The following is a 71877-nucleotide window of genomic DNA, read 5'->3' on the forward strand; positions in this document are numbered from 1 at the left end:
AAGGATAGTATATTTGGTGCACTCCGATTGGTATTACGCTTCAAAGGTCCATCTCTTATACCTTAGCATCATTTGGTAGACATTGCCCTCCTACATTTCCAATTCATACATATGTGCAAGCTTCAATCCAAACTATTAGCACATATGTAGGGGGAGCTAATGCTATCAATTGGGGTTCATGAAACTTGTCCATATTCTTTTGCACATGGTAAATATGTTTGGGCAAGCAAAATGGATTAAATTGAATTTCAATTCATATCTTTGTGAAAGGGTTGTCATCAATTACCAAAAAGGGGAAGATTGAAAGCTCTAGTTTGGTTTTGGTGAATTGATGAAACCCTAAGTGCTAACCTATTCATCTAAGTGATCATGAGATAGGGTAGCACATTCCAAGTGGTGGAGCAAATGGAGATGATCATGATGAGGATGATGGTGGAGTCTATGAAGATGATCAAGTGCTCAGGCTTGGAAAAGAAGAAAAACAAAAACAAAATAGGCTCAAGGCAAAAGTGAAATCCATAGGACCATTTTGTTTTGGTTATCAAGACACCTAGTGGATGTGATCACATTTAGGATAGATAGTCATACTATTAAGAGGAGTGAAACTCATTGTGAAATGTGGTTATCAAAGTGCCACTAGATGTTCTAACTCATTACATATGCATTTAGATTCTAGTGAGTGCTAACACCCTTGAAAATGTTTGTGAAAATATACTAACACACGTGCACAAGGTGAAACACTTGGTGGTTAGCACATTTGATCAAGGGTGGCGAAGTTGGTGAAGAGGAAGTGTTGATTTGCACTAATCAAATGCTGGTCACAAAGTGACCGGACTCGGTGGTGCTATGTCCGGTCAATTATAGTGGAGTTGGCATGCTCGAGTTCTGTCTGGTTAATGACCAGACGATGGATAGTGTTTGTGACTGGACGCGCAGGGCCTGCGTCTGGTCTGGGGGTGATGTATGCTGACATGAGCATCCTCGCAAGCCAGAGAGGATCAGAATCAGAACTGTGTCTGGTTGTCGCTGAATGGACGCATTGGATCACGAAAAATCCTCTCTAGACCCTTACTAGAAGTGATCTAACGTGAGGTGGTGCACCGTTAAGTGGATCGACCAGCACGTCTGGTCAGTGCTTGGTGGCGCTGGTGTGCATGCTAGCAGGGCTGGCACCGGCGCATCTGGTCCTGAATCCAGTGCGTTCGATCGTTACTCAACCGCTTGGGGAAAGCTACCGACCATTGGGATCATGCGGCTGAGGTTAAACACAGAGGACACGTGGTGGCATCGCAGTGACCAGACACTATCAGGGCTGTGTCCGATCATCCCGACCAGCGATCTGATCAGTGCGCAGGGGCACTCCCCTTGACCCTAATAGCTCTTTTTGATGGGGGTCCCTATTTAAGTTGAGTGACTAGCTCTAGTTCATTCTCTTGGCCATTTGCATTGACATAGCAACCTTATGAGCTTAGCCAAAACCCTCCAACTCATCTCCATTATTGATTCATTATCTTTGTGAGATTGGAAGTGAATCCAAGTGCATTGCTTGAGTGATTGTATCTAGAGACACTTGGTGATTGTGTTTTGCTATGGGATTTACTTATTTCTCTTGGTGGTTGCCGCCACCTAGATGACTTGGTGCAGCAAGGATCGTCAAGCGGAGGAAGGTGATTGTCTCTGGCTCCGATCATGGTGATTGTGAGGGGTTCTTGACCTTTCCCCAGCGGAGAGCTCACTAACTTAGTGGTAGTAACTTAGCCTCTTTGTGTGAGTTAGAGATCATAGCAACTAGAATTGTGGATAGGAGGCTTGCATTTTGAGTAGGCTAGCGCAACACTTGCTTCGCTTCATATTTGTCAAACCACTTTGCTTAGTGTTGTTGTAGAAATTTTTATAGACTATTCACCCCCTCTAGCTATTAGGACCTTTCATCACCACAGTAGATTCAAGTATCAATTTATGATGTATCAGACTGAAATCTGTCACTTTTGTACAACTATTGTTAAACTAAATGCAAGGTGATTATCTAGGTGTTCAATTTATTGAAATGTAAATGCTAGTACATCCAAGTATCAATTGATGTGTTGGACTAAAATCCATCACTATTCTACAACTATTGTTGAACTAAATGCAAGGTGATTAACTAGGTGTTTAATTTATTGAACTAAGTGCAGGATTGTGTGCCTTAGTGTTCATCACTGTATCATATGGAGGTCTCCGGGTGGTAATAGGACCTAGCCGCCGATGATGGTACTGTGCATTCATCATCACTTAGTTGCAAAATTTCCAATCACGCGTTTGAACCCTCTCACACGGAACTCATGCAAGTTCGATTCCCTCGTGCCGTAAAAGTTACGCAGAGAGCAAGCAACCTACTCCAACATCTCCCCTAACCCCTTCCCTGCACCCACCCCGCTGCCACCCTCCCTCCCCCACACACATAGCTTTTCTTTTCCTCATTGCTGTTGTTCGTCATCGCCACTCCTACTCATCAGCACTGCTCAGCCCTTGCTCCATGCTGGTGAACATCGCCGGATTGTTCGCACAGATCCACCGACGAATGAGCTGCTGCTATCACCGACATTGCCACTCGTGCTCACTGCTGCTAGATCCAAAGGCAAGTGTAATAAGGCCTTACTTGCATCGTCGTCCCTTCTCCTCGAAACTCATCTCCTTACTAATAAGGACCCCAACATGTGGAACACAGTGGACTACCTCTCAGACAATGTGCTTGCCGACATCTTCCACTACCTCCCTGCCTGGTCCTTGTGCTGTTGCATGTGTGTCTATCGCTCCTAGAGGCATGTCATCTCTGACTCCTATCAACATAAGAAGCTTTCACAGACTATCGTCGACTTCTTCTATTGTAGCTAGTGGAAGGGCAATCGCCACTTCACCAGCATTACCAGTGAATGACCTCCTTGTCCTTCTTGCCCTTTCCCCTTAAAAAAGTCCTAGTCTTGAATTGTTGCAGTGGCCTCATCTTTTGCTGGTGTGCTGGGCCTGATGGATTATGTCGCTATGTTTGCAATCTAGCGACCGGCAAATGGCATGTACTGCCGCGTAGCATCTGTTCTGTTGGTCAGGCTCGCTTAGGTTTTGACCCAACGTCCTCGCACTTCCATGTGATTTAATTTGTTGAGGTGGATGGTGCGTGCGTAGGTGTGGAGATCTACTCATCTAAAACTACAGCATGGATCTTTAAGGAATCTGAATGGGGCGAGGGTAGTATTGTTCTATGTTTAAAATTGAGAAGTGTTTTTCTTAATGGTTTTATGCACATGCTTGTGTACTCTACGATAGTTACTGTGGATATGGAGGAAAAGACATGGAGGACAATTCATAAACTAGGTGGTGCTGAAATGTCCATCCATCAAGCTCAGGGTCACCTGTGTGCGTGTGCCATGCTGATTTCCGCAATAGGTCTTGGCTTTTAGTGTGGATACTTGAAGACTATGGTACTGATAACTGGAGTTTAAAGCATGTTGTGGACACGAAGGAACTGTTTGGACACATGAATATTGAAGTTGGTTCTAGGCTTTGTGATGAGGAGTATAGAGTGATTACAGTTCACCCAAAATGGAATTTCATTTTCCTTGTTGGGAAGGATATAACATTGATTGCATATGACATGGACCGTAGAAAGGTTCATGTCATCCATGCCCGTGTCATCCGCTTTTGTAGATCAAGAGGGCATTTCCATATGAACAGACCTTACTATCTTCCTTATGTTCCCTTATTCATGGAGTCATTGGTAAAGCAATAAAGGTGCATTTCCTGTATTTCGTCATCACATTAGTCTTTGTTCAGGTAAGCAGTTGTTTTCATTCCATGTATGTATAGGCCATTTTTTGCTTGTTAACTAAAGGAATGGTATATTCAATATTATTAATTCTGTTGTTTTGTTCAGGTTGTGGATCGGAGATGAATAAGAGGGGTTCCTTGGTGCATTGGCTACTAATCCGAAGGATGTACTAATTATATTCATTTTGACTTGCAAGCAGGAGTGCCACATAGAAGGAGCACAACTACGGCGTTTCATTATGTAAGTTTGTATACATCAATACCTTTAGTATGATCTATATACTGCTTGTGTTAGGAGATCAGTTGAGAAAGATAATATGGTAGCGTCCATTGTTATTGTAAAAAGTACTCTTGTTTGTGACAATGATTTATGGATGTAATGATTATATATTTGTATGCTTTGTGTTCATGAAGCTATTAAGGGCTTAACTGAATTAGTAACTATTGTAAAATCGGATGAAATTCTATCACCGTCGCTGCATGTATGATGCGGTAGGGATCAAAAGTATATCACCGCCGAATCCTTTAGTAACCCGACGCCGACTAAATAATCATCAAAGGCGGATCGTAGTGCAAGGCGATGGTGACCATGACCTTTGTACTGGCGGATCATACGCTGAAGCGACGATGATGTTAACCTCTACACAGGTGTCTCGGCTGTCGAACCGATAGTGAACCTACACCGCTAACAGTCGGGTCAAAGTATAAGGCGACGGTGTTGGTGACCACTACACATGCGGTTGATGTGCCGACATGACAGTTTTGATAGCCTCGACACAGGCGGATCATTTACCAATGCGGCGGTGTTAGTGTACATCCACAACCGGGTCATGCTCCAATACGACAGAAGTAAGGACCTAATCACGGACGGATCATAAGCCAATCGGCGGTGTTAGTGTACACCACAGTCGGTCCCAAATGCCGACGGTGAAGGCTATGACCATCACTGTCGACAGCTTACCGTCGAGGCCAAAATTAGACTGCGATGTGGGTAACGACGCGACTGTGAAAGGTGCGAGTGTAGTAGTGTAGGAATGGAGGTGGATGGAGACTTGGGTGGAGATGGAGGAGTCTTCAATTTGGATGATGATTTGCTTATTTAGATTTAGATGGCTGCTTAATGCTGATTGAATGGTAGCTAGTGTTATCTTAAAAACTCTAAATGTTGTTTGCAGTGTTTAATTATTTAGTTTGTAGTTTATACTCGTACCGTATTAACTCAGCTGTGGACTATGCTAGTTTTCTTAATTCCTACTTTTCTGGACTGAGTTGAGTATGTGCTGTTGCATGCTGTTGTAATGTTGTCAGCCTGCCATGCTATTCTTTCACATCTACTTACTCAAGTTTTATCTATTATTCCTGCAGAAAATCAGCAAACATATGGAGTCTAGGATAAGAATATGGAGTCAGATCTCACAGGTAAGTAACCAACTAACCAGAAATATAGTCTTGATTCTCGATGTCTACTATATAAGTATATAGTAAATGGTATATATGGCATACATATATGATATATAGTCATATTATATGTTGGACGATTAGACCGATAAGAGGTCGATTAATCGTTCTTATCGTCGATTAATCATCCTAATCGTCCTTATCAGTACCAGAACGATTAGGGACGATAAGCCGATTTAAAAACATTGTCTTACAGTGCTCGGATGCTTTAAGCACAAGTGCTTCAATAGATAATGTTGCTACATCATTAAACACCCATATAAAATTAGCTAATTTCTCTGAAGCATATAGAAGATGTAAATATGCTAAACTACCTTGTTAACCTTAAGCACACCAAGAGCAAAATTTAGTTTTTATCCTCTTTATAAGCACCTGGTGCATATGACATAGCAAAAATAATTAAATGATCTTTTTTCTATGCATAAGCACCGCCTCTAAACACCCAAAATTGTACATGCTCTAATCATTATTCTCCAAGCACGCATATACCTGCCAGCGTCAAAAAGGCATTCTATTTCTATCACAGAGTAATAATACTAGAGCTGTATTCCCTTTGGTCATGAATAAGTGATGTTTTAGGGTTGTATAAAGTCAACTATTAGGCTAGTTCCATACTTCCATATTGTATATCATAACCATCTATCGTTTATCATGTAGGAGCATCATGGTGATAAAGCTTGGCACGAAAACTAACTTTTGAAAACCGCGCACACATATATTCTAGGGCTATTGTCATAGACACAACTTATACAACAATTAATTGAAGTGTGATTCCTAAACAACACCATGGTACTATGAATCACAAGAGTTGTATGAATTGTGTTAAGAGTATAAACAAGCATGCACGTCATGTTAAGTTATTTATGCCTAGCCCCATTCGGCCATCTATAATCAAAGCACTAAGGCTTTCTAAAACATTGAGCAGTGATATGCTATTTTTATCTAATTTAAACGGTGCTAATTTTTCAATAAAAAACTATATGGTGACCAAAACACTTTTTTTTGAAAGGTTCAGTACAAAACCAGCATAAATTAATAAGAAGGAGAGTTTTTGTGCTAGAGGCGCAGCTACATCAAACCCAAATTAGCATACTGCTATTTGGGGGAGGGGGTTATATAAAAAACAGACTACTCAAAAACTAAGATGGTCAACTAAGAACTATAAAAGATCTGCTCTTACTCGGCTTTGATGCTTCATCTTTAAACACTTACTAGCCACAAGAAACAACTCCAAAGCCTACACCAAAAACCAAATGGGACTCAAGACCTAACTTAAATGACTAAATGCTATTGTGTGCCGATAGAAAACTAAACATAAAACACATATGGCTACCACTAAAAACTCATAAAAAATCTAAGCTTCATCCTCAGTGACACAGGGGCCTGTAGTGGTCTTAGTTTCTCATTGTTGTTGAGGCAGGTTGCTGAATGGATTGTTGCGATGGCCTCGACCGACAATGGTTGTTCCTTACAAGAAGCTAAGAATGTTGTGATCGCCGCTTCACCCACAAATTCTTTAGGATTGATGAAGCTCAACTTGGGTCAAACGGTGCTGAGGGATTGGCAACAAGGTGGTTGCTACAATGTTGTGCCTTAGATAGCTTGGTGAAATCGGCGGAGCTTATTGCCTCAAACTTTTGCTGGCCTACAAACTTTTGCTAACCTTAGAGTACGGACAACTTGATCAACATTGGTGGAGGTGTTGCCATGGGTAGCCAAAGGTGTAGCATCATTAGGAAGCTTCTGGGCTGAGTTCATGCCATCCAACTCCATCCCATGGTCCGGAGAGCATGTAGGGTCCTCATCAAAGAGAGGAGGACATTTGCGTGGATGATCAAGCCATAGAGCAGGGTCAGTACGAAGCACCTCATCTTATTAGACCTTGTAGAAGTCAAGTAATGGATCCAGCTGGTGGCATGGTAGAGAAGGCTCGTCAAGTTTCACTAGCCCCGCTGCTCTTTGCCCAAGCTGCAGTAAGCCAGCCTTTGCTATGGACCTTATAGATCGCGCCATGCTAGTCCATCTTTGAGGTAGCTACAAGTGACATCATGTGAATGGTCAATGGTGGGTGGGAGCAGTGGAGCTCCAACACGGCATGTTGCGGGGAGCCTCGGCTATTGAGAATGTAGAGGAGAGCCATGGTGGAGGCAGCCACTGTCGCAACAAAGCCAAGTGTTGGCCATTCAAGGTGTGACCTCAAGACGTAGGTCATGATTGTTGTTGGATGGGAGGGCACGTTGGTAGCAGGGGAGAAGGTAACTCAGGGAAAGGCAAACGGTTGTGGATGCTCGGAAGTGGCAGTGGCATCAATGGTGCTGGGAAGGGGAGACAATTGTGGAGTTTGTGGGTTGCAATGGAAGTTGCATGTCGTTTAGATGGACAAGAGCTCGCTTTGTGATGACTAGAGAAGAAAAATAAATGAACTTCCTGGGGTCATGACACTACACAATTTGATGGTCTGTGGCTAAGCATTTGAAGCAACAACCTTGGAAGAGCTTGTGCACTACGCGGTGGGTTTTTGAGCTTTGTACCTACACTGGAGATTCATTTGTTGGGTTCGGCGGCTACATCTTCTACCACCAAAGCCTCTTCCAAACCTCCTGCCACTTTGGGGAAGGGATTGGCTATTGTGGAGCAAGCACAGCGGACTTAAGGTGCAGAGTGGTGGTAGGTTCCACACGGCCACCCACCTGAAGCTTGTCATCTTTGGCAGTTGCCATATATCCTGTTGTAGATAACCTCGTCCTAGTGCAGCACGCCATGTAGGCCATGTAAAGCCATGGCAGAGGAGGCATCGCTGATTTTGTTGGGGGGCTTGAATCTCCAGCATGGTGGTAGCAATTGGGGCTACGCCATTCCCTGGAGGTTGTTCTGGTCGTGTTGCCGAATGGTTGTCCTTGTCATTGATCGATCCCTAATCTAGCTTCTCTAAGTCCTCAACATGAACATCGATGGGGGAAGGCTTGGGAGTGGGGTGTGGCTGTGACAGATTGCTAGCCATCACAAATGGCCTGGGGAGGTAGATTATGAGGTGGCATGAGGAGCAGTAGGACACTCCCGCATGCACTCGCATCCATCCCCACTCATCTTGCTCCCAAGGAAGACGCTCAGAGCTGGCATCATGGGTGGCTACTGCCGTGACCGAGCGGCGACGGCCAAGGCCAAGGAGCAAGGGGAGCCCTTGGCGGCAAGACCGGCAGAGGATCTAACTGCCAAGGAGCAAGGGGAGCCCCTGGCGGCAAGACCGACAGAGGATCCAACTGTCAAGGATAGTCCAGCGGTGGATCTAGTCGTACATGGCGCTCCAGGCAACAGATCAAGCCAGCTAAACCACCTTTTCTATCTAATAATGAAATAATATGCAGTCCTCCTAGGTATTCAAGAGAAAATGAGGGAAAGAGGGAGGGGGAGAGAGAAGGCGAGGGGATGGTACAAAAAAAGCATGCACATCTGTGAGGATGAGCTACTGAAGTAGCATGAACATAAGTTGCATGAATAATAATAAATTTAGTGACTTAAAAAAAACTCAACCCTCAGGGGTAAGACAGCCCCTGGGCATTGTGCTTAAGAAGAAGACCTTTTCACGTAAGTCGAGAAAATCTCCGAACCTCTGTCCCACCCATACACAACGGCACTGCAGCTCCCGTGAGACTGGGCTGGCCTTAGACGTATGCTTTGGCGTGGGCCAGACGAGGGGATTTTTTTCAACGCGCAGATAAACTGCGCCTCCTCCGGCCAACAGATCCGTCCCGAGGGGTTCGAACTCTAGCCGACAGGGTGCAAAGCGCATAACTAGGCCAACTGGATGCTCTTGGAAGTAGCGGTGGCTCAATGGTGCTGGGAAGGGGAGACAATTGTGGAGTTTGTGGGTTGTAATTGAAGTTGCAAGTCGTGATGGACAAGCGCTTGCTTTGTGATGACCAGATAAGAAAAATAAGATGCACTTCCAGGGGTCATGACACTACATGTACAATTATTTGATGGTCCGTGGCTAAGAATATGAAGCAACGACCTTGGAAGAGCATGTGCACTAGGCAGTGGGGTTTTGAGCTTTGTACCTGCATTGGAGATTCATTTGTTGGGTTCGGCGGCTACAGCTTCTTCCACCAAAGCCTCTTCCAAACCTCTTGCCACTTTGGGGGAGGGATTGATTGCTGTGGATCAACCACAACGAACTTGAGGTGCAAAGTGGTGGTAGGCTGCACACGGCCACCCACCTGAAGCTTGCCATCTTTGGCAGCTGCCATCCTATTGCAGATGACCCCATCCTAGCGTGGCACGCTGTGTAGGCTATGCAGATCCATGACAGAGGAGGTATCGCTAATGTTGAGGGCTTGAATCTCCGGCATGGTAGTAGCAAGTTGGGCTATGACGTCCCCTGGAGGTTGTTCTGGTCGTGTTTCTTCATCTGCGCCCGACCAAGCCACCAACACAAGTAGCTATCCGAATGCGTCGTCCTTATCATTGGTTGATCCCTAATCTAGCTTCTCCAAGTCCTCAACATGAACATCGACGGGGGAGGCTTGGGAGTGGGTGTGGTTGTGTCGTTGTGATAGATCACTAGCCATCACAAATGGGGAGGTCGACGATGAGGTAGCATGAGGACCAATAGGACACTCCCGCATGCACTTGCATCCATTCTCACTCATCTCTCGCTCCCAAGGAAGACGCTCGGAGTCGGCATCATGGGTATGGTGGCTCCTGCCATGACCTAGCAGCGATGGCCAAGGCCAGGGAGCAAGGGGAGCCCCGGCAAGACCGGCAGAGGATCCAACTGTCGGGGATAGTCCAGTACTCCAGTGGTCGATCTAGTCGTATGGGAGGTCCAGGCAGTAGATCAAGCTAGTTGAACGAACCACGTTTTCTATCTAATAATGACATAATATACAGTCCTCTTAGGTATTCAAGAGAAAATGAGGCAAAGAGAGAGCGGGAGAGAGAAGGCGAGGGGATGGTGCAAAAACACACACACACCACCCCTGTCACACTAGCATGCCACATCCGTGAGGATGAGCTGCTGAAGTACATAGTATGAACATGAGGTGTATGAAAAATAATAAATTTAGTGACTTAATTAGAAATATATTTTTGTAGTCCTTAATAACCATTTGTGTATTTAAACTCTTGCAACAAATAATCAGACATATCTTTTCGTCCTATATTTAAATGGTGGATTTAATTTGATATACAACGCCACTCGTAGCTAAGGCTGGATAACGAGCTAGCTCGGCTCGGCTCGTTCTGACTCGTTAAGATAATGAGCTAGCTCGGCTCGGCTCGTTATCCTAACGAACCAGAAAGTCAGCTCGACTCGGCTCGTTAAAAGCTCGAGCTAGCTCGTTAGGTATAAAAAATACATAAAATATAATATTTGCATTTATCTAAAGTTTAAAAATAATAATAATATAAAAGAAATACATCTAGACCAATTATCGGTCAATTTATAAGGTCTAGACCAGTTACTAGTCAATTATAAAGTGCAAAACATGAAGTAATACAAAAACTAATATAAGTTTTGATACTTTTTTTCCTGGAAGCTTGGCTCGTTTAGCTCGTGAGCGGCTCGCGAACTGGCTCGAGTTGGCTCGTTATAGCTAACGAGCTAAAATCTGGGCTTGGCTCGGCTCGGCTCGTTATCATAACGAGCCGAGCCGAGCCGAGTCGAGCCAGCCACGAGCTGAGCGAACTAACGAGCTTAGTTTTTCATCCAGCCTTACTCGCAGCTTATCAAGCATCGTAGTTGCACTCCATGGGTACGGTGTTATTGAACCTGGCCTTATCGGCGCAGTAGTCGTAGTTGAAGTAATTCCTCTTCATGTCCTCGTACGCCGCCCGCTGCTCTGCAGTGATGTTCCGGTACTCGCCGCCGTTCCACCAGAGGTCCGGCGAGTGGCACGGCGTCGCGCTCCCGTTGGCGCAGCCACTGACGTCGAAGCCCCGGTAGCCGGCGGTGAAGGGCCCCTGGGACCAGTCCACCTTGGTCCACCCGCCGTCCGTCGCCCAGTCGGAGCCGTCCCACATGCTCGCGGGGATCAGCATCGTCTGCTTCGCCGGGAACGGGTACCCCGGCACGGTCCCCATCAGGTTTCTCAGCACCCGGACCGGCGTGTCGTCCACGAACATCCTGCGTGTGCACACGCGAATTCCACCAACAGTTAGGACGTCGTACTTGGCTAGCAGACTGCTGGCAGTGGCACCATTTGGAACGCTGGGATTTGTGTTTCTTACACGAGCTGGTATGGGTTCCAGAGGATCTTGTAGTCGTGGAAGTTGGCGGCGGGGTCGAACCAGAGGTGCAGCCGCTGCTCCCTGTCGCCGCGCGGCCATTGACGAAGACGTTGGTCTGGAGGGTGATGGGCACGCCGGCCTTGTCACCCAGGAACTCGAAGTCCACCTCGTCACGGGTGCCGTCTTCCGGCTGCGAGATAAGCTGGAAGAGAAGAGATGCATATAAGCTGGAAGAGAGGATGCATAGTGATCGAGCAAACAAGTACGCATAACGTCGATCGTCGTGGAACTCACGTAGAAGGTTGTGACGACGCCGGCCGTGTAGCCGGAGGGCAGCTTCATCCTCATGTGGAAGAACCCTGAGCCATACATGGACTTGGACCGGAACCCGGCACCTGCACGCACGCACAATCATCACTCACGACGTCAATTTTTATCGCAGCAAGAACGCGAAGTTCACGTTGCACACGTACGTACCAGAGCTCTGATCCATGGTGATATTAGCTTCCGTGCCCCGGATGACAAGGTGATAACCATCTTCACCCCACTGCACCACGTAGTTCTCGTCGAACGCCGCCTCCGCCGCCGCCACCACCGACGTCGAGCCAGCGACGACTGCCACCAGCAGGCGAACGACGAGGAGAGCCCACGCGCACGCCTTGGAAGCCATTGCAAGCCAAGACCGACGACGAGAACGCGGTTCTGCGACGAGAGGCTGAGGCGGCGCACCTCACGGCCTCACCTATCACGCCCTTTTATAGCTGACGAGGGAAAGCTTGCAGTTGCACTACGTATGCCGGAAACAATTGGAAGCTGTGTTCTCCGTGGCGGCCCCGTTGAAGATGAGGACGACAACTACTGCGTCAGCAAGCATGATAACAGAAACTTTTCTTTCCGGACAGCGACAACAAGGCGGAGATGATGTCGCCGCCGTGGAATAATTTTCTCTGTTCTCTTTTTCGTTTTGTTGTGTTTAGATCTGATCACGATGAAGAACTAGGGAGAATAACTTTCATATCAGTCTTCCTTATTCTTCGGTGGCAGAAATAAGAAGAGGACTCGAGAAACAAGAAGATTCTCAACTCCGTTTGCATGAATGTTGGACGTCGTTCGTTAGACATCTGTTCTTAGGCCTTTGGCCGAGGAGCCTTTTACATGTGTGCCATTAAAAAAGTTTGTAATTACACACAAGCCATAAAAAAGTTGACCATAGACAGGTGCCACTACTCTAAACTTGTTTGCCTTACAAGCCATTCCGTCCATGTTCTGTTTGTTTTTCGCCATTTGGTAGCCCTTACAGGTGGGACCGGCCAGTGAAATTGTTCATATTTCCCTTAGACGGTGGTCGTCCATCCTCTGCCTGTCTGACCCGCTTATTAGAGTCTGGAACTACAACATCGATACTAGTACAGAGACCGAGAGACGAGCGAAGAACTTCCTGCTCGCATCACTGTTATAATCCTAAGAGCCGTACCGTCCCCATCGTCCCGAAACAACATCGCGACAGTTGAGTGCGGTAGCAGCTGCGAGTGCGAGAGTGTGAGTACGGCAACAGGAGGATGAGAAGCCGATGGCGGTTGTGAGCGGCAGTGGCGGCGGGAGGCTGAACCCCTGGGCGGAGCCCTTGGTGCCTTCCGGGGTGCGGTACCGCGGTCTGCAGCAGACGACGAAGGCGGCGCCGGAGCAGGAGGTGGAGGACTTCTCCCCTGAGTGGTGGCGCCTGATGTCCGCCTCCCCAGCCTTCCGCGAGTACAGCGCACTCGGCCTGCTCGACGTCGAGGAGGACCTAGACGACGATGCGGAGGTCCACGGCTTCCTCCCCGACGACTTCTTCTCCCCTCCGGCCCTGCGCCAAGGTAAGCCGCCGTGCCGCCTCGCACCTCGCCCTCCTCGCGGCGTCCGTGGCCACCCGCTGCTCGTCCTGGCGGTCCCGCTCGCCTTCTTGCTCCTGCTCCTCCTCCTCCGCGGCGGCGGCGACGGCCACCACCTCGCCCTCCTCATGGCGTCCGCGACCGCCACGCTCGCTGCTGCCACGGGGGCCGCGCGCCTGCTCTGGGGACGTCTGCGCCACTCACCGGGCTCCGGCTCCGTCCAGTGGTTCATCGAGGACGACGATGACAAGCCGTTGGAGCACAGGCCACGGCCGCCGGGGAGCGCTGGGGCTCGGGGCGAGACCGCGGGGCCGCCGGGGTTCGCCGCACGACCGCCTGGGAGGTCATCAGGCCGAGTCGCGGGTCGGGTCGCCGGGAGCAGGCGCTGGCGCGCGGCCGAGCACGGCTGCCGGCGCGCGGCCTAGAGCGTGCGCGGTCGTCGGGGGCGCGGGGCCGGGCCGCCGCCACCGAGGGTGCAGGGCGGTGCTGGGGCCGAGAGCGTGGGACTAGGCCGTCGGGGTCGTAGGGCGGGGCTGGTGTCGAGAGGCGCTGGGGGCGAAGGGCGAGGTCGAGGCCTGGAGGTGCCGGGGGCGCAGGGCCGGGCCACCGGGCGCGGTGCTGACGACGGAGGAGGCCGCGTTGCGGTGCATAGGAGCGTCTGGGTCGTGGGAAGAAGATAAGGAGGAACAATCAACATGGTTTCCATCATCAATGGGCAACATGGATAATTTCACTAGTCGGTCCCACCTGTAAGGGCTACCAAACAACGAAAAACAAACAGAACATGGACGAAATGGCTTGTAAGGCAAAGAAGTTTAGAGCAGTGGCACCTGTCTACGGTCAACTTTTTTAATGGCTTGTGTGTAATTACAAACTTTTTTAATGGCGCACATGTAAAAGGCTCTTTGCCGAGTGTTTGCCTGTGCAGTGTCTATTAAGTTGTCATAAAATTGTTTGACATTATATTGATACAACACCAATGTACTTGCGCTAATTGGTTGTGCTGATGGGTTGATGGGCGTTGGACATATGGGGACATGTGCCCAATTTTCTAGGGTTCAATATAGAAGTCTAGATACGAGGAGTTGCTAGCTATCGGGGATATGGGTGTTGCCCAATGAGACACTCTGGAAGGAGGTATCGACAAGGCCTTGGTGTTGCCTAGTAGTGAGACGATCTGGATGGAGGCTTCTTTGTTGCCCGAGGAGACCGTATGGAAAGAACTATCGATAAGACTTCGCTTGCACTTCGGCACCATGTTGAGCTCACCAAGCGTTTGTCGGGCTTGCTTTGAGGCGACGATGGCATACAAGAGGGGCAGCGCTTACTCCGACTGCGTTGACCTAATGGACGCCATAGTGCCTCTGAAGACAACGAGGGCGAAAGGATGGCACCGACAACTTTCACCAATCACCAGTCGGTGGTGGTGGAGATGCTCCTTGCCTTCAACTTCGGAGCAGGAGGGGACGAGGAGCGGGGAAAGAGGCCTAGATGGCCTGAAGCTTGAGATGAGGAGGCAATGGAAAAGCGAAGTGGCAGCGACGGTGGATCGCGACCGGTGGTGGAACAGAAGACTATGTTGTCCGTCATACGAAACATTATACAAGTTTAGCTTTGAGATCGGAAGCCATTCACAGCGTAAGTACAATTTAGTTGAAAATAAGTTTATATATATATATTGTATACCAAAGTGCTTGTAACATGTTAATATACCCAGCTATTATGTAATAGAGTGTAATTCTTCTTTCGTTAAAAAAAAGTGTGCTTTGTGCACACGCATGGACTACCTCTCCCCTGTCCCTGCTGCTGCACATCCCGTCTTCGCTGGCTGGCTCACACACGCAAGCCTGATTTCGAATTCGGCCATGGATCCATGCACTTGCGCAAGTTTTTTTTTTACTGCACTTGCGCAAGTTGTGCAGCAACTGCATATGTGTGTATCTACATACTATCTAGCTAGCTAGGCCGGCGTCGCTGTGGTGCCATGGTGTGTACGTACGTGATGCCGTTTTCCGTTATGAGCGGCATTGCTTGGTTATCACAAACACTGCGTCTCCGTGGCTCTTAAGTTCGTTCGTGCTCGCGCCAACACATCCAAGATATGCATGGATTTCGCACCTAGGATATGCGAGCAGAGTACGCTGCCAGTACACGCCTTGAACGAGTGACCAAAATGCGGTATGGGCACGGGCTTCTTTTTTCCGCGCGGATCGGTTCACTGTTCACGTACATGCATATCTAGAGTTCGGCGGTGTTCGTACCGATCTTGATTGTCCCTAGTCGGAGTCAACCATATGATTGTGCTTGTGATTGATTCAGAGCCGTGACAGCAACATGAACGTATACCCTCAGCTAATAATGACTTCAACCACAGATGGATGTAGCTGACCGTAAATTGTTTCAGTGACCAACCGGCCAACGCTTATCTTGCATGTCAGCGTCATAGGGTTCCCCTCTGCTTCCAGTCAACTGCAGTCTGCATGGGTGATCTTGCAGACGCGCGAAATCTTTGTGTGACATTCACAGCAGCCTACAGGTCTGAGGTTACCAACATCATCGCATATTCCCATATACCTGTGGATGCCATGAGAACATGTTTCAGTTTCGAGGAACATAAACCACCACATCGGTGAAGTCGTCCACAGAAAGAAGACGCCCACCGTGATATGTGAAAACAACCCAGACCAGCCAAGAGAAGGTTTGCCAAAAAGCCAGGCCAGCGACTGGAAACGGCTAGAGAAACGACAGTGCAATGTCAGCTGTATGTGATGCCCATCATATCCATTCCATTTCCAACCAATATGAATGGTTCAAGACAAGACTGATGTCTCCAGAAAAATTTGCATATTGACACTTGAATGGCTAACCTAAATAAAGAGTAAAGAGTTGACTAATTGGCCAAAATTTTCTATACAAGGATAGAGCATTGCTCTACCACGACCTTATTCTTCAACCTACTCGACAAATAAGCATCAATCCTGTGTTAACTTGTGCAGAGGGAAACCGGTGCCACCTAAAAATAAATGTCTATCTCCTTTTCGCGCATCTCGTATACATGATCCTGCGCCTCGGAAAGAGCAACCTGCAGTGGCTCATAATAAGACATGAATTGAAATTAAATATGCCTTCATACATAACCATTGATAGATGAAAACAAACTAAACTGACCTGTCCAAATTTTGTGAAGAAGTTGTTTGCAAGATTTAATGATGTGACTGCCAGATCTTCATTAGACTTAAGTGCTTGTGCCAATGCAAATGCTCCGTCATCCTGTCAGAAATATGAATGAATTTGAGAATACAAGATTTCCAAATGCCAATAACTAATAGGATGAAACAGAAACGAGATGTTCGCTTACTCTAATCTCATTAAAACCCAGGTCAAGAGACGTCAAAGATTCATTGATTATCTTGAAACTTCGTGCTAAGCATATAGCACCCTTCAGGAATTGGAAAGTGTCAGCAACCAAAGCACGGATCATACACCAAAGTGCAAGTTATCATTAACAAGAAAAAAAGATCACTCATACATCATCTCCAAGTCCATTCGCCCGCAAATCCAATGTTGATAGTGTTGTGTTGTACTTGAGACAATCGGCAATAAACTCTGCACCTTCCACACCTATCTGCAGGATATGCAACTATGGTGAGAACACTTAAATGGTGAAATTGCTCATACAATTCCATTCAGTTCTGAGGATCACCTGGCACCAGCCAAGCTTAAGGGTTTGGATCTTCCCATGGAACTTGAGGACATCGCACAAAGACTTTACCCCATCTGATCCAATTGGATTATAGCTCAAATCCAGCTACAATGCATATTCTGAATTAGTCTTATAACTTATTTTGTGGGCAAATATTGTCTGAATGTTTAGATGACTTACTGTTGTCAGCACCGCATTATCCTTCAAAGTTTCCGCTATTGCACCAACACCTTTGGAGTGAATGTTATTGCCACCCTGGAAATACAAGAGGATTCAGCAGGTACACATATCCTCTCTAATGTGGCCTACCAGGGGAATTTCAAAGAAGGTTTATTGACCCACCCCCCACCCCACACACACACCTCCCATATGTGGGAATTTAAGATAAACTGGAAGGTATGTGAGAATCTGACTTTCTGGGGGTTGCAGCCAAATAAATACTCACCAAGTCTATGGTAGAAATTGTTTTGTTATCTTTCAGAGCCTCAGCAACCTTTTCAGCTCCCTGGTGAAATTCATTTTAACATACAACAGGATTCATTAAATGAAATGCATAAGAATAAACAAACATGCTTATACACTGGATACAGGGGAAATCATTAATATACTTATTATAAACAAACAGGTATATGTAATCATTAGCCATGTGACTGAAAAAACGAACATACTGGAGGAGCAACCAGAAATAGAGGACAGCTTCAAGGAATAATTCCAGACTTACCACCCAAAACAAAATAGAAACAGACATTAACTTTATGAAAAGGATCCTATTTGCATCATGAAATAATTTGTCTCAGGTTCCCAAGATACAGGAATAGCCTGACAAATAATGAAGAGACTGAAAATAACAGCCAAAGCTTTAAGGAGCACTTATATGTGTTAAAGGTCTATACAACAACAGTAAAGCCTTTAATCTGAATTTCTATCATATACATCGCTAAATGGTCATTGGGTTATGGTGAGTGATTATATGGTTAGCTAATTGGTTCTAGAACTAATGGTATGTTCATATGTAGACAATCCGATATTTTAGTTATTGCCATCATGCAAACAGAAAATAATTGAAGCAACAGTATTACCTCGTCGCTGATATCGTTCATGTAGAGACTGAACTACTGTAAGTATTTTGTCCTTTTGAGGAACCCGACAACAGGACGTAAACCTTCCAGGCTGATGTTGTTGTTGCCAATATCCACAACTGTGATCTTCCCTGTAATTCAGCCAAGCATGCACATAATTAGGAATAAACATCCAATAAGCATAGGCTTGTTGATAGTTTCTTTAGCCAGGAAAAAAAGGCACCTTTGTGAGCAGATAATGCAGACATCAACTCACGTATTCCCTCATTCCCAATCCCATTACCATGCAAGTGAATTTCCTAGCGAAGGTTGAATGCTTATATATCAATTGAATATAATATAGAAAATTAGAAACGGACAAAAATCACCACACAGTAATAAACAACAAAAATTGGGAGGGGGGGAATATCAGTAGAACCCGAAAAACAATTTCAAACATATTACATTCAAACCTAAGGTAAATTCTTATTTCTTAATTCATAGATAGCACATTGGTACAAAAGAGTTCTACTGATAATCATCCTACCAATATTGCCACAGCATGACTTTGCCTGTTAGCATAAAGTAGTGACAGGGAAAATTGGTCCATACAAAATTTGGACACATAGCCAAACCTGAAAGTTTCAAAATATTATTACCCCTTCAGAAAGCTAAAACAGACACTTCTCCATAATTTGATATATAAGCAAAGATGGAATTGAATCTGGTTCACTTTCAAACATTTAAAAAATTACAAAAAATAAAAATAAAACTATGTGGAAGACTGGAAGTATATAATCAAGTGTCTTAAGTAGTACCCTTAAAGACTTGTTACCTAAAATTCCTTGAGCTAGGCTGGATGCACCAAGAGGGCCACCATAGTTGCCACTAGAGAAATTGAACATAGCGCACCAGTAGTTAGTCAGTAGTCACACACAATTAGTCATCATAGGCTGTGTTCACAAAATCATTTGCACATTCAGTATAAATCACATTAAGGCTGCCAGGTTGTGAGTTACTAACTTGAGATACAAGCTCCGGATCGAATTATTCTCTAAAAGGGCTTCTGCAATACTTGCAAAACCCTGTTTCAAGGAAAAACAAAAGTAAAAGGTCTTGCAACCTTTCAAGGATGTAATCATAATATTGTAATTATTTTTCCCCTATGTATTCAAGTACATGTCTTTGTGGATGCTTATACTTACACTGTAGTCAACTGTATTATTGCTGAGCTGTAGAATGTGTATTGATTTATTCTTTTTCAGCATATTTGAAATTGCCTTGGCACCCTGAAAAGAAAAGTGAATGTTACAATGCAAAACAAGTAGGTAACGAGGGAGTGAGAGCAAACAAGAGGGGGAGCAAGCACCTCGTCCCCAATATTGATACTGTTCAGAAAGAGTTTCTGAATACCCACATTTTCAACCAATATATCTGAAAGACACTGTAAGCATTCATGAGTGTTACATTCAGTCAGGTGTAAAGGGAAAATATACTCAACTCAGTATTGAAAACATTTGCTGCTATTTATATTTTTTTTGACCATTTCTTGTTAACTTGGCTACTTTCTCTAGTAAAACGATAAACACTAAACATTTGAATGACTAATGAGGCAAAGACTCCAGTTAGAGACTAAAGAAAGTAATCAAAATGCAACTCAGGTGTGCCCCACTGGTACTAGTGCCATAATGAGACGGTACCCGACCATGGAGAACAGTTAAAGTTAAGCAAGTACTAACAAAGTTATCTCTACATGTTTGTGAAGTCAACCACTCCAAATTTTGGTTACAAATTACCTTTATGTGTTTAATTTGGATATTTGGAAAATAATATGAGTTGCATGACAAAAACTAGTAGTCAAATATTTTGGAGACCATGTTGATGCCGAATCACTTATTTATGTCTGAAGGGAGTATGATTTCCATAAAAAAACATGCCAATTACAAAATGATATGTGGAATGTAGAGATGATAAGATTGAGAAGACCTTAGCTCCTTCATCCCCAATGTCATTTCCAGATAAATTGAGAGTTTTCAAAGCTGTGTTTATCTGAAGAATTCCGTCAAAGGCTTCTATCCCCACAGCTGTTATCCCATTGCCAGAAAAGTCCACCTCTTCTGCACTCTGAAAATGCACATGAACAAACATTCATTTTCCAAAATATTCAAATGAGATTAAGCTGCTAAGGTATAGAAACAGCTAGGTATGCAAATATACAAATAGAATATAGGGTGGAGTCCAATAATGCTTAACATCTCAGACCTTGTTATAGGCTAAGCTTTCTGCTAGAAAAAACAGACCCTCATCTCCAAACTGACGACCTGTCAAGCAATTGAGACATAGTTATCACTCCATAAAATGCTGAAGCTTTAGCCCAACATTTCCAGCCATTGTATTCAAACTTTAGTTCCCTTGACTTGAGTTACCTGCCATGTTAACAGTTTTCAAAGTCCGAAGTTCTTTGTAGAACTTGTTAAGATTTTTCCGTGACTCCTTTTCAGCACTGTGGGTAGACGTTGCCAGATTGGAACCAGCAGCGAAGGACCACATGATCCCAGAAGGCGCAGATACTCCAGAATTCTGGTCCTTTTTCTTCCCTGGAATCATATTCTGAACCACCTTCCATATGACTATCCTCTGAAACAGAGAATTAGTAGCCATTCCACCCACCAATGCTCTAGCCTCAAAAGCTTTATATGTGACTGTCACATTATCGGAGAATGAACACATCCTAAACATATGTGATATGATCTATTATGTGCGAAAAAAATGCAAAAATGACACTCGAAAGATTGACTCATTGATTATGATGACACTCGGGTGAATGACAAGTAGGTCCATCTTTTTTTTTTGAGAAATATTGGCATCTAATTGAAATGAAAAAGAAAAGGGAAAAAGGATGGTATGGGCTTTCATTTAGTGGCCCATCTAAAAGCCCATTAATTCAGCCCAAACCCACATCTCGCCACACCCATAGGCCTCGTTTCTTTACCCTAACACTGCGCCAGGCACACAGCCTCACATCCGCCGCCGTTTCTTCATCTTATCGCAGCGCCGGCGCTCCTTATTCTCCCTCCCCCACTCGCGCTCGGCACGCAGGCGACGGAGGCGGCGCTCAGGCTCGGGCTCTCAGCGACGACGGGGCAGTCCCAAGCTCGGCGGCGGCTTCAGCGGCTCCCCCTCCCGCCTCTCGCTCTCGCTCTCGCCTCCGTCCTCCGCACACCGGCCGGCGACCCTGCGTACGCCCCTCCCTCTCCCCTCCCGCCTCCGCTGGACCGTCGACGGCGCCCAGCCCCTGCGGCTTCGCTGCGCGCCGCGCGCGGCCGTCGGGCAGCGGGAGCTAGCAGCCGCTGCTCCACCAAGGCGGTCGCGCCGCTTTGGGAGCGCTTATACACCATAGCGAAGGGCTACCCGTCCGCTTAGCGCTTCAGCGCGCTGAAGCGTGCGCTTAGTGCCGCTTTTTTGATCCCTGATTTGTTCTGTACCTTTGTTATGTTTGATTGGGGACCTCTGGCTTTCATACTTTTTTTAATCACCGTCATATTGGGTTCTGTTAATTAATATTATCTCATTTTCTTTGGTAATAGTAAAAATGGTGGCCGTTGCAAATGAAGAGGCCTTGGCCCATGATGAAGACATCATGGATGATGTTGATTCTGATGTTGAAGAATCGGACTCAGAAGATGATTCAGGTGAAGAAGCTCAGGCTAAGCCTTCAGACAAAGCTATATACAACAAGGAGGCTATTCTTGAAAAACTTGAAGACATAGCCTGGCCCAAGAATGTGGACTGGATGCACAAGCTCACTATTGAGCATGATCAGGGGGAGAAAGTTGATGTGAATGATGATCTTGCTCGCGAACTTGCGTTTTACACCCAAGCTTTGGATGGTACAAGGCAGGCCTTTGAGAAGCTGCAGTCGATGATGGTCCGGTTCCTCAGACCAACAGATTACTATGCTGAGATGGTGAAGACTGATGCACACATGCACAAGATCAAGGGGAGGTTGTTATCGGAGAAGAAGAGGATCGAGGAGGCTGAGGAACGGAGGAAGGCTAGAGAGTCCAGGAAGAAAGCAAAGGAGGTTCAGGCTGAGAAGAAGAAGGAGAGGGCTAAGCAGAAGAAGGAGCAGATTGAGTCAGTCAAGAAGTGGAGGAAGCAGAGGCAACAAGGGGGATTCACCAAGGGAAATGATGATGTGCCAGACCTTAATTTTGAAGGAGAAGAAGGATTTAAACAATCAAAGAAAAAGAGGCCTGGTGTTTCTCCTGGTGACAGGTCTGGTGGTCTTGATAAGCGAGGTAAAGAAGGAAAGAACAGGAGGGCAAGGGATTCCAAGTTTGGGCATGGTGGTCGTAAAGGGCTGAAGAAGCAAAACACTGCTGAGACCACTAATGATTTCAGAAGCTTTAACCAGGGGGGTGAGTCTCAAAACAAGAAGAGAAAGAGGTTTTGAACTTTTGATGGATATTTTAAGAATCTGGGCGAGTCTCAAAACCAGAAGAGAAAGAAGTTTTGAACTTTTATCGTTATTGCTATTCTCGTTGCGGCATTATTTTGTTATGGTGTGTGCCAGAAGCAAAAATTAGCTATTATTAGTCTAGGGAAGCAGTCCAAACACAAGACTTGATATTTTGCTTTTATCTGGTGATGGTCTTCATTTATCGTGGAATGCAGATAAATTTTACCCCCGCAGAATTGTATACTCAAAGTTGCTGCTGTTATTCCTGTTTGTTTATTCCTTCTGTTCTGCATTTTGTTTGGGTTACTATGCATGTGTAGGTTGGGTTAAAGGGGTGATAACATTGCCTGTGTCAGTGAGTCACATCTCCCTTTATCAATTTTGATGATATACAGTTTCCTCACTGCACCGACTGCGATGCAGCATAAGAGTTTCCTCACTGAATCTGATTGTGATAAACTTTAGAAATGTTCATCCTGACTGCTATGGGTGTTTGCATGAATCTCTGATAACATATCAAATATTTGGGTTGTGCATGTGGAGTTACTTGTGCATTAGTTGTGACATACTTGTACATTTTAATGAGCTGTACTGTTTGCCAAACAAACACATCCATATTTTGCAAATTGCTCCTTGTCTGGTGATAATTGCATGCATCTCTGATAACATATCAAACAGTGTCATGCCGTTGTGAATATTTGTTACAGAACAATAGAGGCCCCCTGGTCCCTGCACACCCACACCCAGACCCAGAGATTAGCTGCCTTTACGAGTTTGTTAAATTGCCTTTTGATCGTGTTCAAGTGAAAATACTGATGGCTGCCCCTTTGAGGCTTCAGGAATTGCTTTTTTTTTTGTCTGTCTTTCTTATGAGTTAGACATGGAGTAGTTCGAGGAACGTTTTTTTTTTCATCCTCCAAAACATCAAGATTACAGTTGCTTTACCAAACTGTTAGTTGCTCCAAGCCAACAAGGATTGCAAGTAAGATTGTTTTAGCGCATTTGTAAATTCACCGTGCTTCTTTTTATCATCTGCTTCCTATTAGTATACAAGTTTGAGTACTCCCTTGCACAGCCTGCAGAACCTTTTACCAGTGGAACACATTCTCAATATGAGAAATAAGTTGTGACTAGACAAGTCATAGATCCAGCACTAGAAATAATGACGTTTTACACATGATGGTGTAGGAAAGGTTTTGAAAAGTAGTTGGATAAGGGGATTGCTTTGAGTCAGTCCTTCATGCCTCATCCTGCCTCTGGATTTCTCATTGAGAATTTGTTGCGCTACTGGCTTGTCTGGATGAACACACTGGACACAGTGAAATACAGATACTTTTTTTTCTTCTTATACAGATACTTTTTTTTTCTTCTTTCTTTCTTTCGAGGTAACTGTCAGCTGCAACCAAGCTGATGGACCTTGCTTTCTGTTCCTTGTTCTCATTCACTTGAATTTGTGGTTTTGTTCTCGTCATTCATATAACTCCGCCTATGGTGGGGCGCCTTTGGTGTCCCAGCATAGCAGGTCCCAAGCTCTAGTAAAGGAGGAGGGTTGTGTTAGGCGTGGCGAGTCAATGTAAAAACTTAGCCACTTAAATGGAAATGAAACCCGAAAGAAAATCGTTGGGGCGTAACCCTCTTAGCGACGCGCCATATCGGAACCCGGGTATGGTGTTAAATGGGCAAGGGCCGGGTCGTCACCCCCGTGACGCGCCGTGTCGTGATCTGGGCATGGTGTCAAGTAACCAAGGATCGGGTCGTCGTTTCCTTAGTGGCGCGCTACATCGGCGCCTGGGTGTAGTGAAAAATGAGCAAGGGTCTTTGCATCAGAGTCGACGGGTGCGAAGGGTAAGGAAGCTAGTCGAACCAACTAGGATTCGTTTAGGTAGTTGGAATGTAGGGTCACTTACAGGTAAGTTAAGAGAATTAGTTGATACCGCGACTAGGAGGCGTGTAAATATATTATGCGTTCAAGAGACTAAATGGAAGGGTCAGAAGGCGAATGAGGTGGACAATACAGGTTTCAAGCTTTGGTATACAGGGACAGTCGTGAATAGAAATGGAGTAAGAGTTTTGATTGATAAGAGCCTCAAGAATAGTGTGGTGGGAGTGAGAAGGCAAGGAGATAGGATTATCTTAGTCAAGCCTGTCGTTGGTGATATGGTCTTGAACGTAATTAGTGCGTATGCCCCCCCCCAAGTAGGCCTCGATGAGAGTGCTAAGAGACAGTTCTGGGAAGACTTAGATGGCCTGGTTAGAGCTATACCTAGTAGTGAGAAGCTTTTTATAGGAGGAGATCTTAATGGGCATGTAGGTACTACAAGCGCAGGTTTCGAGGCAGTTCATGGAGGTTTTGGGTATGGTAGTAGGAATCAGGAGGGGGAGGAAGCTCTAGACTTCGTGGTAGCTTTTGACCTGATGATAGCCAACACTTTCTTTAGAAAGAGAGGATCTCATCTAGTGACCTTCAGTAGCGGACAACACTGTAGTCAGATTGACTTTGTCCTCGCAAGAAGAAAGGACAAACAAGCATGCTTGGATTACAAGGTGATACCAGGGGAGTGTGTTGTTTCTCAACATAAGCTTTTGGTGGCAGATTTTTGTTTTCAGATGCGTGCCCGTAGGGATAAACAAGCTAAGATTGAAAGAACAAAGTGGTGGAAACTGAAAGGGGAGACGTCAGAGGTATTTAGGGAAAGGGTTATCAAAGGGGACTCTTGGAAGGAAGAAGACGACATAAACAATATGTGGGACAAGATGGCAACCAACATTTGGAAGGTAGCCTCAGAGGTGTGTGGAGTAACCAAAGGAAGGGGACGTGAGGCTAAAGATACTTGGTGGTGGAACGAGGAAGTCCAAAAGGCTATTAAGGAGAAGAAAGAATGCTATAGACGCTTGTACCATGACAGGAGTGTGGACAACATAGAGAAGTATAAGGTGGCAAAGAAGACTGCAAAGCGAGCTGTAAGTGTGGCAAAGGGTAGAGCGTACGAGGATCTTTACCAACATTTGAGTACGAAGGAAGGAGAGAAGGACATTTATAGGATGGCTAGGGTTCGTGAGAGAAAGACACGGGACTTCAACCAAGTTAAGTGCATTAAGGATGAAAGGGAGCATCTCTTGGTAAAGGAGGATGAGATCCGACATCGATGGCAAGAGTATTTTGACAAATTGTTCAATGGTGAGAATATGGACACAACCTTTCAGTTGGATGACTCTTTTGATGACACCAATAGGCGCTTTGTGCGGAGAATCCAAGAATCTGAGGTCAGAGAGGCGTTGAAAAGGATGAAAGGAGGTAAGGCGATGGGACCGGATGGTATCCCAATCGAGGTGTGGAGATGCCTCGGGGACATAGCTGTAGTATGGTTAACCAAGCTGTTCAACCATATTTTTCGATCGAACAAGATGCCTGATGAGTGGAGGAGAAGTATATTGGTACCGATCTACAAGAATAAAGGGGATATTCAAAGTTGTACAAATTACCGAGGAATTAAGTTGATGAGCCATACTATGAAGCTATGGGAGAGAGTTATCGAGCATCGCTTGAGAGCAATAACGCGGGTCTCTATGAACCAATTTGGTTTCATGCCCGGAAGGTCAACCATGGAAGCCATTTTCTTAATAAGACAAGTTATGGAGCGGTATAGGGAGAAGAAGAAGGACCTACACATGGTTTTTATTGACTTGGAGAAGGCTTATGATAAAATACCAAGGAATGTTATGTGGTGGGCGTTGGACAAACATAAAGTCCCAACGAAGTACGTCGGGCTCATTAAGGACATGTACAGCAATATTATGACTAGAGTTCGAACAAGTGATGGAGACACGGATGACTTCCCGATTAGGATAGGACTACATCAAGGGTCAGCTTTGAGCCCTTATTTGTTTGCTTTAGTGATGGATAAGGTCACAAGGGACATACAAGGGGACATCCCTTGGTGTATGCTTTTTGCGGACGATGTAGTGCTAGTTGATGAAAGCCAGACAGGAGTGAATCAGAAACTGGAGTTATGGCGGGAGACTTTGGAGTCCAAAGGTTTTAGACTTAGTAGAACTAAAACTGAGTATATGAGATGTGACTTCAGCACTACTACTTAGGAGGAGGAAGATGTTAGTTTGGAAGGTCAAGTAGTGCCTAGGAAGGATACCTTTCGATATTTAGGATCAATGCTACAGAGGGACGGGGATATTGATGAAGATGTTAGCCATAGAATCAAAGCAGGGTGGATGAAGTGGCGGCAAGCGTCTGGTGTCCTATGTGACAAAAGGGTACCACAGAAGCTAAAAGTCAAGTTTTATAGGACGGCGATTAGACCTGCTATGTTGTATGGTGCAGAATGTTGGCCTACGAAAAGACGACATATTCAACAGCTAAGTGTCGTGGAAATGCGTATGTTGCGTTGGATTTGCAGTCATACAAGAAGGGATCGAGTTCGGAACGATGATATACGTGAGAGATTAGGGGTAGCGCCAATTGAAGAAAAGCTTATGACAGAACCGACCAATTATACGAAATTAAGTAAGAAAATCATCCACCAGAGCAGACGATTGAACAAACTTAAGCCCGTATAACCCGGTAGTCCGTGAAATCACGAAGGATTTCAAACCAACTCGTGTCCCAGCCATGATCGTAATAAGTTTAGCGGTCACCATCACAAATTACATAAAAGTTCGCATCACAGATACATCAGAGTTTAAACATAGTTATTACAAACCAGTTCGAATAAAAGTAGCGGAAGTCATTTGTTCAAACCACACACACTCACACGGAGTTTAAATATAGTGCCAGCGAATGATCATCTCTAGCAAAAGCATCAGATGAGACGTAAGGAATGACCATGCCCATGGTACTAAGCATCACCCATCGCAGGATAAAGGCAGTTGATACAGTAGCCGTAATACATCTGCCCATCTGCAACAAGTGGGAATAAAACCCTGAGTACGAGAAGGTACTCAGCTAGACTTACCCGACATAACCGAAAATAATTGACACCAAGGATTATGAAGGGCTTTATAGTAGGGTAGCTGACTCATTTGCAAAAAGAAGCATTTTTAGCATTTCAAGAACCTTTCTAAAAGCATTATTGCCAAGTTAATTATTATTAATCTGTCAACTAGATTTGTACCTATACTAGAGTAAACATGTGATTAAGCAGATAATGATAACCAATGATCATTAAACAACTTCCATACTGTCATATTCATTATAACTGTCCAAGTGTTCCATAACATTTACTACGATGAAGTAACTCAAGTTAAGTGCTCACTATCCAGGAGCGATGGCGATTCGAATCGATTCCTAACCAGCTGGTGATTTAGTTCCTTACACAAACCTCACTCACCCGCTAAAGTGAGATATTGATCACCGAGTCAACCTTCCAGGAATCTCGAGTTTGCCAGGAACCACATGTACCCGGGGGTCGACCGACTGCACTTTGGTCTTATCATCCCGCCCCCGTGTCCTACCACACCTGCTCCGGCACAGTGCGTTGCGGGCAATCTACTCGGCCCGAAAAATCTCCCAGCTTCGCGGTCGGAAGGTACTTTATCCGGCCAGCTAAATGTAAGGCATACGTTCAACATGACTCGAGGCCCAACAACGGTCGGTCCTTAATCGACACAGACGGAAACACTACAGTCCAAAACTCTGCAAGTCTCCGTCCGGTCTCAACTTCATTTAACACTTAGTTATACCATGACTTCATAGTCATCCAAGCAGATCCAGGTAACCACCTATAGCTCGCAGGTGACAGGAAATCACCTGACTTCTACCGGTCTAAGCCAGCTAAGCATTGACTCGACTGCGGATACCAGGGTAACAAGGATATAGTATAACAAAGGTAGACAAGGTATAATGCAGCAACTGGTTACAAACAACTCCTGAACGTAATGCATCAATTAAAGTAAAGCATTTAATTAAATAATCGCAAACCGGGAGAAAAATGCTCCGGGGCTTGCCTCTCTCGAAGGAGCTCGGGCGGTGATCGGGGCACTCCGGAAGTTCCTCAACGTCCTCCTCGTCGGCTTCTGGCACTTCCTGCTGCTGCACCTCGAGCTGCTCCTCGGGCTCCTCGGGTATGACGACTGGGTTCTCGGTTTGCGATCCTATATGATGCAATGCGCGTAAGTGATTATGCAAACGGTGCATCGAAGGAGATGAATGCAATGGATATGTTTAAATGCAAGGTAGTCAACATCATCCAAGAAACTATACTACAAGCACATGTCATCTACTGCATTCTCTTCTACTACTAATATGTTAAGTCAACATATCTTATGAAATGCTTCAAAGATACACCGAAGCTTTACTAATTTCTTAATCACACTTAAAGCAACACTTGCTTAAACCCTAATTAATAATAGGGTTTGAATAGCAACATATATTTCTGATGCTCCTAAAAATCTGAGAAAATTACAGTAGCATAATACTATCCTAAACAAACTACCATAAAAATTTCATGGCATTTGGATAAGTAAACTATCCTACACAAAAATGACAAGCTATAGCATAAAAATGAGCATGAAATTACTTTGTACTATGAAAAGTGTCAAACAACAGAATTAATATTTTTCCTAGGTTCTCCATAGCATATAATGACTGTCCAAAAATTATCACATGCATGTTTTATACAAAGTTTGCTCTCTAGCAAAAATAACAAAAATCAGCCATTAAAGGTACTTGAACTACACCTAAAACTTTTCCCACAGTACATGCATGAAACATATTTTTCCTAGGAAGTACATGACATAACAAGATTAACAAACTTAGAATCATATTTTTCTGAAGACTATAGATTTTTTTACACATTTTTCAAGTTATCAACAATATCCATGATTAAATAAAACCCTACAGAAGAGTATTTCAAAAATGACATGCACAATTTTTCCCCAGTAGATCTGATGATAAGGAACCTAGAAAAGTTTGTTTCAACAAATTTGGAGCAAGTTTGATCACCCAAACATTTTTCAAACCATTTTAGATTTCAAATAATAAAGAATAAAGGGAAATCAAATCACTTAAACGTTACTGGGCCAGCCCGTGGAAATGAACTGGCCCACGGCCACAACCGGCATGCGTGGCCCGAGCGTGAGGGAGGGGGAGACGGCCCAACAGGGCGTCAGCCCACGGCCTGGCTCGGCTTGGCCGGCTGAGGCAGAGTGCCCCGACGGCGCGCGCGCTGGCGCGGCGGCGCGGCTCGGCCAGCGGCCGGCGGCCATCTCCGGCCACGGCAGCGCAGGCAAGCGAGCGCAGGAGGTTCGCGAGGCATTGGCGAATGCGAGCAGGCAGCTAAGCAGGGTGGAGAAGGGGAGGAAGGGGGAGTCCCACGGCGGCCGAGCACGGCGGCGCCATGGCCGTCGGTGGCGAGGCGCGGGGAAGCTCACCCTGGGCTCGGAAGGCGGCGCAAGCACGAGCGTGAGTCGAGGGAAGGCGAGGCGGAGTTGTGGGTGTGAGCAATCGGGGAATGGCGCGGTGGTGCGGGAGCTCGACGCCGGCGGAGCTGCGGGCGCGGCGAGCGGCAGAGCTCGAGCTCTCGGCTCTGGAGGGGAGGAGAGGAAACGCAGGCGGGAGTGAGCGAGCGCGCGGGCACCAGCAGGTGAAGGCGGGCAGCGTGGGCGCGGTGTCAGGCCGCGGCTGCCGCGCGGCGGGCGACGCCGGCGCGTGGTCGCCACGCGGCGGAATTTCTCTGCCGCGGTCGCGGCGTGGCGCAGCGACGGGCGCGCGAGTGCGGGTGAGCGGGAGGCGCGGCGTGGGCCTAGGGCCGGCGAAGCGGCTGCGGGATGCAAGGCGCGGCGCGAAGGCAGGCCGGGCCGCCGGTGCGGCTGGGCCGAAAACTGAGGCGCAAGGCCCACGAAGGTAAAAACAAGATTTTTCAAATTAATTTGAATTCCTTTTTCATTCAAACGAATTTTTGGACTAAATCAAAGCAGTTTCAAACTTTGGGCCAAAAATAAAAGTTGCTCAAAATTTTATCCTCTACAACTTTGATTTTAATACCAACGTCCAATTCATTATAGATTTTGAATTATAAAATTAAAGTAAATTTTGACTTGAACCCTAATGTTTGGAGAATTATTTTTAAAGCAAAATTTGACAATAATTCAAATACAAACCTTGCTCCAAAAATTGTGATAAACAATTCTAGATGATTTACAATCATAACCAAACAAGTTCTACTAACCTAGCAAACAAAATTAGGGCAAAACAATTCTAACAAAGGCATGCAACATTCAGGTTTCACATGTTTCAGATGTTTCGAAGCAGTGTTTCACTTGTTATTCACATGATTAAGCATGTATGATTTGGATGCTTGATGATGCATGATATGCGTGATTTGCAGTGCCTAAATGTAGGCATAACACCGGGGTGTTACAGCCCTCCCCCCTTATCAAAATCTCAGTCCCGAGATTTGGGTTACGAACCATTTGTTATAAAATTCTTCATAAGCTTTTTGTAGATACTCTCCTGTTTCCCAAGTTGCATCTCCCTCATCATGATGATCCCACTGTATCTTGTATGTTTTCACCACACTATTCTGAGTAGCACGTTCCTTAGTGTCTAACACCCGGACTGGTTGCTCACGATACACCAAATCTGATTTGAGTTGAATACCTCGAGGTTCTATTCTTTCCTCTGGAACACGCAAACATTTCTTGAGATGTGATACATGGAAAACTGGGAAAACGGTACTCATTGTTTCAGGTAACTCTAACTTGTAGGCTACCGGACCTCTTCGTTCCAGGATCTTGTATGGTCCTATGAATCTCGCGGCAAGCTTTCTTCGGATTCCAAACCTTTTCTTCTTCATTGGCGTGACTTTCAGATAAACATAGTCACCAACTTCAAACATAAGAGGTCTCCTTCTTTTGTCTGCATAGCTTTTCTGACGTGATTGAGCAGCTTTCATATTCTGCTGAATAATATGAACTTTCTTCTCGGCTTCTTCTACAAAGTCAATGCCATAATACCTTCTATCACTAGGCTCGATCCAATTCAATGGTGTTCTACATTTTCTGCCATATAAAGGTTCAAATGGGGCCATTTTGATGCTTTCTTGATAACTATTATTATAAGAGAACTCAGCTAATGGTAACCATGACTCCCATGATCCCTTGGAAGACAATACACAGGCTCTTAACATATCCTCCAAAACAGCATTTACTCGTTCAGTCTGACCATCTGTCTGAGGATGATAAGCGATACTGTGAATCAAACTAGTTCCCAAGCCTTTGTGTAAATGTTCCCAAAAATGAGCCATGAACTATGAGCCTCTATCAGATACTATGGTCTTTGGTATACCATGCAACCTCACAATCTCTGCGATATACCTCTCGGCATATTGAGGTGGTCGATAGTCTGTTTTGACCGGCAGGAAATGAGCGGTCTTGGTAAGACGATCCACAATTACCCAAATCGAATCATGTCCTTTTTGAGTAGTGGGCAAACCCGTGATAAAATCCATACTTATATCATCCCACTTCCAACTAGGGACTGACAAGGGTTGCAACATACCGGCAGGTTTCATGTGAATGGCTTTCACTCGACAACATGTGTCACATCTGACAACATATGCTGTAATTTCTTTCTTCATTTTGGTCCACCAATAGCGAGATCTTAGTTCTTGATACATCTTACTACTTCCAGGGATGGATAGATAGCTTAGAAAAGTGAGCTTCATCCATGAGTTTATTCCTAAGCTCTCGATCCTTGGGAACCACAAGACGGTCGTCAAACCACAACACGCCCTGTTCATCCACTTTAAAGTGTTGAGACGGTTTCACTTTTATTTTCTCTTTGATGTGGAATATCCCCTTGTCGGTTTTCTGGCCTTCTATGATCTTACTTTCCAAAGAGCAACTAATCTGAATACTATGTAACACAGCAGGATGCATTAGATCGAACCCATCTTCAAGTAATGGCTGTACATTCAAGTAATGTGACTTTCTGCTCAAAGCATCTGCCACTACATTGGCTTTTCCAGGATGATATTGCACATTCAGGTTGTAATCCTTGATCAATTCCAACCATCTACGCTGTCTCATGTTTAGCTCTGGTTGGGTAAAGATGTACTTAAGACTCTTGTGATCTGTGAAAATATTGCACACATTACCAAGTAGATAATGTCTCCAAATTTTTAGGGCGTGCACAACTGCAGCAAGTTCAAGATCATGTGTTGGATAGTTGACTTCGTGCTTTCTCAATTGTCGTGATGCATAAGCAATGACTCTCCTTTCTTGCATAAGAACACAACCCAATCCAGTCTTCGATGCGTCGCAAAATACATCAAATGGTTTCTCGATATCTGGTTGTGCTAGAACAGGAGCAGTGGTCAACTAGTTTCCGCAAAATGTGGAAAGCTGCTTCACACTCCTCTGTCCACACAAACTTGTGATCCTTCTATAGGAGGCTTGTCATCGGTTTGGCAATCTTCGAGAATTCTGGTATAAAGCGACGGTAATAACCTGCTAGTCCTAAGAAACTTCTAATCTCAGGAACTGTGGTCGGTGCTTTCCAATTCATAACTTCTTGCACCTTACTTGGATCGACTGAAACTCCATTCTCTGACAGAATGTGACCAAGGAAAGGAACTTCTTTCAACCAGAATTCGCATTTGCTAAACTTAGCATACAATTGATGATCTCTAAGTCTGGTCAAGACAGTTCTCAGATGCTCTTCGTGATCTTTCTCGTTCTCGGAGTACACCAGAATGTCATCGATGAACACCTACCACAAACTTATCCAATTCTGGCATAAAAACTGTATTCATCAAAAACATAAAGTATGCAGGAGCATTTGTCAAGCCAAAAGACATGACAAGATACTCATACAACCCGTATCTGGTGGAAAATGCAGTTTTTGGTATATCCTGTGGCCTAATCTTAATCTGATGATAACCGGATCTCAAATCTATTTTTGAGAACACCTTGGCCTTGGATAATTGGTCAAACAGAACATCAATATGTGGCAAGGGATATTTATTCTTGATGGTCACAGCATTGAGTGGCCTATAATCTACGCACATTCTCAACGTGCCCTCTTTCTTCTTTTTCACAAACAAAGCGGGACATCCCCATTCAGACTTGCTTGGCCGAATAAACCCCTTTTTTGACAAATCTTCTAATTGCTTCTTCAGCTCAGCTAACTCATCTGGAGGCATCCGATAGGGCCTCCTTGAAATCGGAGCTGTTCCGGGGACTAGCTCAATTCCAAACTCAATCTCCCTATCTGGCGGAAGACCAGGTAGCTCATCCGGGAATACGTCCGGGAATTCACACACTACCGGAATCTGATGAATAGGAATGACTGCCGTAGCACATGTAACACTTATCAGGTCTGTTCTCTGAGGCAATGGTACTTGGAAAGTACCCTCACCCAGGGGATCCTTAAGGGTAAGTACTCGACTTCCAGTATCTATGACTGCTCCCCAATCCTTCATCCAATTCATCCCTATAATGACATCCAAGACTAACCCAGGCATAACTATCAAGTTCACTCGGAACTTCCTGCTACCTAATTCAAGGGTTGCCCCTCGAATCCATCTGGTTGGTCAAAACATCAGCCCCTGCTGAGCTTATACGGTACCCATAACCCAATTCTGTGCATAGTTGTCCATGTTTCTGTGCAAATGCTTGACTCATAAAAGAATGCGATGATCCAGAATCAAATAGAACAACTGCAGGGTTTTCGTTGACAGGAAACTTACCAGCAGTGACGGGCTCTCCCTTCTGGAATTTCATCCACTGTCGTACTATGCACTCTAGCATTATAAGTCTGCTGCTTCTTCTTGGGCGGGTACTGGACAAAACCTCGAGAAATGACCGGGTTGATCACAGTTATAGCAGGGTCCTCTTACTGTCCCGGCAGATCCCACAGCTCCCTTGGAACTTGCCTTGTACCTGCAGTTGCGGCTGCTTTGTTGGGCTGTACTGCCATCTTGTACGGCTTTTGAGGTCCACAGAAATTCTAACTTCTTGGCTGAGGTGGCCGAAACCTAGCGCCAGGTGCCGATGGGCGATATGGAGGACGACCTCCCATAGGTGCTCTAGCTTTGAGACGGCCCACCTTCAAAGGCTCTCTTGCGTGTCTTGGCTAGCGGTGCTGGCGTTGTTATTCTTCTCCTGCTTCAGACAGTCGCTGATGAAGTCATTGAATCTGACGCGGTTGTTGGTACCAACATGCTTCATCATTTTTGGATTGAGACCCCTCTTAAAACTAGCTATTCTTTTAGCATCTGTGCCAACCATGTCAGGAGCATAGCGACACAAGTTGTTGAAGGCATGCAGGTATTGCGTCACGGTTTTGGTGCCCTGGTTCAATGCCAGAAACTCTCCCAACTTCATCTCGGTCAGCCCTGGTGGAATATAGGCTCCACGGAAGGCCTCAGCAAACTCTCTCCAAGAAATCTAAGCATTTGGAGGGAAGGTAGTACGATGGTGCTTCCACCACATTCCCGCCGGTCCTTGCAATTGAAGTGCAGCATACTCCGTTTTTAGAACCTCAGTCATCCTCAACACACGGAATTTATCTTCCATCGTGTTGATCCATTCCTCAGCATCGAGTGGCTCTGTTGCTTCCTTGAATACTGGCGGCCTGGTGTCCATGAAATCTTTGAAGCTGCTATATTGGTTCACTCCCATGCCACCACCTTGATTGTTACCACGTTGAACGTTGTTGGCGATGGTTCGAAGAAGATCCTCCATGTTCTTCTGGGATTGTTCCGCGTTGTGCTGACTCCCGAGCAGCTGTGCGAGGAACATCTCGGGGGTAAACGGGGGAGGAGGTGGCAAATGCGGTTCATGGGGAGGTTCATTGTTGTTGCCGTGGTTTCCACCACCACCACCACCACCGGTCCCCGCACCGTTGGCACCGGGCTCAGCGGCCTCATACGTGGTTCGGCGAGTGTTTGTCATCTGCATATTTCAGCAACAAGTAATGATTGAGTGAAGCTATAATAATTGCGAGTGAAGGAAAAATTTATGCCGTACTGAATTTACTGGAGAGAATAAACTCATACAATAAAACAGAGGCACAACAATCGCATCCCAATTAAAACAACAGCACTTAATCGAATTACTTCAACGGCAAACATCGCGTCCATACAATCACATTGCCAGCATACATACACTGGACTTTTTATGCGTTCAGATATCGCATTCAAAAATCAAGTTCCAACCACATGCCAAGTCTCATACGTTCGAAGCAACATACGATAGATTACATGCCAACAAAAGAAATGCCATCACGACGAGACCTAGATACTAGCGCAAGGCAACTAGCCTACTCCTCGGGGCCATCGTCGGGATCGGAGACGTCACCATCGCCTCTAGGTGAAACTGCAGGCTCATCCTGGTTGTCGTCGTCGATGTCCATGCCAGCGGCGTTCAGTGGAGCATATGGGCCAACCCCATTGTAGAGCACGTGAAACTCCTTGTGCAAGTAGCCGTTGTATTCCTCTAGCTCATCGACCCTCTGTAGCAGAAGGTTTCTTGCGTTCCAGGCTTCATTCCTTTCCTGAACTAGCTGTCCAATCATGCGGTCTGCATTGTTGTTGGCTTGAGTCAACGTATGCACTCGCTGCATAGCTCTATCACCTCTTTCAACCGCCTGATCTCGCTGTAAGTTCATATCAGCCAACTGCTCCTGCAAGCTAGCTATAGCACGTGCCTGTCTCTTCTTCTGCTTCCTCCCTTTGAGCTTATCCTCACTACGCAAGCCAGTCAAAGTCCAGTAGGTACTCTCGAGACCCTCATACGCTCTGATGGCAGCGAACATAGCACTCATTGCCTAGTTGTCGCTAGCCTGTCCCTCAGCTGGACCTCTGACCAATGCGCTTCCCTGAGGCTGAACCCAAATGGCATCATGAGGATCATCCCTAGGAAAAGTACCAGCCTAGAGCTGCTAGCAAGCTCACTGGGAAATCTGCTCATAATGTCCCTGATGACATGGAAGGCTGCTCCCTCTGCACCCTCAGCTGGAGTGCGACCCTCAAACTCCAAATGCCAACCATCCCAATCTGGAGCATCACCGAGAGCGGGAACCGTGATCTCCACCATCGCGAGTCCATCCTCTGCTAACTGGCTCTCGTTCCAAGAGTACACCGGCTCTTGACCCTCTGGGTACCCCACATCATGGAGCACTCTCCAAAGCAAAGTCGGCATGCCAAACTCGCTCAAGAAGGTGTCCGTGGTGCGGTGCTCCCTTAGGGCCAACGGACGTCGAGGTGCTCTTCCTCCGGTGGACTTACGGGCGGTCTGCTTCGTGCGAGCCATCTGTAGCAAAAGTTCTTTTATTACCTCGGGGAAACATATTTTAGGTGATACAACTTTTGTCAAAATGAGATAATCAATTTATAAGGGGAGGAATGCATGAGATGAATGAAATGCACAAGTAACATGATGTATGTACGTGTCGTACGTTCTCACAAACTTAGGAAATAAATAATTTCTAACGACGAATTCGGTGGCATACAACGATCTCTCAATACGTAGCTAATACGTTCTACACGATAGCGTTGTTATGTTCCTGCAGAAGATTCATTTCAGCCCAATTCCCAATGAATGCATAAAAGCAGTAAAGTTTTATCTACACGCTCTACACGAATCCCCAGATACGTGTACAACGGTAGTAACTACCCGAACCATCGTCCTACTGATGGCATCGCCTCAACAGACGGAAGACCCATTCATGAGATACCTTTGTAAAACATGCGTAGAACATGTAATTACTCCAGCATCATATAAGCATTCACCCTAGATCGGCGGTGTATCCGATCATGCTCTCACAACTCACACTTACCGAGGCGTAGAGGCAAATGATCCATACATTACCACTCAAACAAGTGGCACTCATACAATAGCACGCCGTATGAGCGACGAAAGAGAAATATGATGCAAGAACCCCAAGTCAGTACTTAATTAAGCCACCTAAAGTCCTTAACTGGGCGTAAAGGATATGATCACTGGCACACTTTATAGTTTAAAAATCACGTTTTCCAAATGCCTTTTTGTTTTAAATACACTTGTGAATAGTAACACGCTAAACCATGCTCTGATACCAGCTATGACAGAACCGACCAATTATACGAAATTAAGTAAGAAAATCATCCACCAGAGCAGACGATTGAACAAACTTAAGCCCGTATAACCCGGTAGTCCGTGAAATCACGAAGGATTTCAAACCAACTCGTGTCCCAGCCATGATCGTAATAAGTTTAGCGGTCACCATCACAACTTACATAAAAGTTCGCATCACAGATACATCAGAGTTTAAACATAGTTATTACAAACCAGTTCGAATAAAAGTAGCGGAAGTCATTTGTTCAAACCACACACACTCACACGGAGTTTAAATATAGTGCCAGCGAATGATCATCTCCAAGCAAAAGCATCAGATGAGACGTAAGGAATGACCATGCCCATGGTCCTAAGCATCACCCATCGCAGGATAAAGGCAGTTGATACAGTAGCCGTAATACATCTGCCCATCTGCAACAAGTGGGAATAAAACCCTGAGTACGAGAAGGTACTCAGCTAGACTTACCCGACATAACCGAAAATAATTGACACCAAGGATTATGAAGGGCTTTATAGTAGGGTAGCTGACTCATTTGCAAAAAGAAGCATTTTTAGCATTTCAAGAACCTTTCTAAAAGCATTATTGCCAAGTTAATTATTATTAACCTGTCAACTAGATTTGCACCTATACTAGAGTAAACATGTGATTAAGCAGATAATGATAACCAATGATCATTAAACAACTTCCATACTGTCATATTCATTATAACTGTCCAAGTGTTCCATAACATTTACTACGATGAAGTAACTCAAGTCAAGTGCTCACTATCCAGGAGCGATGGCGATTCGAATCGATTCCTAACCAGCTGGTGATTTAGTTCCTTACACAAACCTCACTCACCCGCTAAAGTGAGATATTGATCACCGAGTCAACCTTTCCAGGAATCTCGAGTTTGCCAGGAACCACATGTACCCGAGGGCCGACCGACTGCACTTTGGTCTTATCATCCCGCCCCCGTGTCCTACCACACCTGCTCCGGCACAGTGCGTTGTGGGCAATCTACTCGGCCCGAAAAATCTCCCAGCTTCGCGGTCGGAAGGTACTTTATCCGGCCAGCTAAATGTAAGGCATGCGTTCAACATGACTTGAGGCCCAACAACGGTCGGTCCTTAATCGACACAGACGGAAAACACTACAGTCCAAAACTCTGCAAGTCTCCGTCCGGTCTCAACTTCATTTAACACTTAGTTATACCATGACTTCATAGTCATCCAAGCAGATCCAGGTAACCACCTATAGCTCGCAGGTGATAGGAAATCACCTGACTTCTACCGGTCTAAGCCAGCTAAGCATTGACTTGACTGCGGATACCAGGGTAACAAGGATATAGTATAACAAAGGTAGACAAGGTATAATGCAGCAACGGTTGCAAACAACTCCTGAACGTAATGCATCAATTAAAGTAAAGCATTTAATTAAATAATCGCAAACCGGGAGAAAAATGCTCCGGGGCTTGCCTCTCTCGAAGGAGCTCGGGCGGTGATCGGGGCACTCCGGAAGTTCCTCAACGTCCTCCTCGTCGGCTTCTGGCACTTCCTACTGCTGCACCTCGAGCTGCTCCTCGGGCTCCTCGGGTATGACGACTGGGTTCTCGGTTTGCGATCCTGTATGATGCAATGCGCGTAAGTGATTATGCAAACGGTGCATCGAAGGAGATGAATGCAATGGATATGTTTAAATGCAAGGTAGTCAACATCATCCAAGAAACTATACTACAAGCACATGTCATCTACTGCATTCTCTTCTACTACTAATATGTTAAGTCAACATATCTTATGAAATGCTTCAAAGATACACCAAAGCTTTACTAATTTCTTAATCACACTTAAAGCAACACTTGCTTAAACCCTAATTAATAATAGGTTTGAATAGCAACATATATTTCTGATGCTCCTAAAAATCTGAGAAAATTACAGTAGCATAATACTATCCTAAACAAACTACCATAAAAATTTCATGGCATTTGGATAAGTAAACTATCCTACACAAAAATGACAAGCTATAGCATAAAAATGAGCATGAAATTGCTTTGTACTATGAAAAGTGTCAAACAACAGAATTAATATTTTTCCTAGGTTCTTCATAGGATATAATGACTGTACAAAAATTATCACATGCATGTTTTATACAAAGTTTGCTTCTCTAGCAAAAATAACAAAACTCAGCCATTAAAGGTACTTGAACTACACCTCAAAATTTTCCCACAGTACATGCATGAAACATATTTTTCCTAGGAAGTACATGACATAACAAGATTAACAAACTTGGAATCATATTTTTCTGAAGACTATAGATTTTTCTACACATTTTTCAAGTTATCAGCAATATCCATGATTAAATAAAACCCTATAGAAGAGTATTTCAAAAATGACATGCACAATTTTTTCCCCAGTAGATCTGATGATAAGGAACCTAGAAAAGTTTGTTTCAACAAATTTGGAGGCAAGTTTGATCACCCAAACATTTTTCAAACCTATTTTAGATTTCAAATAATAAAGAATAAAGGGAAATCAAATCACTTAAACGTTACTGGGCCAGCCCGTGGAAACGAACTGGCCCACGGCCACAACCGGTCCTGCGCGGCCCGAGCGCGAGGGAGGGGGAGACGGCCCAACAGGGCGTCAGCCCACGGCCTGGCTCGGCCTGGCTGGCTGAGGCAGAGTGCCCCGCCGGCGCGCGCGCTGGCGCGGCGGCGTGGCTCGGCCAGCGGCCGGCGGCCATCTCTGGCCACGGCAGCGCAAGCAAGCGAGCGCAGGAGGTTCGCGAGGCATTGGTGAATGCGAGCAGGCAGCTAAGCAGGGTGGAGAAGGGGAGGAAGGGGGAGTCCCACGGCGGCCGAGCACGGCGGCGCCATGGCCGTCGGTGGCGAGGCGCGGGGAAGCTCACCCTGGGCTCGAAAGGCGGCGCAAGCGCGAGCGTGAGTCGAGGGAAGGCGAGGCGGAGTTGTGGGCCCGAGCAATCGGGGAATGGCGCTGGTGGTGCGGGAGCTCGACGCCGGCGGAGCTGCGGGCGCGGCGAGCGGCAGAGCTCGAGCTCTCGGCTCTGGAGGGGAGGAGAGGAAACGCGGGCGGGAGTGAGCGAGCGCGCGGGCACCAGCAGGTGAAGGCGGGCGCGTGGGCGCGGTGTCAGGCCGCGGCTGCCGCGCGGCGGGCGACGCCGGCGCAGTGGTCGCCACGCGGCGGAATTTCTCTGCCGCGGTCGCGGCGTGGCGCAGCGACGGGCGCGCGAGTGCGGGCGAGCGGCAGGCGCGGCGTGGGCCTGGGCCGGCGAAGCGGCTGCGGGAGCAAGGCGCGGCGCGAAGGCAGGCCGGGCCGCCGGTGCGGCTGGGCCGAAAACGAGGCGCAAGGCCCACGAAGGTAAAAACAAGATTTTTCAAATTAATTTGAATTCCTTTTTCATTCAAACGAATTTTTGGACTAAATCAAAGCAGTTTCAAACTTTGGGCCAAAAATAAAAGTTGCTCAAAATTTTATCCTCTACAACTTTGATTTTAATACCAACGTCCAATTCATTATAGATTTTGAATTATAAAATTAAAGTAAATTTTGACTTGAAACCCTAATGTTTGGAGAATTATTTTTAAAGCAAAATTTGACAATAATTCAAATACAAACCTTGCTCCAAAAATTGTGATAAACAATTCTAGATGATTTACAATCATAACCAAACAAGTTCTACTAACCTAGCAAACAAAATCAGGGCAAAACAATTCTAACAAAGGCATGCAACATTCAGGTTTCACAACATGTTTCAGATGTTTCGAAGCAGTGTTTCACTTGTTATTCACATGATTAAGCATGTATGATTTGGATGCTTGATGATGCATGATATGCGTGATTTGCAGTGCCTAAATGTAGGCATAACACCGGGGTGTTACAAAGCTTGTCCAACACCGGTTGAGATGGTTTGGACATGTGCAACGGAGACCTCCAGATGCACCGGTGCGTAGTGGAATCCTAAGTCAGGATAGTAACGTGAAGAGAGGCAGAGGAAGACTGAAGTTGACTTGGGTAGAGGCAATAAAAGGAGACTTGAAAGGATGGAATATACCCAAAGACTTAGCCTTAGATAGGAGTGCTTGGAAGACAGCTATTCACGTGCCTGAACCTTGATTGCTTCTGTTGGGTTTCAACTCTAGCCTACCCCAACTTGTTTGGGACTTAAAGGCTTTGTTGTTGTTGTTGTTGTTCTCGTCATTCATGATCCCAATAGTGCCCTGATCCAATAAAATGCTCTTGAAAAATCTATAGCAGGCAACAGACATGCCAATGTGTCCAGCATTCCTGCCAGTGTATATCTGAACCTGCATAACAAAGATATAAGGGGTGTTTGAATCTCAGGATAGAAGTTAGCACATCTTGTGATAATGGGTTAATTAAACATTAAAGCCCATTATCTTTTATTAGCTTATAATTAGCTCATATTTAGTTCTCTTATTTTGCATCCAAAATCGAGGGCTAATTGTTAGCTCACGAGATTCAAAGACCCACTGAGCTGAGCTGATAGGACATGTGTCGGTGCGAAATGTGGTCAACAAGTAAATATTTGTAGTTTTGTCGTGCGTTGTGATCGGATGTGGCCTAGCACTCAATAACATAGGATTTATACTGGTTCAGGCAACATGTCCTACGTCCAGTTTCAGTTGACCGGTAACTTTATTCCTGAGCCCAGGTGCTCGAAGTTTGCTGAGTGAAGAATGAGAAGGAGGGTGTTAGAGGCCCGGTCGAACTCTAAACCGAGTGGCCGAGAGTGACGGATGCTCAAACGTGTGCTAAGTATCGGAGCGTATGCTATGGGTGTCCGAGCTTATCAGCTCTTGAGAGCATGTAGACTGTGTACCTGTCGGGCTCTGGAGTTGTTGAGCTGTCGTTGTCCAGTCTTCGGAGGGTCTTTTAGGAGAGGGCTCATCCTTTTATAGTTGAAGGGGATGTCCTTACAAGTCAGAGAAAAAGAGAGAGTGTATACGTGCGCTAGGCACTTCTTACCCACACCATTGGGTACGGGATGGTCGTCGGCGTCCATAACACTGTTTATGTTCAGACGCATCTGACAGACTCTACCATGTTCGCCTGGTACGGCAAACGACGGCGCCCACAATACTGTTTTATGCTCTGACGCGTCTGGCAGGCTCTACCGTGTTCGCCTGACATGCCCCGATGGCACCGTCCTGTAAGTGCGTAGGGCATGACAGGGTACGGTTCTCGGTATTGCGGTTGACTTGAGCGCCTTACCTTATCTGCTCCGCCTGCTCCCCTGGCCCACACCGAGCGGGCGTCCCCGGTCAGTCGTTCCCAGTCGGCCCTGACCGTATCGGTCGGGAAAGAGCAGCGAGCAGAGGTCCGGTGTATCCTCGGTCGGAGAAAGGGGGTCGGAGTCAGATTGCGGTCCCACCGCGGCCAGGCCTTCCGGTCGGGGACCGGATCGTTGTCTTGGCCTGTCATTATGTATTTGGGCCGGCCCAGGCGCGTGCTGTCGTTGCGCCGTCTGCTGGGCCGGGTTTTGTAGGGAAATAGATCTATTGGGGACCCCGGGTTTATGAACCTGACAACATGTTTGCCAGATACCATGAATTATGTTTATATGTTTCGGTGCGGCTGACATGGACATCCGCCTCAGTAAAATCGTTCCTGTTTATTTGCTCCATATTTCTCCATCAGCATTTGGTTCTTGTTTCCCGAGGATGGAATCGAAATTGTGCCGTCGTGTGTGGACAGAAATTGTTTCTTGATTTGTGGCGATGCAGTGCAATCATTGTTCATGATTATTAAGGGGAATTGACAGGAAGGAAAGCAACTCCTTTTCCCTCTGTGCTAGATAAGGAGACTATTTTTTTACTCTTCTAAATATTGGTGAATACAACAATATTTCTCCATCAGCATTTGGTTCTTGTGTTCTGGAGGATGGAATTGAAATTGTGGCGTCTTGTGTGGACAGGAATTGTTTCTTGATTTGTGGCGATGCGGTGCAATGATTGTACATGATTATTAAGGGGAATTGACGAAAGGAATGCAACTCTCTTTCCCTCTGCGCTAGATAAGGGGACTATTTTTTACTCCTCTAAATATTGGTGATTATACCATAGAACTTCCACGTTTATATAGTCCTGTCAAGGTCTAAAAGTTTGATAAGAGCTGACACACAAACGGGCTAGGATCAGAATTTTTCCTTCTTTGCTTCTACGATAAAGTCTATATGTTTTATAACAACAATAACCTTATACGCAATTATAACCCATCACATTTATGGCTACACACTCCACTCTTTGCATAACTGATGCAGGATACCGGCAAGCTCTATATTCAAAGTTAAAACTCTGTTCAAAAAAAAGTTCAAATCCTCATCTCGTGACGTCTTTTGAAAGGCAAAGGAGTACTGGTAAAGGGAACATTATGGCATCAGTGAAGGCGGCATTTGGCAACTGAGTTTCACACAAAATGCAGCTTAGCTACATAGGACCAGTTACCGTGCAACAGTAAAAAAGAAAAAGAAAGAATTCACAGAAGCCAGTGAAAAAAAAACTCAGATTCTTAGAATTTAGCACACGGATCCTAGTGCGAGGAAAATGGAATTTTGTATTTACATCATTAGTGGAATATTTACAGCATCAGTAAAAAGACACTCAAGATTCTTAGAACACAAATATATAGCTGTACTACGATTCGCAGCATATACAAATTTACATGCCATACATGGGCATCAGATATATCCTCTAGATCTCATGCCCATGCACCAGGGAATCGGAAGCAGAGCACCCCCAGTTTGATCCAATGCCAAGAACGGCCACTTGCCAGCACAGGCTTCACAAAATATAAGCTAAAACGACTCACGTTTCAATTCTTATGCTCACATGTGATCTTTACATGAAATAATTCGGGTACAACAAAGAAAAGTGGTAACAGTGGGCGAGGGCTTGGTTTGAGAGGCCACAGTGAAAATGCTCTGTATATCAATCTAGTGTTGGGCCGAGAGGGACTTTCTATAAAAACATCAAAAAGAGAAGAAAGGTGAGTTCAGCTGAGGATTATGCATAAAAAATAGAATAGCAGCGGAACATATAATACATTGCTCAGCCTGTCTTTCTCCTGTCAAGTTTGAATGGAATGTTCAACCATTTCTTCCTTGGGAACCGCTCTTTTGATTTCTTTTCACTTGAGTTATCACTGTCACTTCCATATCCCTCCATGCAGTGATCCTTCACTTTCTTTTCCTTCTGAGGATGTTTTTCTGTATCGGTTTTGGCCACTTTCGAAGGTGACTTGCCTTTATTCCTGCTGGAACTCCGTTTTAGAGATGGATTGTTGGTATAGGAAGCATGGATCTCATTCCTTTCCTTTAGAAGATCATCAATCTAAAAAGGGCCATAAGGAGTTGGAATGTTGTTGGAAGTGGAAAATGATTACTGCTAGCATAATGAAAACAAAGCTTTATAGTCCCAAGAAAGTGAAAAAATAACTACACTAGAAAAATAGATAATACCGCTTGCATTTCTTGTGTGTATTTGCTGGTCATTTCAGTGAACTTTGCCAAAACCTGAAAATCCCAGTGTTTGAGAATGATTTCCTTCATCACCGCAAATACAAAGAAAGAATCTGATGGGGGTAAAACAATACTTTCTCTGTCCCAAATTATAAGACGTTTTGGCATTTCTAGATTCATAGCATTTTTTATGTATCTAGACATAACATATATCTAGGTGCATAGCAAAAGTTATGAATCTAGAAAAGCCAAAACGTCTTATAATTTGGAACGGAGGGAGTAGAAGACAACTTAAGAACATACCTCCCTATACTCTGACTCAAATTTGGAAAGTTCAGCTCGTTTTGTGAGTATCTTTGCCTCCACATTTCGTAGCATCTCCTTTTCGGCAGGAAAAGATTCACCACATACAACCTTTATAGTATAACTTGCGCTCTTAAAGAAATTGTCACCTGAGGAAGGTAATAGGGTTTAAGAAGTTCCATCGTACCTTAATTAACTAACTTTGCAACAATACAAAAGCAATATACCATAGACAGCAAAGAAGTGGGTTCCAGGTTTCAGTTCATGTATGTCACATGGCTGAAAGCTATCCAATCTTTTAAAGAATGCACCATCAGAATCCTTTGCAGCAGCTGCCTGAATGTTGTTAGAGCTTATAAAGGGGTAGATCCACAAAAGAATTATTTGGACAACAAAAGGCCCCAACTGATCTTCTAAACTCACCAGGTTATTTTGTTCAAAACGGTACACAGGAAAACCAAGGAAATACATCCCTGCAGCAGTAACTTTCCCAACCTTCACACTGTCTTCCTGCAATAGATCACACACTAGATGAATCCATAATAGGCACAACATGATCTTAAAAAAAACATTTGTCATGTTTTGAATGACAGATCATCACTGTGGAAACATATTGGGCAAATTGCATATCTGACACAATTTCATGCCTTGAACTCGAAATTGCCATTATAGAAGCATGAATTGCAAAATTGCCGGGGAAACCAACCTCAACCCTTCATTTTCACCACTGCTCTGTCATCCCGTCAAATTAAGTAAAAATAATAATTTCGAAAATAAAAAGGAAATCTTTGACATGCAAAGACAATAGTGTCAGTACCCTTTATCTACATTCTTCTTCATATTTCCTCAGCCAGACTCTCATCCAACAGAACTCTCTCGCAAGTCGCAACCTCCCTGTGCACAAAGCCTTGAATCCTAAATTCCTCTCCTCCCCCTTCCTAATCAAGCGCAAATCACATAAAATTTTTGATCACAATGGGCACAGAGGGGGTGGTGTCAAGGTCTTTGGCAATGGATTTTGGCCAGAGGGATGAGGGAGGCCACGAGCCCACGATGGTGGTGGCTGGGAATGCATATGATGGCTGTCTGGTGCATGTTGCCCAAACTTGGTATCGCTGCGTTTGGGGCACGATAAGCATCGGTTGTTGGATCCTCAATGCCTAGCTGTCGGTCCTCAAATCGGTTATCACAAACTCATTTTACTCACAGTATGTATAAATAGTGGTGTTATATTTCTTAGTGTATTATTAAAAGAAATTAAGTATGATTCGATTCCTACAGCTGCAAAAATAAGGTACTAACATATTTTTTTTATTTTCTGCTAGTAACATGTCAGAAACAAAAGAAAAGAAGAACCCAGTGCACATACCTGTAGTGCAAGACTAAGCCCACCATTTTCTTCAAGCTCAAAATAAAGCAACTGAAATTGAAAGAAGAAATCTATGAAACATAGGGACAAGGGAAAAAAGAATTGAGGGAACAAATCATGTGTGTGTTCAATAATGCATCCATTCGAAATGGTTGCTTTAGTATGATTGTATTAGTACAGTCAAACCTTTAATGCTTTAACCACTTGCATACATGGAGTATTTAGAATTGTCATAGAAATAATATCAGTAGATTTGTCATAAAAGACTTCTAAACTCAAGTACAGTAGCTGAATTTTAATATCGATAACTTTGATGTCCAAGACAAGCCGTAAATTTATGAGCAGTCACATCATATTATATAAAAGAAACTCGGCTTAAAGAAAATATGTTTGTAAATAATAAAAGTAGAATCATAAAACTATGATATAGGAGAATAACATAGGAACTTTCTCAAGTTCATTCATGGTACCATTAGCTACGCTCACACTTTTGCAATGTTTACAAGTCATCTAGTCAAACCTAGTCGCCATGGGACCGACTAGGACGAAAATCGGGTGACTTGTACAAGTCGACGGTACCCCTAATCGGTCACCGGGGACCGATTAGGACGATTAATCGAGATTAATCGGACGACTTGTAATCATTGCACTTTTGTGAAAGAAAATTCAATTGCCTAGGAAAATGCTGACTTTATACAAAGTTACAAACCAGTACAAGTTGCTGACAACTACAAGAAAGCTTGCTAAGGAGCTAAATCTTGAAAACTAGCATAAAGTTAACTGAAAACAACCAAATAGCCTGCAAAGTCATGCGGATAGATTTGGAAATACAGTTGCATTAGCTATAAAACCCTAATGCCACTACTTTTGATTGGCAATCTGGTTGTATTAGTTAAATAACTAGAAGGTTCAGATTCTCTCAATTAATGAAATAACTTCCCAATGTTTCTTGTTCCCCTACTATATTAGTACCACTGAGATCTGCTGAGACACATAGATATGTTATCTATGTAGATATAGATTCCAAACATAATCCAATGCAAGCCATGCATTTCATTTTAAACACGGTTTTACAGGGTAAACCAGAACATCCAACCCAGCCTCTCTATGCCAGCATGCCATTGAAAACCCCCCTGTTTCAAAGGCGTTGCCTAGGCGTCTAAGCGGACTCGCCTGGACTGCTGGACGCCTGGTTGTCTTTGAAACCATGAAAAATCCAAACCATTTTAACCACTTGCTACAAGAAATTAAGATGCCTTTTATTTTGAATATAGAATAAGTTATTGACCTAGTATTTGATGATATATACAACTCCATTTTAGACATAAACATACAAATGTAGTATGTAGCTGGAATCTGTGTGGGACCGGAAGCTAGTCTGTTAGTATTACAATTCACAAATGTGAAACATTCAAATTTAACCAAAGGGCGTACCCAGCGCAGAGAGCTCCCGCTCTGTGCGGGGCCTGGGGAAGGGTGTCAGTGGCAAGCCTTACCCTCGCCTGTGCAATGCGAGGAGACCGCGACTTGAACCCGGGACCTTCCGGTCACAGGCGGTAAGACTCTACCACTTGCACCAGGCCCGCCCTTCAAATTTAACCAAACAGAGGACAAAAAAATTACAAGGTACAGAATTAATAATAAAGATAAATACTAGAAAAGGTAGATAAAGAATACTAGAACACCAGGACCACATGAAATGTACTTAAATAGTGCAGATAAATGAAAAAAAAAGGTTACAAACCTTGAATTTGCTCTTATCGTTTGAGTGAACACGACAAACTAGCCCCATTTTAGCTTGTTTTTCAGTTATGTCCACAGAATAGAAATGGGCCAATTGCTTTTCCACCTGGCCACATGCGACAATTAAGCATTTACTTATTAAAAAGGAAAAAGGAACATTGCGGACAGCTGCTGCCAACCTTTCTCTGCACTGAGTTTCCTAGCTGGAGTTGAGAAACCATAACCGACCCATTCAATGCCTCCTCCAAAACTGTTGCTGAAACAGTTGTTTTAATTGGCACACCAAGCTTACTGCATGTATTGTGCACGCACAAAGAGCGTCACACAACAGCACAATGCAAACTAGCAAAGAATTGAAGAAATACTGCATCATTTACAAACTTTACCTAAAAAGAGCTGCAAACACCGTGTTTACAGTATTGAGACTCGATAGGTCCAGCTCCAATTCCTGACTATCGGATTCGATTGCCTGAAGAAAATGCAAGTGTCATAAAATATTAAAGTAAGGAGCATAATACACCAATTATCTGTGTCAATTACATCAAATCCTGACGTATCGTACTGCCGCCTCTTATCTGGATCTGACAGGATGTTGTAGGAGAATGTGACTTCCTGGAACTTGTCTGATGCAATAGGGTCATCACCATTCTTGTCCGGATGGTACCTGCCGCAATTCACCAGAAGGAAACACCAAAATGAGTGATATCCTAAACCAGGCTACTGCTACCAGCCCAATCAATGTTCAGACAAAAATGGTTCGCAAGTCACAAAGAGGTAGGGGAAACCAAAAGTGCTCAAACATAACTGGAAACCTCACTAAAAAAGTGCACACGCAACATACGCGACAGAATTCGCCAAAACTGTGCCTGTTTTGGCACAAAATTTGAACACCAAAATCATCACGGGGCGAGGAAAACAACAACAAAAGCAGCACAGGTGCGGAGGAGGTTGAATCTGAGCGGAGAGGTGGCGGCCTTACTTGAGCGCCATGCGTCGGAACGCACTCTTGATCTCCTGGTCGGTGGCGGTGCGGCCCACCCCGAGCACCTCGTACGGGTCCCTCCTCTGCGCCGCTCCACCCGCCGCCCCAGCCGCCGCGGAGGCGGAGTCGCCCTTCTCCGACTTGAACGACCCGAACCTCGACCCCGCCATGGCCACCCCTCGTCCTACTTCTCAGCAAGCTGAAGCAACCCGCCACCGAAACCGAAACTCACGGCACAACAGCCAACGCACACTCGGATCTCGCCGCGGTGGGGCGTCCAAAATCACGGACTCTGCAACGGAGCCTACAGCAACCTCATGGAGTCATGAACCTCCTTCCCTCGCCCGGACGGAGCCGTGGCGGCCATCGCGAGCGCTCAACTAGTCGTTGAGTCCGAGGTACGGGAGGCCAGCCACTCGAGGTGAGGTGGCCGGCTAGATTGAAGAGGACGGCCGGGTGAGGGAGGTGCGGTGGGGGAGGTGGCATATTAGGTGTACCTCGTGGCGGGTCCCGCGGCGCAGTGGCCGTTGGTGGCAGGCACCGCCGCGCTGGGCCTGGTACTAGTGAGCTCCGCCGCCGGGGACGAAGGACGGCCCGGATCCGCTGAGCGGGCTCGGAGGTTAAACCCTAGCCGTAGGATGCGGGCTCGGAGCTGGTGGATGATGACAAGTGGACTCGGAGTACTTGGATTTAGCAAGTGGGCCACCACCAAGTTGCGATCGCACACTACCCTATGATCTTTTTGTTTACGTGGAGTGTAATTCTGTATAAGCAATCAAGGAAAAGGATATTGCAGTTGCAGTTCTTTGTTTATCACTTGCCGTTGTCAGCACTTGCCCGGTTGCATTGCACCTGACCTGCATTTCACGATTCTTGAGAAACAGACAGGAGCAAACAAAAAGAAAAGACCCCCTCCAAAAGAAAACGAAAAGAAAAGTCAGAGTAACGCACCACCTCGTGTGGTTGTGTCATTTACTTTTATTCCTCAGACATTCTGAAGATTCAGAATTGCAAGTATATATAGCACTATAAAAATACCATCTCACATGTGATCTAACAGCACTTTCTTCGGTTCTTTTCTTTTCTTTTTACTGTTGATGCTATGTTCAATACTCGAAGCAAAGATGATATCTGTTGATCATGGTTCATGAGTGTCTAAAGATGCACCCCAAAATACAAAGCAATGGTTACTTCTCAGAGAAAGGTCAAAAAGTGATAAAGACTCTCACACCAGATGCTCCCAGTAACAGAAGGCTCCCAGGTTTAACCTGTGAGAGTCCATTTCATTACAACCCAACCAAACTAGCAACTGCGACCCATGGTGCCGGTAGTTAAACTTCATGTGAGCATGAAGCAAGCCGCCGGCCACCCAGATCACACGGCAGCATGCAGCATGGTATGGTACATTGGTCTGCTTCAGTCCAAAGCATTATGCAACAAATGCGCATCAAGGGTCCACATCTTCTACATCCAATGATCCAAAGCTCCCAGGTTTACACAGTTGAACTCAAGTGCAGACGTCCTTTTCAATCAAGTGGGGCGGTAGCATTCAGCTAAGTTTGCACCGATTGTGATAGAGCATTTGCCGAATCAAACAGAGCAGAGCCTTTTGAACGCTCTCAGCTGCTGCCTGCTCTGGAAATCACAAGCCATCTGATTGGGTCACAAGAGATCGCGTGCATTAGAAAGTTGAGGGGACCATGTGCATACAATTGGTTAGTTGGCACTCTTCATTGTTTTCTCCAATCTGTCACCAATGTGACAGGGTGAAACCATGCATTCTGTTTCTCCTTAAACTGAATAATGGCATATAAAAGCGCCATGCCACATAAATTGCTTTATCAGTAAGTACTGTGGGGAGGTTCGTGAACCTCTTCTCAAAACAACAATAGCCATTAATGGTGCCTAAACAGCAACAGAACATGTCAGGACTGGTTCACTACATTGTCACAATAATTAGGTATGAACTTTCAAATTGTCATGGGTGCATTTGCCACAAATGACAAGTTTCAGCATAAGAAAACAGCTAAAGCAAAGGATATATAATTTTCCTTCTACAATGTCTACAATAGAAAAAAAATAGACCATACTTCCCAAACACTGATAACTCAACAAAGTCAAACCACATGACTTAAGAAAAACTCATCAAATGAAGCATTAGGCAAAAGCTAAAGTCCACATTGTAAAAAGCTCCGTTCCTTTTCATCAAAGTCCTTTTAGAATGCATAATTTGGGACTACCATTACTGAACAATATGCTAGTATTGAGTTATCCCTTTCAAAAAGCTAGTATTGAGTTAACCTATTCCATACCAAAGCTCATGCCTATATTAGTCTACCTCCATAAGTTCAGTAGTGCATTAGAAGTGTTACACTTACAAAATATCAATGTTGAACAACCAGGACGTGTTCAGTTTTGTAAGAAAAGCAAGCAGAGTATACAAGTGAATGGACCATGAAAATCAGCTCACAGTACCACCGTCAATATTTGACTTGAGATATAAAGTTTTCAAAATGTTTCATCGGTGGAGCAAGTTTGTTAGTCACAAACCTTCACTGTTTCTGAAGCTTTTCTCCAATACAACAGTAACCTGCTAGAGGACAGGCAGCATTGGAACTCTTGCTTTTATCACTTCCCACCTTTTTGGTACATGAATGACAAAGCTTCCCATGAGTTACAAAAAGACAATTCAAATCAAACTTCAGATCATCAGGAATCTTATTATTTAGATGAATGTAGGCCTTCTCCCTGCTAGCTGTTGCAGGAACCCAACCCATAGCCTTTGTAATGCGGAGCACCTATTTGCCCAAAAAAATTATTTGTTGTTAAAAATACATGATGCGCATTGAGTTAGTGTCTAGATTCTATGTGACAACGACAAATGAATATTTGAGTACATGAGTATCCACTGGAAAATCATCCTTCTGTAGATAGAACATTAGCACACATGCCACCTGTTGTAAGATTCATATATTAAATAAGGCATCAATATGTGCTTGCTTACTCCAGCAGCCTACAACGACAGCAAGTCATCCAACTAAAAACGAAGCATTAAACGACTAATTAAACAACATAACCAGATTGTAGATGATACATGTGTGTGAATAGACCATTTTCATTGCTTTGAATAAGGATATCAAGTTCCCTCAATATCAGCCACTAAACTCTAATACACTGAAACTGGCAATCTCCAGTGACTGTTCACTGTTGTAACTAAAATAATTAAGAATAAAAAATTGAAATAACATCGTATCTCATAAAGGAAGGGCGGGCCTGGTGCAAGCGGTAGAGTCTTACCGCCTGTGACCGGAAGGTCCCGGGTTCGAATCGCGGTCTCCTCGCATTGCACAGGTGAGGGTAAGGCTTGCCACTGACACCCTTCCCCAGACCCCGCATAGAGCGGGAGCTCTCTGCACTGGATACGCCTTTTTTTATCGTATCTCATAAAGAAACCTAGATTAAGTTATACGTCACTAGCGAATAACTCTCACTCACCTCTTTTGCTAGCCATTCATTGCAAGACAAAATTGATTGTTGGTGGCAACCACCAGGCCGACGAATAGGTGCTCAACCAATAAAGACATGGTTTGTTTCCATCATGGCATAAGATTAGTGTCCCTTGTCTTGAAACAAGAAATTTACTATTTTTTGCCAGCAAGCATTTCAATAACAAGAAGAGGTGGTACCCCAATGCATATTTGCAGCTTTCACTGGAAACATGAAACTCTAGCTGCATACACCCAAAAAGAAGATGAACAGCCTGTTCGCTTGTTGGTTTCAACCAGGGCTTATCAGGCAGCCAACAGTGTTTTACTCTCACAACAAACCAGCACCAGCCGGGCTTATCAGCCCAGAAACCAACTAGCAAACAGGCCGGAAAAGAAAAGCAGCCTAACGGGAACATCCTGCATTTCCCTTTCATCACTACCACATGCCTCGCATGACTCACCAGCTAACGATTGTTGTGCAAACTAAAAGAGTAAAGCGCACCAGCGGTCCCTAAACTTGTACCGTTGTGTCATCTCGGTCCCTAAACTCGCAAATCGACCGTTTAGGTCCTCAAACTTGTTCATCTGTGTCATCTCGGTCCCTACACTTGTTCGGTTGTGTCATCCCGGTCCCTAAACTTGCAAATCACCCGTTTAGGTCCTCAAACTTGTTCAGTTGTGTCATCCCGGTCCCTAAACTTGGTTTTGAGTCTTATCTGGGTCAAAACAGGGTGATTTAAAAACTTTATATCAAAAAATAATTCATAGTTTTTTCATATGAACTCGAATGAAGACAAACTTTATATCAAAATTGAAGCCCTCGACGCGATCTACGACTTTGTAGTTGAAAAGTTTTTGAATTAAAACTGTTTAGGGTCCCAAAATATTATTGTATGTTTATAGATTTTGAAATTTGAAATTTAAAATTAAATTTTGGGACACTAAATGACTTCAAACAAAAAACTTTTCAACTACAAAGTTGTAGATCGTATTGAGAACTATAACTTTCATATAGACCATATCAATATCCAAGATTGTTTGATAATTTTAAATTTTAAATTTCAAAATCTATAAACATACAATAATATTTTGGGACCCTAAACAATTTTAATTCAAAAACTTTTCAACTACAAAGTCGTAGATCACGTCGAGGGCTACAATTTTGATATAAAGTTTGTCTTCATTCGAGTTCATATGAAAAAGTTATGAATTATTTTTTGATATAAAGTTTTTAGATCGCCCTGTTTTGACCCAGATGAGACTCAAAACCAAGTTTAGGGACCGGGATGACACAACTGAACAAGTTTGAGGATCTAAACGGGTAATTTGCAAGTTTAGGGACCGGGATGACACAGCCGAACAAGTTTAGGGACCGAGATGACACAGATGAACGAGTTTGAAGACCTAAACGATCGATTTGCGAGTTTAGGGACCGGGATAACACAACGGTACAAGTTTAGGGACCGCTGGTGCACTTTGCTCAAACTAAAACAACCTCTTGTTAACAATGGACTGATGGAGCAATACCTCCAAAGGATGACACTGACAACTCCAGCAGTTGTTGTAGTTAATGTTAGTTAAGAACAAACAGTTCCCAAAAAAAAAATGTACTCCAACTTAAGGACCTAGGACAAGCTACACCCTCAGCAACAAGGTTTTGGTCACCTGTTTCTGTTGGGCATTCATTGCAAGACGAAAGTGGTTGTCGGTGATCACCACCAGCCACATCAATATTTGAGTGAAACCAGTCTAAACATAAACCGCTTCCATCAAGAAGCACGGCTTGTTCTTTTTTATGAAAGACTTACTTCTTCCTTTAAGCACATTTGCACACATTTCAATCATATACAAAAAATGGGAACTTGTTAAACATGGCATCAGAACTCCTATGCACATTTGCAGTCCTCACAAACAAAAAATCTAGTTAAGGTAAATGCACAGAGAAAAGCTCAACAAAAACCCCGCCTTGCCCTTAAATGGCCATATGGTGCCTCTCATCAAACTGTCGTTCATTCAAATTTCAAGGCTGAACAACCTCTCACCCAGCCCTCCTTTTTTTGACAACAAATCAAAAGCAATGCCTTACTTCACCGTGGTCCATCCATGGCATGCATCGACAGTTGCAGAACTCCAACAACCTGAACAGAAAATCACTTCATCGCTGAAAGAGGACAAGGAGGAAATCGAACTCACGGTCTTTGGTCCAATCCCTTTGAACCGCGAGAGCTCCTTCTTCACCTCATCCACCGACAGCTCCCGCAGGTACTCGAGGCAAATCTTGCCCCTCCGCTCCCTCACGTCCCTCAGCATGGCCCGTATCCTGGCAGCCTTCGTCGCCGCCAGGCCGCCGCACAGGATGGCGTCCTCCAGCCTCTTCCCCTCCTCATCCACCACCTCCAGAACGAAACAAATAGGAATAGAAGGAAGGGAGTGAGTTTAGACCCCGGGAGTTTGTAGAAGCTTCTGGAAGGCACTGGTGCGCAGGCATTGACTCCATGCTAGTAGCTCACCTGGTCCCAGGAGGGGAAAGCGGCCTTGAGGGAGGCGAAGGCGCGGCGCGAGATGGCATCGGTAGTGTTCTGAGAGAGGAGGGTGATGACGAGGCCGTCAAGCACTGTGGGAGACAAAGGCTGAGGCCGAGGGTCACGGTTAGGCGAGCGGCCACCGAGGCGGAGGCGGAGGCGGCGGAAGGGCGCAAACTCCTCGGGGAACCCGTGGAACACGAGGAGGGCGTCGCGGACTGCCAGGCATTGTGCCGAGGAGGGGGAAGAGTGACAAGGGTAGGGCTCCGGCGAAGTGTCGTGCCTCGCCGGTGAGGCCGGAGCCTTCCGCTTGGGCTTCCTAGGCATCGTAGAAAGATGGGTGCGGCGGCTGCCGGCCGGCGACGGCGACGCGGCAGGGGAAATGTGAGGCCTGTGCTTTTGTGATGGAATCCTAGGCCATTCTCGAAGAAATAGGTTTTGGGCCCAATAGAGAACAAACAAGACGCTAGAACGTTTTACTATTGTCGATTTGTCGTATTTTCCTCCTCATCAAACTCTAAAACCGGATATCTTATCCCTAAACTCAACGGTTCAGGTTATCTTTCTGCCCTGGTCTGGTGCGGTTTTAGAGGTGATCTTGTTTTTTTAGTTAAAAGATTGATAAATACTTGGTAAAGTTTTAAAATCATAAAAGATGCCTATAAATTTTTAAAATCTAAAATAAAAATTCGAGATGGATTTGGATACGCTAATTTGAAATAAAATATTTAGAGCTCATGAAATTATCTCTAACGCTTCAAAAAAAAATGATTTTTGCTTTTGATGGGTTTCAACTCTAGTCTACCCCAACTTGTTTAGGACTTAAAGGCTTTGTTGTTGTTGTTGCTGCTGCTTCAAAAAATAATTTAGCACTAGAAAAATAGAAAAAATATAAAAAATCTAGAAAATTCTAAAACATTCTAATTTATGCATAAACATATTTTAAAAAATTTGCACAACAAATATATGAGATACAACTAGCATGAGTGCAACATGCATTAATGTTGAATGCATTCATGTTATACATTTGTGTTGGTTGATTATTATGTTTTATTGCTATAATGTTAAACACATTTATACATCGATTAGGATGTTTTGGGAATTTTCCATATTTTGTAAATATTTTTTTTTCATTTTTCTAGAGATAAATATATTTTTTTAAATGTCTAGAGATATTTTTATAAGATATAAATATTTTATTTAGATTTGTTTTTTGAAATTTTTAAAAATGTATAGAATCAAATATTTACCAAATTTTTTAACTAAAAAATCACTCCAAACCAAAGCTAAGAGGTAATTTGAAAAGTTTCAAGAATTCAGGGGGTAAGATGTCTGGTTTTAGAGTTCGAGGACAAACTACGACAAATAGTTCAAGGAGGTAGAATGAACCTTTTCCTTTAGAATTTCATATGTATCCAAATAAAACCAATTCTAAATTAGCGGTCCCAAGATTTAATTACAACGAACCTTCTAACCGAGTCGTACTTATCATATGAAAGTTGTCATAAAAACAATACATAGAAAAAATGTTATGATAAGTTTGTCCGTTGATAGTTATGAACAAATGTTGGGTTTCTCGATGGTCATGTAGATTGTAAGAGCATCTCCTCTAGATTGAGAAAAAACAATCCCCTATAACTGGTTAGGGATTGGGAAAACAACATTTCTCATTAAAGGGGATGGCTGCTCCAACGGATTGAGAAAAAAATGCATGCCCTATATTACCTTTTCCCATTTCTACTCCCTTTTGCATATGCCATATATTCTAAACATTATTCTGATGACAAAAAAAATCCAAAAATTTATATGATTCTACCAATTCAACGACATTTTCAAATCCATAATTTAGAATCTGATTAAAATTCAAACAAAATTTAGGTTTGAGCATAATTCAACTACATAGAACAACATGCACAATTCAACGGCATAGAGCATGCACAATTCAACAACATAGACATCACATACCCCTACTTGCACTCCCGCTACCACATACTACAACAAGTGATGCTAAGATTTGAGCATACATTGCATGCACATACGCCTTCTATGTGTCATCAAGGCAGCTTGTGTCCATGAACATGATCTTAAGCTCGAGCTCATGCTTTATGGTATTCACCACATGAGCCATGAGTCGCAACCTCTCCTTCTCAAGATCGACCTTTTCCTCCTTGATGGTCTTCAGCTCTATCCACATCTATACATTCTTTACATTCTTATCAGACTCCATTTCCTTCTTTTTTTGCCATCATCTCCTAGATTGCCTCCTTGTACTCACCACCTTTCTCCTTCCACATCCTCTCTTTCTCTTGCTTCCTCCTTGGAGGCCTTATGTTTGTTGGGGCCATTGAGCTTGGAGTGGGACTTCTACCATTTTCATCATGTTCCTAATCAAGGTCGAACATAGAAGTAGATCAATTACTTGATTTTTGCTTCTTAGCTGGAGGAGCTTCGTGGTTCATACTATTAAAAGCCCTAGTTTGGTTTTGGTAAGTTCATAAAACCTAAGTGTACTAACCTTTATCATTAGTGATGCATATGAGTTAGGTTGGTACACACCAAGTGGGTGGAGCAAGATGGTGGTGATCAAATTGAAGATCAAGTGCTCTCTATTTGGAAAAGAAGAAATAGAAAAATAAAATAGGCTCAAGGCAAACGTATATCCTATAGGGCCATTTTATTTTGCCACTCAAGACACCATAGAGGGTGTGAGTGAGTTTAGGATAAATAGCCGTACTATGAAGAGGGGATAATCATGGTTAAAATGGTTATCAAGTGCCACTAGGTGAAGTGATTCATGCATATGTATTAGGACCTAGTGTGCTAACTTTTAACCCTTGAAAAATACTTTAAAATATGCTAACACACGTGCACAATGGTGATACACTTTGTGTTTAGCACTTGGAAGCAAGGGTGAAGAAATAGAAGTTGAAAAGGAGAAGAATTGACTGATCGGACTTAGGATTTTAGGTGGACTAAACCTTGGTCGGTGCGTCTATAGGGTCGAGATGGTAGACTAGAGGGGGGTGAATAGTCCTTTCTAAAATTAATCATGTCAACTAACTGAAATAGATGCAAAATTAAAACTATCGGTCTAGCCAAGATTATACCCCTCTATCTAAGTTTCAAACACCTTATAAAAGATCCTAAATAGGCAATAAAGATGCCAGGCTAGCTAGAGCTCACCTAACAATTCTAGCTCGCAAGGTCACACAAACCTATACAACTAGTACTTCAAGCAACCGGGGGAGCTCCTACACAACTAGTGATGCAAAAGCACAAAGCCCCTAAGCTCACTAGCAATGCTCAATAACAAGGCTACATAAGCCAAATTAGAGAGTGCAAATTACTTAGCTACACAAACTAAGCAATACAACTAACAAGGCTACTCAAGCCAAATTAGTTGTGCAAGGGAGCTACTTCTAGCTACACAAGCAAAAAGGCAACTAGCAAGCTACACAAGCAAATTAATTACAAGAGCAACTACACAAGTATAGTGTATATGAAAGTTATTACAAGCTTGTGTAAGGGGATTACAAACCAATGGGAAGACAAGGATGACACGATGATTTTATCCCAAGGTTCACGTGCTTGCCAACACGCTAGTCCCTGTTGTGTTGACGTTCACTTGGTGGTTCGGTGGCTAATTGGCACCACACCAAGCCCACATGTTCGACACTGCAAGAACCCCACAAACCAAGTGAGGGTAGCTCAATGACATGCTCAACTAGAGTTGCTCTTCGTGGCTCCCATGGGGTGAGCACAATACCCCTCACAATCACTTCTCCGGAGCACCACATAATCTTTCTTGCATGCTTCAATGGAGACCACCATCAAGCCATCTAGGAGGTGGCAACCTCCAAGAGTAACAAGCACCACCGGCTTGCAACTCGATCACCTATTACCACTCGATGCAATCTCACAATGCAATGCACTAGAATTGCACTCGCACTCAATCAGATGATCACTATCAAGCGTATGTGAGTTAGAGGGCTCCCAAGCACACCTACACATGCCACCAAGGCTTAAGGGTGCTTAGCAACCAGCCCAAGGCTAAGCTCCATGTCTATTTATAGCCCCCAAGCCAAATAGAGCCGTTGGAGCAAAGTATCCCTTTTTTGTGAGGGCACTAGACAAGGTGGTGCCTGACACCGGATAGGGAGGTGCCGCTCCAATGGTCAAGTCCCAATAGCTAATTTGAACTAGCCATTGAGCCCTTAGCACCAAACATAGGGTGGCAGTGCACCGCCCTAGAGGTGGCGGTGACCACCCAGGCCAACCCCCGAAAACTAAACTCTCTAGAAAAAAGTGTCGGTGCCACCACCGGATAGTTTGGTGACCATGGTGGTACCCTCTTCATCTCAAAACAAAAAACCACTAGATCAATCTTGTAGATCATTTCATTAGCTTTCCGAAAAGTCCTAAATCATCAACATTAGAGTTCGGAGCTAAGAGTTATGCCCAAAATACGAAATGATGGTTGTGCTAATTTGGGTACGCTGCAAGGGGTCGCGGTGCACCTTGCCTAGGGTGGCGGTGCACCGCCACCTAGTGATTCCACTGCCCTAGAGGGGCGGTGCACACCAGAAATGGCGATGCCACCCCTAGGCTAGGCTATGCGCTGGCTACAAGTTTAGTTGCGTTTTCTGACCCTCGGACAACCCAAACTTGCTCTTTTCTTCTCCTTTTCCTCTCCAACTTGATCCAAGTCAACTCAAATAACTTCTCCTTTGCAAATGTGCCAACACCACCAAGTGTTCACCATCTTATGCATGTGTGTTAACTTTTCACAAACATTTCTCAAAGGATTAGTCACTCAATTCACCACGCCACTCGATCCTAATAACGATGCAAAGTTAGATCACTCGAGTGGCACTAGATGACCGATATGCAAACAAGTTTGCCCCTCTTGATAGTACGGCCATATACCCTAAACCCAGTCATAAACTTCTATACACACCTATGACCGGTGAAATGAAATACCCTATAGGTTATACCTTTGCCTTGCGCATTCTATTCCATCTCCTCCAATGTTGATGCAACACATGCACCAACCATATCACAAATGAAATGATCCACTTCATATCATTATGTGACCGTATTGGTTCATCGATCTTGACTTCACTTGCTTTTCACTGTTGCTTTGGTCCATCGACACCAAGTCATCACTCAACTTGCCCTTCACACTTGCAACTAGTCCATCAAGCCAAGTCTTGTCTTGATCTTCTCCACCTTAGTCACATGACTCAATGTCATGTCTCATATGCAATGAACTCCTTAATCACATGTGTGAGCTTTGCAACATCTCCAAGCCATTTTCAACTCTATGGCATGTGTTGCTCACACACATGTACCTATGGACTAATCACATGTGTATCTCACATTAAACACAATTAGTCCACCTAGGTTGTCATTCAATTACCAAAACCAAACAAGGACCTTTCAGCATCCAGTACCCAACCCTAGGGGAGCAGTAGAGGTAGCACAGCAGTAGAGTCTAGACTAGACTCTATCTTGGGGGCACGACCGGACACGCCCTGACACTATTCATGGGACAACAGCAATGGTTGAATCGGACCAAACTTGTAGCTCAGGGGGAGCATCTGGACCCTCCTCGTAGAGCCCGATGGAGGGGCAGTGTGATGAGGTGGACACATGGCAAGCTACGAAGTAACCAGACCCGGTGGTCGCATCTGGTCGATTGGACTAGACTCGGTCCAATCAAGATTTCACGCTCGGGGAGCTCTCTATGTAAAAATCGAGGGGACCGGACTCTACTATTCTAGCATCTGGTCACTTTGATTGGATAGGGTTCAATCAAGTTTGAGAGCTTCAGGAGCTCTCTATTTGAGCTTCGGACATAGGGGTGTTTTGGACAAGACCCTGGAGGGTGAATCTGGTCTGGAGCATTGACTTAAATGCACGTTAAGTGACCGTTGAAGATCTACGGTCGACGTTGAATGATAGGGACACTTGGCATCATCTGATGGACCAAACTCTGCTTGCTGAGTGTCTAGACCCTCTGGGAGAGTCTAGTTCGAACGCTGAGAGCCCAGTGAAGGGGTACAATGACTCTATTCTTTTGAGGGCTCTATAAATAGATTGAGGCCGACTCTAGCTCGCCCTCTTGCACATTTTCATCTGTAATACATCCTTGTGAGCTAAGCCAAATATCTCCCACTCATCTCCATCATAGATTCATTATCTTTGTGAGATTGGAAGTGATCCAAAGTGCATTTGCTTGAGTGATTGCATCTAGTAGCACTTGGGATTGTTGGAGTTGCAGTTTTCTTGTTACTCTTGATGGTTGCCGCCACCTAGACAGATTAGAGCAGTGGAGGAGCTTTGGCATGAGTTGGTGATTGCTCGTGGCCATCTCTTGGTGATCTTGTGAGGGGTTCTTGACCTTTCTCCAGTAAAGAGCCAAAAGGTACTCTAGTGGATTGCTCGTGTCATTGAGTACCCTCATTTGTGTTTAGTTCTTATGGCGCCCTTGTGTAGGGCTAGTCTTGTGAACGCCTATTAACTCACTGAACCACCAACTGAACGATCAACACAATAGGGACGTAGCATGCCGACAAGCACATGAACCTTGGTGAAAGCTCTAGTTTGGTTTTGGTGAATTGATGAAACCCTAAGTGCTAACCTAGTTTATCAAGTGATCATGACATAGGTAGCACACTTCAAGTAGAAGAAGCTAATGAAGATCATAGCATGACAATGGTGATGGCATGGCGATGATCAAGGGCTTAAACTTGAAATGAAGAAAGAGAAAAACAAAAAGCTCAAGACAAAGGTATAAGGATTCAGCACTTTTAGGAAAATGAAATGCCTATTTTCTATTGCGCTGGATGCAAATTCTTGTTGGCTGGCACATTGGAGCAAGGGTGGAGAAGATAGAAGTGAGAACAGAGCTGATGCCAGCGTTGGTCCAGTGACCGGACGCTGAATCCAGAAGCACCGGACGCTGACTGCCTGCGTCCGGTCACATTGACTGTCGGTATAGTGGCTAGGGTTTACCACCGGACGCTGGCTGTGTCTGGTTGAGGTGGACCGGATGCGTTCAGTTGAGGAAAACCAAGTTTCGACCCTTACTGTACTCGACCGGACGCTGAGGTTCCAGCGTCCGGTCAGTTTTAACCAGAGCGTCCGATCAGCGTCATAACCGTTGAAATCTGATGAACAGCATTTGAAGCTAGTGACACGTGGCGTCCATCGGGTGACCGGACGCTGAGGGCCAGTGTCCGGTCAGTATGACCGGAGCATCCGGTCAGAGCGTGTTTTGCCCAGTGAAGGGGTATAACGGCTCTATTTGATTGGGGCTCTATTTATAGCCCCATGGCCGACTCAAGGGATCTCTCTTGCACATTTTCATTGACATAGCAACCTTGTGAGCCTAGCCAAAGTCCTCCCACTCATCTACATCATTGATTCATCATCATAGTGAGATTGGGAGTGATCCAAGTGCATTGCTTGAGTGATTGCATCTAGAGGCACTTAGTGTTCGTGTTTCGCTGTGGATTTTGCTTGTTACTCTTGGTGGTTGCCGCCACCTAGACGGCTTAGAGCAGCAAAGATCGTCGAGCGGAGGTGGTGATTGTCTCTGGCTCCGATCGTGGTGATTGTGAGGGGTTCTTGACCTTTCCTCGGTGGAGCGCCAAAAGGTACTCTAGTGGATTGCTCATGGCTTGTGTGATCCTCATCTTGTGTTGGTTGTGCGGCACCCTATTGAGGGTTTGGCGTGTGAAGCCAATTAGCGCGTGAACCTCCAAGTGAGTGAATCGCCACAACGAGGACTAGCTTGCCCGCAAGCAAGTGAACCTCGGTAAAAATCATTGTGTTCATCATTGATTCCGAGGTGATTGGTCATCATTGTTATTCATCTTCGTGATTGATTGGTTCATTCATCTACACGGCGGTATAACCCTCTTGATCACTCCCTTTACTTTACCGCAAACTAGTTGACAAGCTCTTTAGTGTAGCTAGTTGTGAGAGCTTGCATGCTTGGTTGGTGTGGCTCTTTAGTTAGCCTTTGAGAGCACACTAACATAGGGTAGTGTCATTGCTCTTGTGTGAATTGACACTATCTAAACTAGAATTGTGGTAGGTGGCTTGCATTTTGAGTAGGCTAGCGCAACACTTGCTTCGCCTCATAATTGTCTAACCATTTGGTTAAGTGTTGTTGTAGAAATTTTTATTAGGCTATTCACCCCCCCTCTAGCCATTAGGACCTTTCACTTGGGAGAAAAATCGTGTGTCATTTGTCTCTTTGGATTTCTCTCGGTATTCACTTGATATTCATTGTGTGATTGATCATCTCTTGCCATGACAGTATAATCACCTGACCACTCTCTTGTACTTATTCATTTAGTTCTCTTGTGTAGTAGTAGATAGTTGAGTAGATAAGTTAGTTATTTAGTTAGCTTCTTGATAGGCTAGCTCTCATCTAGTGTTAGTATAGTGACTTAGCCTCTTGGGTGTAATATAGAGATAATAGTCACTAGAATTGCTTGGATAGGTGGCTTGCAACCCTACTAGAGCTAGAGCAAAAAGCTTTGCTAATTGTTATACTAATCATTTGCTCTAGTAAATTTATAGAAATTTTTATAGGCTATAAACCCCCCTCTAGTCATTTGGACCTTTTAACTATTCCACTTCTCATTGTGCTGGAGCAATGCACAACAATGCAAGAGTGTGAATGGCTTATGCTTGTCCTTGTTTCTTTGCTTTACAACTTTTGGACATAGTTAACCTATAAAATTGATCAAGTAGACAACAAAAATTTGAACATAGTTAACCTATCAATTTGAGCAAGTGAAAGGTCCTAATGGCTAGAGGGGGGTGAATAGCCTATTAAAAATCTACAACAACACTAAGCCAAGTGGTTAGATAAAAATGAGGCAAAGCAAATGTTGTGCTAGCCTACTAAAAATACAAGTTACCTACCGACAATTCTAGTCAATTATAATCACTAAGCACTCAAGGGCTATGTCACTACTTTCTACACTAGTTGAGCTAGCTAGGAACTAAAATGCCTAAGAAGCTAAGCTACACAACTAGTTACAAGTACCACAAGCTCTACACAAGTAAATACACAAAGTAAGACAAGAGAGTGGTAGAGGTGATATACCACCATGGCAAGTGATCAATCAATGAATAACAAAGAATACCAAGGATGCAATGATGACACAATAAATTTTTCCTCCGAGGTTCACTTGCTTGTCGGCAAGCTAGTCTCCGTTATGGTGATTCACTCACTTGGAGGTTCATGCGCTAATAGGCATTGCACGCCTAACTCACAACCGGGTGTCGCACAACTAACACAAGATGAGGATCCATAAGCCACGCGCAATCCACTAGAGTTGCCTTTGGTGCTCCGCTAGGGAAGGCATAAGAACCCCACACAATCACAATGATCAGAGTCAGATACAATCACCTTCCTCTGCTTGACGATCCACCAATCATGGGGCCATCTAGGTGTCAGCAAACACCAAAAGTAACAAGATCTCCACCAGCCCAAATCGCTCAGCTAGTGCCACAAGATGCTAGAATACTATGCAATGCACTAGAGGCTCTCCAATCTCACTCAAGATGAGGAACTCAAGTGTGCAAGTGAGTGGATTGGTGTGCTCAGCTCCAAAAGGGTGTATGTAGCTATTAGAAGTGCCAAGAGAGTGGCTAAGGCCGGCCACCACCTCTATTTATAAGCACACAAGCAAATAGAGCCATTACCCTTGGGGCCAGCTTCTACGAGGTCACCGAACATGATGGTGGTGGCACCGCCCTAGTGGTGGCGGTGCCCCCCAACTATTGATTCCAATGGCTAATTTGATTGGCCATGGTCAATGGATAGGGTGGCGGTGGCACCACCCTTGGGGTGGCGTTTACCACCTAGCCAACCCCCCAAAAAACCACCTCTCTAGAAAAAAGTGGCGGCACTGCCGCCCTCATGGCAGCAGTGCCCGTGGTAGTGACCAACCCTATTTCCCTCGCTTTTGCATGAAAAGCGGCGGTGGCACCACCCCTCTAGTGGTGGTGACTAGGTGGTGCACCGCCCTCACCACGACGATGTACACTGGACGCACCGGTGCCCACACTCACTCTGCTGCTGCTCGACCAAGTCTAGGTGGGTACCGCCCTAGGGGTGGTGGTGCCACCAGATAGGGTGGCGGTGCCCCACCAGAACACCTCCTTCTTGGCCTCTCTAGCCGGTCACTGCCACAGGGGTGGCGATGCAACGAACAGGGTATGGCGGTGCCCCTGTGGTAGCACCTCGAGCCCGGCAACACCTCATTTTCTTCACCTTTTTCACCACCTTTGCAAATGTGCTAACACTACATGTGTTTTACCATCACATGCAAGTTTGTTAGCATTTTCATAATCATTTTTCAAAGGTTAATCACCTTCTCACCAAACATGCAGTGGACCTAAAATGCAAATGCAAGTTTTCCAACACCTAGTGGCACTAGATGATCGAGTTGTTCGATAAGTGCTCCCCTCTTAATAGTACGACCATCTATCCTAAATGTGATCACACTCTCTATAGTGTCTCGATCACAGAAAACAAAAGCTCCTATCAAGTTTCACCTTTGCCTTGAGCTTTTTATTTTTCTCTTTCTTCTTTTCCATGCCTGAGCACTTGATCATCACCATGCCATCACTAGCATCATGATCTTCATATGCTCCATCACTTGGAATGTGCCACCTATCTCATAATCACTAGAGCAATAGGTTAGCACTTAGGGTTTCATCAATTCACTAAAACCAGACTAGATCTTTCAATCTCTCCCTTTTTAGTAATTGATGGCAACCCTTTCATAATGATATGAATTAAAATTCAATTGAATTCATGTTGCCTGTCCAAGCATATCTACCATGTGTAAAAGGATATGGACAAGTTTCATGAACCCCAATTGGTAGCATTAGCTCCCCCTACATATGTGTTAAGTGTTTTGATTGAAGCTTGCACATATGCATAGATTTGAAATGTGGGAGGGAAATGTCTACCAAATGATGTTAAGGTATAAGAGATGGACCTTTGAAGCGTGATACCAATCAGAATGCACCAAATATAACATCCTTAGCACCATGATTAGTTAGATACCACTTGGAATTACTTGCAAAACACAAACACTAGATATTACGTGAGATCACATTATATGCAAGGCTCTAGTTCCACTTGAAAAACAAAACCAAGGCATATCTAACTATCCTATGCATGCTAGTTTATCATCTCATCATTCAAACCTACAACTAGCATACACCATACAAGCATGTAATTTTAATTTAAAACTTGTGCCATGCAAGCAAACATATGTAATGTACATTCAATTGCATCAACCAAGTTTATGAGCTTGCTCCTCCTACTTGTGTGCTCAAATTTTAATTGATCCCCTTACTTTCATATTTCTCCCCTTTTGTCATCTTTTCCTTATCTTTGTTTTTCTCCCCTATTTTGTGAATCACCTCTCCCCCTTTGTCATCAATGGCCACAAAGGTTCAATTTAAGATAGGTTTTATGAGCTTGCTCCTCCTACTTGTGTGCTCAAATTTTAATTGATCCCCTTACTTTCATATTTCTCCCCTTTCGTCATCTTTTCCTTATCTTCGTTTTTCTCCCCTATTTTGTGAATCACTTCTCCCCCTTAGTCACCAATGGCCACAAAGGTTCAATTTAAGATAGGTTAAGATTATCAATGTCAATCAATGAGGTGAGGATTATTTTCCCAAATTTGGTCTAATCTAGAACACTTGCGGAAGATATTTAACTCGGTTTGATCCAAGAACAAGCTTCTTCACACCTCATTTCAAGGGTTATCTTGTACCATGTTGAGTTAAACACTTATAGCTCATTTTCTAGATCAAACACTAGGTTCACAAGCCCATAAACTTGTCATATGCTACCTATCGGTGTTTCAAACAAACACCAACTAGTAAATTTATATTTGTTGCGCGTTAGGCTCGGATGGTGTACTAAAGGAGACAAGGTTTATACTAGTTTGGGCAGAATGTCCCTACATCCAGTTTGCTGTTGCTCATATTATTAGTATCGAGAAAGGTTCGTAGTAGGGGGTACAAACGGTCGAGAGAGGGATAGGTCCCAAGTCTCTGATGGAAGGGTCGAAAGGATGCCAAGAGCTTGGTTGCTGCTTGGCTGTGTGTTGTGTGATGTGTTGTGTGTGAAATTGATCCCTCTCTTTAGTGGGGTGTCCTACCCTCCCTTTTATAGTCCAAGGGGGAGTAGGGGTTACAGATGGAAGAAAAAGGAGAAAACCAAAGGCAGAGATGGTCCTTCGAAGGTGCCAGGCCTTCCTTTTCCCTTGAGCCTGCCCTGCTGACATGGCAGACCATGTTAGGGATAGCATGTTCACTAATCCTGACATGGCCGTGCTCTAGCTTCATTTCAGCAAGTGGTTACATCCCATCCCACTCTGGTGGACGATGCGGCGTGCTAGGGTGCCGAGCCATGATCCTACGGAGAGCAGACAAGAAAGAGATTATATGTTCATAACTATAGATGATGTGAGTTCTCTCTTGGATTGTAGTGGTTGTCGTATGCTTATGTTAGGATCCACGTCCGAGGGCTGATGGCGGCGCCTACAACACTGTAAGACAAAAGTCAACGCCTACAACACTATTCGGGCTCTGCCATGCCTAGAAGGGCTTAAAGTGCCTGTCCCATCGTATCCTAACGGTACTTCCCTGTAGGCGTGCAGGGCATGGTCCTTGATACTATGGTTGACTCAAATGTCCTATCTTATCCTATGCCAGTCATTATGAAGGAGCAGGGTGCAGTTGTCAGGTGGGGCGGAGCTAGCCCTCAGCCATCAGGCGAGGCGGAGCCAGCCCTTGGGGGTCGAGCGAGGCGAGGCCTATCCTTGATCATCGGGCGAGGTGGAGCCAGCCCTCAGCCATCAGACAAGGCAGAGTCTGCCCCCAAACATTGGGCGAGGCGGAGTATACCCCTAGATGTTAGGCGAGGTAGAGCCTAGCCTTCGGGGGTCGGGTAAGGCGGAGTCCAGCCCTCGGGGGTCGGACGAGGCATGGCCAACCTCTGGTCGTATTATGTTCTTGTCTGCTTAAGAGCATCAATGTTTGATGGTTATTAGCTCTACCTCATTAGGTGCCCTAGTATTAGGTCCCCAATAGTAGCCCCGGGTGATTTGGATAGAATCACCCTAGGGTGTTTCGATTCACTAGAGGGTGCGCGCGAGCGCACCCATCGGGTGTAGCCCCCGAGCCCCCGGGTGATTCGGATAGAATCGCCCAGGAGGTATTTTGGACCCTTCACAGGTTTGGCTTTGAGATTTGGTATTTTGACAACTGGATAGCTTAAAGGGAACACTGGTATCCCATTCATGGGGATTCGTCTAGGGTTAGCCCAGTTGAGACTCAATCGCGGATCGAGACTCCCTTGAGGTTTGTGTGACTGAGTTCTAGCCACTTGCGGGCCCATTCCTCGTTGGGATGGCCGTCGAAGCTATTGGGCTAGCCCTCAAACTCCTGGACCCAGGTGAGCTAGAGAAATGGTTCTTGACCTATATCCCCTCTATGGGAAAAGAGTCCTAGTCTGCCCGGGAAGGCGAAACATCTGGCGTGACTTTGGTGGGAAAGGATAGGGATTGCGGGCGCATATCCCGCGACATGACGTGGTGGTGCATCATGGTAGGCACAGAGATCTAGGAGGATGGTTGCCCTTCTTGCATCCGTTGCCCCTATAAAACCAAGGGGTTCGCCCCTAGGGTTCCGTACTTTGCCTTCTCACCTTTGCCTCTACAACTTCTGTCGCCAATCGCCTGAGCCTCCTACACCCGCATCATAGCCACCATCAAGCTCGCATCCACCCCCCTCCTAATCATTCAATGGAGCCACGGTGCAGATCTGACATCACCCCTTAGTGCCTAGAGGGCCTCATTTGCCATGGCCTTCTTTGCCCACTGACCACCACCGAGGAGTGGTGGTTGCCCAGCAATGAGGATGAGCCATCACCTCCTGAAGGCTACATGGTGTTCTTCGCTCACTTTCATGAGCGGGGATTCGCTGCCCCTGCCCATAAGTTTTTTCAAGGCTTGCTGCACTACTACAAGGTGGAGCTGCAACATCTTACCCACAATGGAGTCCAACACAATGCGGCGTTTGTTGCCCTATGTGAGGGATTCCTACGGATTAGTCCCCACTTTGACCTATGGCGGTATTTCTTTGTTGTCAACCTCTTGAAGAAGCGAGAAAAGAAGCAGGAGCTGAGCATGCTGATGGGATGTGCCAGCATTCATCTCTGCAACAACTGGGTGAATGAGTACCCATCGATGCGTCTGTCGACCTCCAAGAAGGGGTGGCATTCGCAATAGTTTTATGTCAAGGACGCCACCGCCGCCCCCTTGCCAGCGTTCTTCGGGCACATTATCGAAAAGGTCCTAGAGCCATGGAAGTGTGGTGTCCTAGATAAAGACAAGAAGAAGATACAAGACCACATCACCGCCATCCGGATTCTAAAGGAGAGGGGCATGAATAAAGATGGCAATGGGGACCCGATACCCGATACCCGACGGGTATTTGATCTATTAGGGGACGGGGATGGGATTATATCTTTACCCGTGGGCATCTAAATGGGCAAGAATCCATACCCGATAGCTATAGCGGGTACGGGAACGTTCCCTATTTATCCGTCCCCGTTACCCATTGGGGAACCTGACTATTTGAGCTGTTATGCGAGTATTAGGCCCAAAGAAGCTCAACATAGATATTTTGGTCCAAATCTAAACAGTCATATATATAGTTTGTGTGTTCTAGGAACCCTCGTTCAATTTTTCCTCACCATCTCCGCCAGCAGCACAAGCACGCCTGTCTCACGAGCGCTCGTGCTCCTCGCTTCCTCAGTTCGGTCTCTCTACCACCTTTGCTCGTCCTCCTCGCAACCTCGCTCCTTCTCCTCGACATCTCCGAGACTCCGACACTTATACCCGGGTGAAGAAGAAATGTCTTCGATTGCAAAGCTGCGACCCCAAGTGTCCTTGTTTATCGGGTATGCAGTACCCGTCGGGTATCTGTTACCCAACCGATACCCGACAGGTATGGGGATGGGCAAGAATCTATACCCGAGACAGTTAATGGGGATGGGGACGAGATGAATTCTCCATAGCAGGGACGAGAATGTTCTGGCGATACCCGATGGGTATATACCCGTTGCCATCCTTAGGCATGAAGGGATCAGTGATCATCGGTGCCTACCATATGCGGAGGGTGGTGCCACTGATGAGCTACGCGCTTCCCCTATACCTGATGGTGCTCGGAGCGTCACTCAAAGGGACAATGCTTATCGATGAAGCGCTCCCCCACTCCGAAGTGGCGTAGTGCATCAAGGAGGCGATGGAGCCTTCGATGGACAACACTAGCATCATCCTTGATTTCATGTATCTTATGCCAGGGCATCCCCCAATGCGGCCAGAACCGGGGTTCATCGACTTCGTAAGTTCTCTTTCCCCATGCCTCATTTTTACTTGAATACCTGACCCCTTGATGCTGACCTCAGGATAGCAGGACTAGCCGAAGAGACTCATCTTCACAGATAGCCTGACTCTGTTGCCAAAGGACCCATTTGTGGCAGCGGTGAATCGCACCACGGCCGAGTGGGAGAAGAAGACGAAGGAGCTCAAGAGGAAGAAGAAGCAGGAGAAACAGTAGGCACGAGAATGAGGTGAGGAGACAGATAGTGTTGATGATGATGACGATAATGAGGTAGTTGCCGATGTGGAGTGGGATGACCTGGAGGGTGAGGATACGCTGATAGGTACCCACTCGTCCATGTAGGGACCCTTCCTATTTCATGTAGGGGGAAGTGAGTTCGTGAGGCCGGCAGAGACGGGCCAATGATCGGCCCATCCTCAGGACCGGTGGGAGTGGATGGATCCACTGCTACGCCGAGGGTGCCGGTGGAGAGGGGCGGCTCCACTACCATGCCCCATGAGCTAATAGGGGTGGACGGATCTACCGCCGCTCCTGGGGTGCTGGTGGAGGGGGGCGGCTCCACTATCGTGCCCCATGAGCTGATAGGGTTGGGCAGATCTACCACCATGCCTGAGGTGTTGATAGAGAGGGATGGCTCCACCCCCATGCCCTCGGAGGTAAGGGAGATGAGCCCCTCTTCCCAAGAGCAGGGGCAGGCTCAAAATGGTCATGCCCAGACGAATTAGAGCAGGAATCTGGGGGTTCGTCCCCAAAATGTCCCTACCACCCAACCGCGCTAGTGTAAGTCACTGATTCCTCTGTTTTTCTATTTTTTAGTGTGACCTATGCCTTTTAACTTTTGTAGAGTCTTGAGACAGGGCTGCTCTCTAGCGCTG

General features: G+C 45.1%; 3 protein-coding genes and 2 pseudogenes across 5 annotated transcripts; 1 reads left to right on the forward strand and 4 right to left on the reverse strand.

Annotated features, from left to right (window-relative positions):
- Positions 1 to 10989: 10989 nt before the first annotated feature.
- On the reverse strand, positions 10990 to 12160 carry LOC136525871 (putative xyloglucan endotransglucosylase/hydrolase protein 1; annotated as a pseudogene).
- Positions 12161 to 16349: 4189 nt separating this feature from the next.
- Positions 16350 to 20783, reverse strand: LOC136525872 (uncharacterized; annotated as a pseudogene).
- A 362-nt stretch (positions 20784 to 21145) lies between these two features.
- LOC136528100 (probable rRNA-processing protein EBP2 homolog) lies at positions 21146 to 22863 on the forward strand. The gene is made up of 2 exons (XM_066520999.1): positions 21146 to 21361; positions 21710 to 22863. Exon 2 carries the CDS (start codon positions 21715 to 21717, stop codon positions 22576 to 22578), a length of 864 nt encoding a protein of 287 aa, XP_066377096.1. The 5' UTR covers positions 21146 to 21361; positions 21710 to 21714; the 3' UTR covers positions 22579 to 22863.
- Positions 22864 to 44209: 21346 nt separating this feature from the next.
- On the reverse strand, positions 44210 to 49995 carry LOC136527965 (chaperone protein dnaJ 16-like). Its single transcript, XM_066520837.1, has 11 exons — positions 49528 to 49995; positions 49089 to 49212; positions 48935 to 49017; positions 48728 to 48839; positions 48550 to 48654; positions 46806 to 46856; positions 45860 to 45946; positions 45664 to 45772; positions 45437 to 45585; positions 45134 to 45187; positions 44210 to 45005 (listed from the first exon to the last, which is right to left on the reverse strand). The coding sequence occupies exons 1-11, from the start codon at positions 49698 to 49700 to the stop codon at positions 44724 to 44726; spliced, it is 1329 nt and encodes a 442-aa protein (XP_066376934.1). The 5' UTR covers positions 49701 to 49995; the 3' UTR covers positions 44210 to 44723.
- Positions 49996 to 50629: 634 nt separating this feature from the next.
- On the reverse strand, positions 50630 to 55949 carry LOC136528653 (putative DNA glycosylase At3g47830). Of its 3 annotated transcripts, none has more exons than XM_066521613.1 (5): positions 55529 to 55949; positions 55212 to 55412; positions 52428 to 52484; positions 52081 to 52328; positions 50630 to 51183 (listed from the first exon to the last, which is right to left on the reverse strand). In XM_066521613.1, exons 1-4 carry the CDS (start codon positions 55865 to 55867, stop codon positions 52083 to 52085), a joined length of 843 nt encoding a protein of 280 aa, XP_066377710.1. In that variant the 5' UTR covers positions 55868 to 55949; the 3' UTR covers positions 50630 to 51183; positions 52081 to 52082. The 3 variants fall into 3 exon arrangements, with proteins under 3 accessions (XP_066377710.1, XP_066377709.1, XP_066377711.1); XM_066521612.1 differs by having other exon boundaries at positions 50630 to 51435; XM_066521614.1 differs by lacking the exon at positions 52428 to 52484 and having other exon boundaries at positions 50630 to 51435.
- Positions 55950 to 71877: the final 15928 nt, after the last annotated feature.

Source organism: Miscanthus floridulus, chromosome 19 (assembly GCF_019320115.1).
Source record: "Miscanthus floridulus cultivar M001 chromosome 19, ASM1932011v1, whole genome shotgun sequence".
Lineage (NCBI taxonomy): Eukaryota > Viridiplantae > Streptophyta > Magnoliopsida > Poales > Poaceae > Miscanthus > Miscanthus floridulus.

Excerpts from the sequence above, each read along its gene's own strand:
- LOC136528100 (XM_066520999.1), top strand. The coding sequence starts at position 21,715 with ATGGTGGCCGTTGCAAATGAAGAGGCCTTGGCCCATGATGAAGACATC.
- LOC136528653 (XM_066521613.1), bottom strand. The coding sequence starts at position 55,867 with ATGCCTAGGAAGCCCAAGCGGAAGGCTCCGGCCTCACCGGCGAGGCAC. Across the intron at positions 52,485-55,211 it reads AAGGGATTGGACCAAAGACC|GTGGCATGTGTGCTAATGTT; the intron begins GTGAGTTCGATT and ends ATCTTACAACAG. Across the intron at positions 52,329-52,427 it reads ATTTTCCAGTGGATACTCAT|GTGCTCCGCATTACAAAGGC; the intron begins GTACTCAAATAT and ends TTGGGCAAATAG.
- LOC136527965 (XM_066520837.1), bottom strand. The coding sequence starts at position 49,700 with ATGGCGGGGTCGAGGTTCGGGTCGTTCAAGTCGGAGAAGGGCGACTCC. Across the intron at positions 48,840-48,934 it reads GTGTTTGCAGCTCTTTTTAG|TAAGCTTGGTGTGCCAATTA; the intron begins GTAAAGTTTGTA and ends CAATACATGCAG. Across the intron at positions 45,773-45,859 it reads GTTTTGAACAAAATAACCTG|GCAGCTGCTGCAAAGGATTC; the intron begins GTGAGTTTAGAA and ends AACAACATTCAG.